Raw genomic sequence first — 72,089 nt, forward strand, 5'->3', positions numbered from 1 at the left:
GTGATGAGTGTGAAAAGTAGGGTCTATGAAAGAGAAGCGGGGCTTTTCTTTTCTTTTTTTAATATCTTTATTGGAGTATAATTGCTTTACAGTGGTGTGATTTTTGTAATGAAAACCAGTGGAGTACACATGTTCATCTCTCCTTACATAGAACACGCTGCTGGCCCCAGTCCCTACTAGCCTTGCCCTCCCTTCTCTGTTTGCTTCAAAGAGGCAGTCAGGATGGGAATGTTCATTTATTTGAGCAGAGATGTGTCAAAGTTGGATTTGTTTTTAAACAAACGTTGCTGATGAGAAAGGTATATGAACATTATCTTTAAGCCAGCTGATCGTACAAAAAGTTTGGTCATTTTCAATTACGTATTAGGTGTTTGACAGAAATTGGATGCTAGTGTCCTAGCATGTGACCTGGAGGATCTCATGCTATGCTGTGTCCCCAAGCCCAGCACAGTCCCTGCCACAATGTAGGCACTCAGGGAATGTCTGTGGCCGCAGGGGGCAAAGGAGTGGGAGAAACACAGCAGATACTAGGCAACACATCTCACAGGGCCTCACCTGCTTCTCTCTGCAGGGCAATGTCGGGCACCAAAAAGACTGAATATTAAATATAAATCGAGGATGAAATGGAACAATGAAGATTTGCCTTAACAGCCATCAGTCCTCCTGGTCTGTAGAACCCCACTGGGGTTGGGAGCCTGCCAGCTGGGTTCCCTAGAATAGAACTTGAGACAGGGATTCTTGCGCAAGTGATTTACAGAGAGTACTCCCTGGACAAGGGCAGGGAGGGGAGAAGGAGGGGGTGGGGAAGGGGGAGCTAGCAAGGATGTAGCCTCCCCGAGAGCTCAGGGAGCACAAGTTATACTGCCAAGTTGACCCCACCTGGAGGCAAGGGGCCATCAATAGTCACTGAGTCATTGACAGGGCGTGGAAGAGTTGGGGGGGGGGTAAGGAGGAGGGGGGTGCACCGGCCCTAAAGGGGGTCTGGGCGGGGCACCAAGAGCATCCACTACATTCCCTTCAAGGTGCAGCTGGGCTCACCTGTCAGACTTGTAATAAATACCTAAGTTGATTTCTGTGGCTACATATAATTTAGGAGAAATTTTAACACCCCTCCATCCTGACCCCCTCACCTTGCTCTGTTTTTTTCCCACCACACTTATCACCATCTATCATGCTATATAATTCACCTATTTTTACATTTACTAATAGTTTATTTATTGTCTCTGCTCCCACACACTAGAATGTAGGCTCTATGAGGATAGGCATTTTTCTCTCTTTTGAATGATGTGTCCCAAGAATAGTGCTTGATCCATAGGAAGTGCTGGGTGAGTACGTGGTAATGAAAGAGTATTCTGAAGAGTGTATTCTGCCTGCCTGCCTGATGTTGTTCAGGGACTTCTGCAATGATTCTTTGGGTCCAAAGCAATCAGATTCTGGCCTGCATGGATAAGCAAGGAACTATAGCATGTTGGAGGGGGACTGTAGGGTCCCATGAGTCTCAGATTTCAGTGTGTTTAAGAACCACATGGGAATCTGGTTAACAGTGGGATTCTTGGTCCCCACCTCCAGAGATTCAGATTCAGTAGTTCTGGAAGAGGCCCAAGAATATGCACTTTAAAAAAGTATAACCATTGATTTTGATGTAGGTGACCTGAGGCACATACTTTGAGAAACACTGATGGAGTCTGAAATACTGGCTCAGACAGTTATAAATAGCATCCCAGCTGATGAGCTGCAGAGCTGGGGTTAGACCTGGCCCTTCCAGCTCTCAGCACTGCATGTTTTCCACTCACAGGCCCTCTTAATATATGTTTATAAGCTTTGCATGTACATTGGTTACCATGGGAACATAAAAGCCTGATGAAATCCTACAACTATAACTGGGCTTTGAGGCAACGGTTCATAGCTGTCTTTAGAAAAATTCAGCTCCACAATTTATTGTGGCTTGTATTCCCCTATGTTCCTGTGGATTCTTCTAAAATTGTAAATGTGCTTTTGTGATGTGCTGACGCCATAATCATTTGACAGGAGGGAACACGGTGAGAACCAGGGCCGTTGCTCAAACTGGTTTGGTGGTAGGCTAAAAAGACACAGGGAGGCCGTATGGAGAAACTGGAATGAAGCAGTATGATTTAATGTATGGTGAAGGACTTCGAGGTGGCCATTAACTGATTCAATGAATGAATGAATGAATGAATGAGGGGTGGCTTAAAGGTATTTTGATGAATATTTCATTCATCATAAACCCTCTGGTGGAGAGCATTGACCATCCTTAGAAGGAGCGTGTTGGGGTAGAGGTTAGATCCCACTTACCAACAGTGGTTGATAAGCCACCTCCCAAGAGTAAATCGTTAAAGTAAGAACTATACTACCAGGTGTGGCATTTACAGTGTGCCAGGGTCTAAGTTTTATATATTATCCCTCTTGATCCTCATAACAATGCTCTATGTAGATTCTAGTATCCTCATGTTACAGACGAGGAAACAGAGAAGTTAAGTATGTTGCCTAAATTCTCACATTTACAAAGTATCTAAGCTAGGTGTCAACCCTGGCAATCTGGGTCCAGACCTGCGCTTTTAACCAATCACTGCTGTCTGATGGAGCTGAAATAGAACAGGCAGAACTTCTGTCTTCTGGAGCATCGCCCTGAGGGTTGATGAACCATTGTAAAATGGGAGCTGGGACAAGACTGAACTGCTTGTATGGTGGGGGACAGGGAGGGGGATGATTGAGGAGGGAGGGTTAGGCTGGGGAGAGGAGAGGGAAGCACTGAAAATAAACTTGTAAGAACAGAAATATCCAGGGTGGATTTCAAGTCGTTGATTCTGGAATTGGAGGACCTAAATTCTCTCCTCCTCTCCCCTTTGACATGAACCGGAAGTTTGTCGTGCTCGTTGCTGCGTTTGTCACGTGGATTCTTTTCTGGGAGAGGAGCTCAGAGAAAGAGCAGCCACTTGACTTCTGGCTTCATAGAAGAGGGCCAGCACTCGGTAGAAGAGTACAGAGTTTCCCTCGACCATGGTGGGGCAAGTGGTGCGCCCACCCAGACCAGGGTGCACCAAACAAGGGACTCACGGAAAGGAGAGCGGTCTGCGGGGCAGGGGCCCTCCGCGGGGCCGTGGCTGGAAGGCTTCAGGAGGAATCGTGTTGCCTTGGCAATAGAGGCTTCGGAGAGAAAAGAGCGTGTGAGAGATTGGACTTGGGGGGGAGGGGCAGGAGGAGGGGACAACTGTAGTCCAGAAACGGAAAACAGAGCTGGTGACAAAAGCAGGAACCAAACCTCACACCAGAGAGGAACATTATTTTCATGTAGTTTGCCATCAGGGAGAGGCCCTGGGAATAGGGATTTTTCCCAGAATTCATCCGAAATGGAGACAGGCTAGAGGTGGGAGGGAAAGAAGTGGGTCTAGGTCACGTGGGTGCAGAGCTGCTCCCCAGCCCCGTCCGCTGCCTCCTCTTCTCCGTTCTCTGTCTCCCTCCTCTGTGCTCAGCTAAGGTGTGATGAAGGCAAATGAAAGAAAAGTATGAAAAATGGTCACTAGACTTAACCTTTAACTCAGGAAGTATTTACACCTGAAACCAAGCGAGTTTTGTTAGCCCTAAAGAATTTCTAAAGTGCGATATGGCTGGATGGGTTTGGGAGGGGCGGTGGTAGTGGACAGGGGTGGGTGTGACCCGTGAGGCGGCTCCTTACTTCCTCCGGAAGTCTTATGCATCCCCGCGCCTCCTTGTCACGTGGACCCTGAAAATGTAGTCGGGACAATACTTCGGAGAAGGCTGCCTGAGCCGGGTGTGAAGGGCTAGAGATAGCAGGTGAAGGAGGTGCTCCAGGAATAGTGCCCTGTGCCTGTTAAAGCTAGAGGGGGGGGAGGCCACTGCAGAAGGTGCGGGAACATCGGCATCTTGGGTAACCCTATCAGGCCCTTGTTACGGGAGCCCTTGCTCAGTACTGGTACTTCACTGTAGTCTGACATTAATATCCACTAATGTGCCAGAAACAGTATATCCTTGGAAGACTGGCTCAGTGTAGCCGAGACCCTCTCACCTCCCGGCACCCTCTCCAAGCCTAGTAATGTTCAAATTCTAATGTTACTGTGGCCTCTTGGGTACCCGCAGGCTAGGGAGGTCCAGTGATATTCACGTTACACAACAAATATATGAAATATTTTTGCCTTGTTATTTTAAATTCAAACATGTTCCCTGATCTTTTTTGGTCTATGCATCTCTAATACCTGGGTGAAACACAGCTTAGTGGAGTCACCTCACTGCCCCTCTCAGCCCTGCACTAGTGTTTGGTGATCTGACCCCTCTGCTGCTTGAGCCTCCATGCCCTGCCGGCCACACTCACCATGTCATCGTCACAGGTCAGTGCTTTCCACCCTCTGCCCTTTAATGGTGGGCAGGCAACAACAGATCTATACAACGGTTGTGCTTTAGGCATAAATAACGCAGTTTTTTGGGGTTTTTTTTTTTTGGTTTTTTTCAAGTTCTCAGTTTATTTTTGAAGACAGAGATTGACTTTTTTTTTTCTCCATGGGGCATGACACTGAGGTTTGGAAAGGTTTTGGGTCTGGGAAATCCATAACTGACACGGAAAAGTTTATCAAACCTGATGGTTTGGCCCTTGAAGGGCAAGACTCGGGAGGGGAGAGAAGGGCTCCTGATTCCAGGAGAGGGCCAAAGTTACTCAGGAATAAAGGCTGGAGCTGGGGAGTCTCTGGAGGTCAAGAATAGTCAAGCAAAGGGGAGGGCCCGGGACTCCCAGTATACTCCTAGGGTATGACAGGGAGGGGAACACGAGGAGAGCACAGCACTGCAAAGCATGTTGATAACTGACCTTCCCACCCCTCTCGTTCCTGTGTGTTCTATGACCTCTGGTAATTGTAGGTGCCTGGGTTCTGCTTGCTAGCTTCATTTCTCACCTTCTGAAGGGTGACCGCTTATGCACAAGTTAAGGGCTAACGTCAATGTTTCAAGGGGAAATTGCTCAAACAGAGCAGAGCTGACAATCAGCAAGTACACGCCAGTCTGGAGTCCCAGCTGTTAAACATCTTGGCCATCAGTCCTGTCAGAGTGGAGACCCTTGAATGACACTCAGTGGGGAGATGCTGGCACTGTGAGAGGCCAGCTGAGGGGCTTGGTCACTCAGTCACCCCCTAAACTCTCTTCGGGACCACCCTCAGCATCCACATTATTTCGATTGTTATTTTCTTTCTCTTTCTCTTCTTCCTCCCTCTCCCCCTTCCTTGCCTGTACTGTTGAATACAAAGCGAACCACATGTGTTTTTGATGTGTCTCAACTGCATTTCCTTATTCCTGCTTATGTCTAGGTCTGGGCTTTCCTGATGGTTGATGATCTTTGGCTCAGCTCAGACCCCTGTCTTCTTGCCACTCACCCACCCGTGTCAGCCCTGTTAACACCAACATGTGACACCTGTTTTGGAAACAGGATTGGTAGCAGCATCCTCAGACTTTATCTGTAACATCTAGGCCCAGCCAGGGACGCCTATCGCCCATTCACCAAAACAACAGACGTTTCAGATCCTCTCTGTGAACGCAGTGTTTCACCATCCATCACTAATGCATTTTAGTTACAAGTAGGATTGCCAGATTTAGCAAATAAGAATACAGGCTGTCCAGTTAAATGTCAGTTTCAGATAAACAACAAATAAGTTTTTAGTATAAGTATGTCCCATGCAAAATTTGGAACATGCTCATAAATTTAAAATTGTCTTTTGTTTATTATTTCAAGTTTAAGTGGATGTTCTATATTTTATCTGGCGCCCCCAGTTACAAGTCATGCAACGCCAACAATAGAAGTCTGAAACTTACTGACTTTGCAAACTGAGGCGTCCAAGGGCTGGGTTGGCTTCGGCATAGCCTGACACAGGGGGCCTAAATGACGTCACCAAAAACATGACTTGCTCTTTTTCCGCTGTCCAGGTCAGCCTCCCCCAGGTTGACTACATTCTCGGATAAAGGTTTGACCTTGTGGAGACAAGATAGCTGTGGTTTTCCGGACTCATATTCTGTTTTTATTTTTTTTCTTAATAAATGTATTTATTTACTTACTTTTGGCTGCATTGGGTTTTCGTTGCTGCGCGTGGGCTTTCTCTCGTTGGGGCGAGCGGGGGCTACTCTTCGTTGTGGTGCGTGGGCTTCTCATTGCGGTGGCTTCTCTTGTTGTGGAGCACGGGCTCTAGGCGCGCGGGCTTCATTAGTTGTGGCGCACAGGCTAAGTAGTTGTGGTGCACGGGCTTAGTTGCCCTGCGGCATGTGGGATCTTCCCGGACCAGGGCTCGAACCCATGTCCACTGCATTGGCAGGCGTATTCTTAACCACTGAGCCACCAGGGAATTCTCCAGACTGATATTCTTAAGGTTCAGAGTTGGTAAAAAGATGTTTTTCCAAAAGCTTTTCAGAGTCATTCCAATTAGATCAGCTTAGGTCACGGGTCGGCTACTAACAATCTCTGTGGCCAAGGAAATGAGATACCCTGATTGGCAGGGACTGGGACCAGCTGCTGGCCTCAGAGCTGGAGTCACACATCCACCCAGACCCACGGGCCAAGGGAAGGCTATCAGGGGACCTAAGAGTTGCTGCTGAAGAAGGGGAAATGTATACGGGGAAGGCAAACAGTGCATACTCTCCACTCACTTGAAATTAGATTGTGCACTGGGCAGTGCTCTTTGAGTTCTGCAGGGCTTATGAAGGCCTGGAGAGAGAGAAGGCAGGGGCAAGACTGTAGCAGTGCGGGGAGGCAGGTCTCCCCCTTTCAAACATCAGTGCCATCAAACTACTATCTTCAGCTGCTTCCTAGAGTTGAGAAGCTTCACTCTCTGGCCCCTCTTCCCAATTACTTCCCAATTTGTCATATTTGAGGCAACACGTGAGACAGTTTAAGAAGGTTATGGACGGAATTTCTATGTCCCCTCCAAATTCATATGTTGAAGCCCTGACCCCCAAGTGGCTGTATTTAGAGATGGACCCCTAAGGAAGTAATGAAAGTTAAATGAGGTCATAAGGAGTTAAATGAGGTCTAAGGGTGGGCCATCATCTGATAGTATTAGTGTCCTTTTAAGAAGAGACACCAGAGAGCTGCCTCCCACCGACACCCATCCCTACCACCAGTACACAGCAAGAAAGTAACTGTCTAAAGCCAGGAAGGGAGTTCTCACCAGAAACCGAATTTTCTGGCACCTTGATCATGGAATTCTAGTCTTTTCTTACAACTATGAGAAAATAAATGTCTACTGTGTAGGCCACCCAGCCAGTGGTACTTTGTTATGTAGACTAGTACAAAGAGTGTGGCTGAATCTCAGCAATAAACTTCATTATGACATACCATTACAGGTAGAAAAGGCTTTCAGGATGTCTAATGATCTGGAGAGACATGATCTATCAGATGGCTTTTCTGTTTATCCGTTTGCAAGGGCAAATGGCTTAGAATGCTGTAATGCCCCCAAGCAGCTCATATTCTGCTGGGGAGAAACAAACACATAAATAGATAATTGTAAAATAATGTGATTAGTGTACTGACCAAGCTATACACAGCATATTATGACTATACAAAGTATATTCATGAAAAATGGTTCATTTTGCAAATCTTGCCTTCATTGAAAGAAACCTAATACAGAGTGTATTATATAGTTGAATATATGCCAACTATGACCCCACTAACATAAACTACAAAGATGCTTTTAAAATGAACCAAATTTGCAAATGTTAATATATTCCACATATTTTAAATGGTAATATGACTTTACCACAAATTCATCAGGGCAGTCAGAAGAAATGTGATATTTAATGAGGAAAAGACTTAGTTTAACTAAGTCACTGAAAGATAAGTTATTACGTAACCTAGTGCTCAAATTCATGGAAAATAATTTTTTTCAAATACATGTGACATTTAAATTGTTTAATAAGTCTTTTTGGATATAGCAATTAGTCCAATGCCTAGAACAGAAAGCATTTGTGAATGAATGAATGAACAAATGAGTAAAAGAATGAAAGCCAGTAAGAACACTTGCGTTCTAATCTTGGCTTTGTCACAAAGTAACCAATTAGGTAAGTCAATTAACTTCCCTAGGAATTTCTTTCTTTTTTAAAAAAAATTAATTTATTTATTTATTTGGCTGTGTTGGGTCTTAGTTGCAGCACGTGGGATCTTCATTGCAGTGTGCAGGCTCTTTGTTGTGGTGTGTGGGCTCTCTAGTTGTGGCACATGGGCTCAGTAGTTGTGGCGCACAGGCTTAGTTGCCCTATGGCATGTGAGATCTTAGTTCCCCAAGCAGGGATCAAACCCACATCCCCAGCATTGGAAGGTGGATTCTTAACCACTGGACCACCAGGTAAGTTCTGGAATTTATTTCTTAACCAGTAAAACTAGGGGGTAGAATTTATTGGGGGTTTCAATCTTTAGCCATATCACTCTTTTTTCAAATAGAGTATTATTTGGAAGATGGCTGTCAGTGGAGGGGTGTGTGTGTGTGTGTGTGTGTGTGTGTTATATGTGTGTTGTGTGTTGGGGTGCATTCTTGGTTCCTTTTCATCTTCCCCTCCCCTGGTGATCCAAGAGTCACATCCTCCAAAGAGTAGAGTCTGAGAGCTACTGGTCTGGAGGATCCCTGAAGTCATTTCCAGCTCTGACACTGGATAATCCTATTATTGCCAACCATTTGGCCACAGAATACTAGTTGAGAAAATGTCAGAGAAAACTTAAGCCCATCTGTGGAGAGAGAATGGGGAAAATTGGGACATTTTGAACTGACCAAACTTGGTAGCATGTCTGAGAAGCCAGAAACAAAAGACAGAGCAGCTCTTTATTCTGATTCACTTTTAGATTAGGTTGTTAAATGGAGAAAATATAAATTAGCTTAGGCCCAGAGTCAGGTCTTCCAGAAGGATTCAAGGGGCAATTTCCCCAGCACAGTGAGGTGGCTTTTCTCAGCCTTCTCTGTTTAATGCTCTCAGCCAAAACAACACAGAGGAGAACTCCAGGCTTGAGAAAGTCATGCTATTAATACTAACCCAGCCCGCCCTACTGATAACAGATGTGGTTATAATGGGAGCTGAGTGAACAAAAACACATTTCCCCAACTCCAAGCCTCAAGCACGTTTTCCATCCTCTGTAACAGATTGAAACACTGGCTCAGAGCAGATGCTTTTCCTTGCTCATTTGTGGGCATTGCTTCATGCCCTCATGGAAAAGGAGAATCTGAGGTCTCTACTGGCAAGTATCTGCAGGAATTGGCAGTGCTGCAGAGAATCCCTCTCCCTTGCTTATAGGAACTGCTTTGGGGCTGGTGCTATGAAGGCCTTTTTGTCCACACACTTCATCTCTGAGATAACACATTTCTCAGAGAAAGGTTCCAGAAAGCTGAGCATTGCTGAGCTGAACCTTCACAGTCTTATGACTTATGCCTTGGCCAAAGTCACCTCCATAATCCTCTGTTGTGAACTTCATCCTGTGTTAGTGCAAAACCACACGCCATCTGGAAATAGCCTTGAGGAACTCATGCAATAAGAGACCGAACCTCAAAACTTCACCCTCCCAAAGCCAAGCCACCACAATTGATCACTTTGTCAACCCTGAAAGTTTCTCTGGGAAAAGAGACTGAGAAATGACGATGTGAGAACTGAATACTACGTCAGCAGCAGAGGCCTGATTGGAGCTTCTGGTTTCCAATCTTGCACCTAATAAATTAGTCCAGCCACTTCTTTGTACAAATTTACTTCTGTAGACTATGGGGAGAAACCATTGTCCAACAACGTGCATTTTATAGACAAGTTCCAAACCACATAGCCTTTCATTTTTCTCAACACAGCCCTCTGTGTTGAATGATTCGCTGTGGCTCTCTGAATAGCCTTCATCTGAGCATCTGGCAGGAAGGAATCTGACCTTCCAATGGATCAGTATTAGCTAAAATGTTTGTCATTATATATACCCAGGAGTTCTGTATGCTTTGTTAGGTCAGCTCCTGTCCTTTCTGGCAGTAGCCTCAAAATCATTGTCAGGGAGCTTGGTTTATACTGCCGCTGTGAAGTCACCCAGGGAAGCTCTTGTTTAGACTGGAGTTAAAGCCCTTGACTGGATACTTAAGCTTTCCCTTCCCTTTGTCCAAACTCCCAAGGATGGAGCGCCCCAGCTAGTGCCACACCACATCTGTATTATGTCTACTAAAGATGAGTTTTAGTCACCCAGAGCAGCATCCTTTAAATATTGTGTAATCTGGCTACCCAGCAATGTCTACAGTATGATCCATATTTGGTTATAATAAATGTGTTAAGACTGGAAGGAAATTCCCCGATCAATAACTGTCTTTCTCAGGATGGTAAAAATCTATATGATTTGTTTTCTTCCTCCATCCTCGTATTTTCCAAAATGTCTACAAAAAACAGTATTAGTCTTTTTGTTTCAGTATTTTTTTATTTATTTATTTGGCTGCGCCGGGTCTCCATTGCGGCATGCGGGATCTTTCGTTGCGGCATGGGAAATCTTAGTTGCAGCATGAAGGATCTAGCTCCCAGACCAGGGATCGAACCCAGGCCCCCTGCATTGGGAGCGTGGAGTCTTAGCCCCTGGACCACCGGGGAGGTCCCAAAATAGGTATTACTCTTACAGTAGGAAAAAAAAAATGTGTGTATGTTGAGTGTGATATGGCTGTAATGCCATAACCAGCATAGAGTTTTCTCTCTAGAGAGCTCAAGCTCTCATACCTAGACTGTTTATTGAATTTCCTAGAAAACTTTCTTAGCCTCAGCAAAAGTGTTTTGAAGCAATGGAATCATTCCCAATAATATCAGAGAAGATGGGTTTGAGCACTTATAAACACCAGTCCCACCATAATGGTGAAGAGTAAAGCCTCCCATGATACAACTTAAAAAGCCAACAGTGAGTTAGGACAGGCACAGCAACACAGCCTAGAAAACCAAGACTTGACGGGTTAAAAGACTTTGAGAAGCGGAGGTTAAGAGTCAGCATTTTTAAGATGTCCTTGTATGAGTGTAAATAGGAAGAAGGGCTCATAGGGTAAGTTTTAATAATTTAGGCAGCTAACAAAGGAACTTTATTAGACTCAAAATTGGCATTAATCAGAATTTTCCATTAGACTCACTTTCCTTTCCATGCAACACTCAAAATCTCAAAATGCTTAGACATTAACCAGTTGTTATGAGGACTGCATGTTCGTTATTATTTTACACAGGCTGTGGGATTATTTTTCACAATAAAATTTTAGAAGTTTATAGTTGCCTGATAAAGATTCGGCCTTGCCAAATTTTGGCATGCCTTGTTTCAGCGCCCTTCCCAGAGTGGATGTTTATTAGGATAATATGCTATAATGATACTTTATGAGAGAGGAAGTTTGCATGAGACATAATTTTGGAAACAGGCCAGGATACTCAGATGTGCTATCTTTGAATTCCTAAATCCTTTCTTGTTTTAACACCACTTGATTCTAATAGTTATTAAGTAGCCCTGGAAGAAGTGCCAGAGTTTTCTTTAGTAATTCATAAATCATACACATAAATGCCAAATCCCTTAAACAAAAGTCAGGATAGAAGGGTAGGCACAGAAACACACACACAGACACACACACAGGGAACCAGAAGACAGTGTGGAAGGAAGAGATTTTTCTGAAATCCCTCTTTGTGAGCAGAGTTGGGGAGTTGTGAAAGGGAAGCCCATTTTTTTCTATAACAATGGTATTCTCTTCCCATAAAGATGTTTCTAGCAGTGATGAATCTGAATGCATTCATCCACGCACTCCAATCATATATCTTTCATGACTAAAGAATATGTTTTTGCAAGATGACTGCCTGAAATAGAGATGGAGGAGGGGAAGGGGAAGGTAAATGAGCAGTCTGTAGCCCCAGAACAGGAAAATGCATCTTCTTGACCTTGGCCATGTGACTTAACAAGATAACCGCTAGTTCTTGGTGTCCCTGTTCTAGCCAAGAGACTCTGTGACATATTATTGGGTTCATAGATAATGTGAGAGAAAAGCCATGCTCCCTAAGCCAGCATCTCCTTTTTGTATCCTGAAAGGGCCTAAAAATTTGCATTTTGTAGTCACTTGAACAGGGGTAAAGATTAGAAAGAAAGCATGTATTAGAAGAGCACTGGTGTAAATCGTAGAAAGCACAAAGTCCCAGGCCAGACAGCTTGGGTTCAAGTTCTGACCACCACTTAGGGCTGCCAACTTCGGGCAAGCTTCTTTAACTTCTTTGTGCCTTCGTTTTCTCATCTGTAAAGTGGGGGATCATAACACTACCTGCCTCACAGAGTTTTTGAGTAGATTAAATAAAGTGATATATATATATAGCGCTAAGTCTACAGGTATCGTATGTGTGTTATTATATATTGAATACCCAATAGGTGCCAGACTCCATGTTAGGTGCTTTTATATAATGTTTGATTTAATCTTTATAGCAAATTTAAAAGGCAGGTAATATTATTTCCATTTTATATTGATAGATAAAGACATTGAAGCTCAGAAAAGTTCAGAAAATTCTCAAGTATACATGAGTAAGAGGCCCAACTGGAAAGCATCAAATCCAGGTGTGTCTGCTCCAGCATTATATCAAACGCCATTAGTGATCCTGGCTCACTTCAGGAGCTAATTGATAAACACCTACATTATAGTCTAGACCATTACATTGCTAATCAATTTTATTGATTAGAAAATTATTCTTCTCTGCATCATCATTTGTCTAACTCATTAAAATTAATGGGCAGCATTGGGAAATATGTTTGACACCTGAAATTGAGTCACTCTGGACCTTGGGAGAAAGCCCCGTGTATCATGGTTTTCAATGCAGTTGGAAGGAAAGAGAACAGTTGTTGTTCCTTCCTTCCCTCCTGCACCAGACAGGAAGGGCCAGCAAATGTACAGCTGCCTCTCAACAAAGTGACAAAGCCCAGGGCAGCCTTCTTTCCTGAGCTAGGCAGCATCTGCTAGCTCAGTTACCTGGAAGTTATTCTCAGATGGGTTATCCTTTAGGGGCCCCAAAGCACTCAGAAATTTGGGAACAGGGCTTTCCTCACCAAGCGCACTCAAGCAGGAGGCCGGCCTTCCTCACAGGCTGCCCTGCTCAGCTTCCTGGTTACACACAAGGAAGAGGGAAGAAAATGCAATGGAAAAACACTAATCAGAAAAAAAAAACAAAAACAAAAAACCCACAGCAAGCGACAGTGTTGAAATAGCACAATGATTTAAAGTTTGAGTTTATAGGAGATGTTGTAGTCCTGGCTGACATTTATCATCTTTATCTGCCAAACGTTGACAAAGTCCTTTGGAAGCTTCTCTAGGGGTCTCCTGCTTGGGCAGAGGGGATGGGGGTGGGAGAAGAGGGTGAGTATTGTTGGAGCCCAGAGAGGTAATACCTAAAAGACCCAGCAGACAGGATGCTATGACAGCACCATCAGAGAGAGGCTTTACAAGGGGTTGGTCTCTGTAGGGCACATGGGCTGGTCATGGCCAGAGAAAAAACATAGCTCATTGATACATCCAGAGATGAGCTTGTGACCTAACCAAAGTTACTAACTAAAGCTTTACTTTAGCACATCCAAACTGGTGTTTAAGATGAAAATAATAGATAGGCAGAAGGGGCCAACTTTCTCTGTTGAAAAAGTGCTCCTAGACAACTTCTTTATACATGTGCCCTCTTTGAAGGAAATACAATGTATACATACTTGGATGCATAGAACTGATTAGCTTTTATTCATGTTACAAAGAGTTCTTTTCTTTACAAAAATTGTCTTTCTGTCTACTCTTAAATAGCAAGTTCTTTTGAAAATGCATGCATCTTTCTAGGCACACAACTCTTTCTAGGCACACAACCAATACTCCTTGCTTTGCGTCAGTGATTCCCAAATAAGAATCCTACGTGTGCGTCAGAATCATCAGGGTGTTTATTAGAGACAGATTCCTGAGCCCTTCCCCGATCCTACTGAATCTGAATCTCTGGAGATGGAAATCTGTGGAATCTATTTGTGTGTGTGTATGTGTGTGTTTTTAAATTGTCTATGAGTTATAGTCTTTTTTTCTTCCAGTTTTATTGAGATAAAATTTACATACATCACTGTATACGCTTAAGGTGTACAGTATAATTATTTGACTCACATCCATCATGAAATGATGACCACGATAAGTTTAGGGGAATCTGTATTTTTAGGGTCCAGGTGATTCTGATGTGTGTGTAGAGCTGGAAAGCAACTCTCACACAATAGATTTCTAAAGTGTTGCATAATTTGAGTTTGGGATTAAAAAGAAAAAGGCAAAAATAAAGAGGTATAGAATAATTGTGTGTGTGTGTGTGTGTGTGTTTTTAAATTGTCTATGAGTTATAGTCTTTTTTCTTCCAGTTTTATTGAGATAAAATTTACATACATCACTGTATACGCTTAAGGTGTACAGTATAATTATTTGACTCACATCCATCATGAAATGATGACCACGATAAGTTTAGGGGAATCTGTATTTTTAGGGTCCAGGTGATTCTGATGTGTGTGTAGAGCTGGAAAGCAACTCTCACACAATAGATTTCTAAAGTGTTGCATAATTTGAGTTTGGGATTAAAAAGAAAAAGGCAAAAATAAAGAGGTATAGAATACCTCTTTATTTTACTTTAATTGTTTAACGTTTACCTAACCGTGAAATATTTGAAACATATGGAAGAGCACAAAACATAATAAGAGATGCTTGTGTATCCACCAACTCCATTCCTCATTCCTTTCACTGACTTGCTTCCCCACCAATGGTGTATTGCTAAGTCTACTCTCTGTACTTGGTTATTTCCATTACGGCGCTTAAATGGCTTGATATTATCTTATAAATTTGTTTGCTTTATGAGACTTTTTAGACAGGCTCATATTTTGCACTAGATTGATGTTCTAAGAGGGCAGAAAACATATCCATCTTATTCATTCACCATTGTATTCTTAGCATGTAGCACAGTGCCTGGCGCATAGTAGGTAGTCAATAAATACCTTTTGAATGAATGAATAAGAATATACCCATCCCAAATGACATATTTTTTTGGTGGCAGGAAATAAAGAAATTTATAAAATAATGATAATAGTAGACAGTAGTGCTTTTTAATGATCTTGGTTGGCAAAATTCAACAGACTCCAGAGTTCCAAAGTACTTTTTATCATGAAAGTGTGTTGAATTTGTAAGCAGCTTTTTTCTGCCTCAGTGGAGACGATCATGTGTTTTTTTTCCTTATCTTGAATTATCCTTGCATTTCAACAAACTAGGAATAGAAAGAAACTACCTCAATATAATACAAGCTATATATGAAAAAACCACAGCAAATATCATACTTATTGGTAAAATGAAAGATTTTCCTCTAAGACCAGGGACGAGGCAAGGATGTTCCCTTTCACTACTTCTATTCAACATAGTACTGGAAGTTCTAGCCAGAGCAATTAGGCAAGAAAAAGTAGTAAAAAGCATCCAAAATGGAAAGGAAGAAGTAAAATGATCTCTGTTCACAGTTGATATCTTACATGTAGAAAACCCTAAGGATTCCACACAAAAAAATTGTTGTAACTAATAAATGAATTTAGCAAAGTAGCAGGATACAAAATCAACACATAAAAATCAGTTGCATTTCTGTACATGAACCATGAACAATCTGAAAAGGAAACATATAAACAATTTAAAACAATTCATTTAAAATAACATCAAAAAGAATAAAATATTTAGGAATTAACTTAACCAAGCAGGTGAAAGACTTGCACAATGAAAACTACAGAACATAGCTAAAAGACATTAAAGACATAAATACAGTAAGTGCCCTACATATGAACGAGTTCCATTCTGTGAGTGCGTTCGTAAGTCCAATTTGTAAGTCCAATTTGTTTGTAAGTCCAACAAAGTTAGCCTGGGTACCCAACTAACACAATTGGCTATATAGTATAGTACTGTAATAGGTTTGTAATACTTTTCACACAGATAATACATAAAAAACAAACACAAAAAACAAAACATTTTTAATCTAACAGTACGGTACCTTGAAAAGTACAGTACAACAGCTGGCCTACAGGGGCTGCATCGAGTGAACAGGCAAGAAGAGTTACTGACTGGAGGAGGGAGAGGAGGTGGGAGATTGTAGAGCTGAAGGATCCTCAGCAATGGGAGACGGAGGGCAGGCTTCAATTTCACTCAGGGCTGACGTTGATGGAACGCACGTTTGCATCTTTGAAAGTTCACAAATGGAAGGCTCAAATGTAGGGGACTCACTGTCATTCAAAATGTTTAAAAACTTGTATATGGATCTTGTGCCTGAACTCTGGCCTCAGATTTGCTACCCTGGTCAGAGGCACAGAATTGGACTGACTTGAGGGAAGGAGGTGGAAGTTGTGAGAGAAGGAAGGAGGCTGTTTGGCTTCCAAAAGCACTTGACCCCAAAGAACTGGGTTCTGGAAAGGCGGGGTCAAGCCAATCCCACTTTGAGACACACCTCGAAGGTAGTAAGGTCTCTGCCAGGGCTGTCTGCATGCTGTGTGAGGACCAGAAAATTGAGGCCCAGAGAAGTTAAGTGACTTTAGAGTTACTAGGCTCCTGATTTTCAGCCCACTGCTTTTTCTACCACAATGTTCAACATCCCAAAATATGTACTATTCCATCTTAATGTGTGCATTAGTATAGTCCTTATTTTTTAAGATAAATTTTATTTATTCATTTATTTTTTTTTTTTATGGCTGCTTTGGGTCTTCATTGCTGTGCACGGGCTTTCTCTAGTTGCAGCCAGCGGGGGTTACTCTTCGTTGAGGTGCGCGGGCTTCTCATTGCGGTGGCTTCTCTTGTTGCGGAGCACGGGCTCTAGGTGCATGGGCCTCAGTAGTTGTGGCTCGTGGGCTCAGTAGTTGCGGTGCATGGGCTTGGTTGCTCCACGGCATGTGGGATCTTCCCGGACCAGGGCTCAAACCCATGTCCGCTGCATTGGCAGGTGGATTCTTAACCACTGTGCCACCAGGGGAGTCCCTCATCATTTATTTTTTTCAATTACTTCCTCCCATAAGTGGGCTTTTAAAAAAATTGAGGTATATGTCAGGTAACATACAATTCATCATTTTAAAGTGTATGCTTCCATGGTTTTTAGTATAGTCACTACTGCTTTCTAATTCCAGAACATTTCCATAACCCCCAAAAGAAACCCTGTACCTATTAGCAATTACTCTTCATTCTCCATTTCCTCCAGGCCCTGGTAAACACTAATCTACTTTCTGTCTCTATGGATTTGCCTATTCTGGACATTTCATGTAAATAGAATCGTATGACCTTTTGTGTCTGGCTTCTATCAATTAAGTGTGACATTTTCAAGGTTTACTCATGTGGTAGCATGTATCAGTGCTTCATTCCATCTTATTAGCTATATTTATGGGATTTTTTTAAAAAACAATTAGACGTTGGACTATTTATTTATTTACTTATTGACTTCACCACGCAGCATGTGGGATCTTAGTTCCCCAACCAGGGATTGAACCTGTGCCCCCTGCAGTGGAAGCACAATGTCTTAACCACTGGACCGCCAGGGAACTCCCAGAGCTCTCTATAGGCTTTCTATAGCGGATTCTAGACTGATAAAAGAGTAAGAGTCTTTCCCTCTGAAGATATTTTCCTGGAGGTAGAACTTAGACGTATCTGATCTGGGGAGTATGCAGCCCTTTTCTAGCAGGCAATTTCATTGCATGCAACTCGCCATGTGGACTTAATTTTCTCTCTCTTTGTACACACTCTTTCTTCTCTTCAGCTGGAGAGGCCTCATAACAGGAAGCATGCTTTCAAATTCAGCCAGGATATTGTGACCACCTTGTCCAGTCTTTAGCAGTAATGTAACTCAGAGATGCAATCAGGCAAGTGCTGCCCTGTAATTAATTCCCTTGATTAAATATAATAAGATATCACAGAGGAAAATTCTACTAGACATTGTGCCTAATTGTACCTGAACGTAGCCCAGGATTACTGAGCCAGTTCACCTAGCAGCGTACCCAGACGAATACATAGCTGGAATCAGAGGTAAACCAGCCCTATTTAAGCTACAGCTAAATACAATTCACTGCCTTGTTTCAGAGCTTGGGGTGAGTTGGGGGTAGGGGTAAGGTGCAGGGGGGAGGCTGGGCTGCCATTCGCTCTTTTTCAGCAGGAATATGCTATGCTTTCCTTGTATTATAAAATATCCCCCAAATGTGAAGTTTCTATAATTGGGAAAGCTGTAGTACCATTGGATCCATTCCAGGTGGATTTATCATCTATCATAATATAAAAAGGGAATTTGGCTTTATTTTTTAATGTTCAAATCTCTTTTAATAGGTTATATTGGGCATTCAGAATTTTTGGATTTTGTGATTGTCTTTTTTAAATTTGTTACTTTCTAGAAATTCCTTTGCTAGCTGATTTTCCAAGTTCTTCTCTGGAATAGGTGAAATGTTTCAGAAACCAGGAAGTCTTTCCTCCACCATGTTCATGGATAATTTGGTGTGTTTTCTTAGGAAGTTTAGGTAGGATTTCATTATGAGTATTTGAATGTTTGAGATAGGGAGGAAGATGAGCTGGGGGAAGTCACTACTTGATGGCAGGACAAAATGGGAAAGTTCAGCATTATTTTTCTCTAAAGCATGAAGTCCTACTCATGTGTCTCACATGAACTGAGAAAAGCACGTCGTGTAGCATTATTTGGCTTCAGAAATGCATTGTGAGAAGATCAAGAAGGCGCGAGTACTACAAGCCATCCACTCTTCCAGCACCTGTTGTTTGGCTGACCCACCTGTGGGTCCTTCCCATCTCCTTTTGCCCATCTCCAGTCATTACGTGTTCACTTTCTCAGCCTCCGTAGCTAGGAAAGTCCATTTGACACAGTCACGTGGAGAAAGCTTTTGCTTTTCTGATAAAAGAGGAAAGTATTATCACTGTGACCCACTTCTCCTTTTCTTCCTTCCTTGAAAGTGGTATAATGCCTGGAGCTACAGCAGACTTTGGGGGCCGTCATCTTGTTAGGATAAAGAAAGGCCAAGAGAACTGCAGAGATATTAGCATGCACCACATCACTGAGCTGATGAATCCACATCATTAACTGCCTACTTCTACCCTTTGTGTGTTTGGAGAAATGTAAACCCTGTTTGTTGAAATCGCTTTTAGTCAGATTTTTGCTACTTGAATGCACTGATCACTGATACAATTTATGGAAAGAACTTCATTACATACCCATCCTCTGCTTTACTAATATTTATTCTAACACTTCTTCCTAAATGTCCATCATTTGCCTCTTTTCTCTCTCCTGTGGATTTCAGTACTAAAGTCTGTTTTTATTGTCCCTGCAGGTTCTTCTCACAGAGAAGTTTAAGTTTTAATTTTTTGCATGTGATGGGGGGAGATTTACAAAATCAATTTTGAAAGAAATACATTCATGAGTAGTTTTATTTTCAAATCTAATGTGTGTTGTTCCATTTAGATTAAAGTGTTTCCTGAGGCAGTTGCAACCCACACGTGGCAGAACCAGTTGGTGTAGAACCAAAGAGGGAAACTGTGACTGGTCTGTAAGCACAAAGCTGTCTGACTACAGGCCTGTTTGTGCATGAAAACAATGCTTTCAGAAACCCATAACCTTTAGCAACCTCAAATGCCAAAAGCAGAGTGTGAAGTAACCAGAGGCAAAAAAAAAAAAAAAAAAAAAAAAAAAGAATGGGAGCCTTATTATTGAACTTTGTTACAGTACTATACCTTTACATTTTTATTTCTTAGAAGAAAAAAAAATCTCTGTTTATAATCATTTTCAATTTAATGCCTTGAATATGTGCATCTGGTCTGTTTAAGAGACTCTGAGTAGCTGATACATTGTTTTGTCTGTCAAGGATATTGTCCATTGTATCTCATAGTTTCCTGTTTATCAAAGCCCTTGGAGAAATTCTTCTGTCTGATCATAGAACTGAGAATATTTATAGCTGAGCAATAGGTTTATTTTTATCCCATGAATTGTAGCTGATTTAATTGTCAATGGGCTGCTGATTTTTGTTTTATTGGATGTTTAAAGAACAGGTATCCAAAATGGCGTACAAGTCTCACAGTGTTAGTTTCTGTTTGAAAAAAAAATGAGTTAGGTCAGGTTTTGATATAAAGGGCAAGAATGACTCTGGCCAATCATATACCCAACACGTCCACTTCATGTTTTCCGTTGACTCAGGACGTGCAGTGTTAACTAACATTATATGAATTTGATTCATCACTATCACCAGCTTTAATGACTTTTCACTCTAATGACAATCAACAAAGGTTAGTGGGCATTTAAGTTAACATAACAAACAGTTTTCAAAATACCTAATTGCTTTAACATCATGATTGAAGTTTATATTTCACTCAGGTCAAGTCCAAAATGGATGCAGCTTAACTTGAAGAAGAGACCAGCCTGGGAATCGTGAGACCTTGTGTCTAGTTGGAGTTTTGCCACTGATTCACCAGGCGACCTTGAGTGAGATAACCACTTTGCCAATCCAGAGCCCTTGCAACTCATGGCTCTACCATCTTTAATACATAACTTCCATGATTGCCCTGCTGCTCAGCGTCAAGCCTGCAGAAGAGGAAAGATCCTGGATGACGGAGCCTGGAGAGGTTTTATGGGGCAGCCTACTCATATTTCATTGGCCGAAAATCAGCCCCATGGCTACACCTAACTGCAAGAGAAGATGTGAAACGAAGTCTGGCTCTGTGCCCAAGAAGAAGAGGAAACAGGTGAGGTGAGGACCCAGCCAGTCTCTGCCACAATGAAACAGATAATGAAGTAAAAGATACAAAGAGTTCTATAAACTGAAGAGGGATGGAAAATTCAATTAAATCTAATCACTTGGTGAAAAGATAGGCTACACCCCAAGGGGGACTGCAGAATTCTATCTACCCAAATCATGTGTTAAAAAGTGAAAGAGGCTGTGATAAAATTAGGATAAGGGTGAAATTTGAAAGACACTCTGGGATGCATGGCACACTCCTCCTCCGGTGACACAGTAGACAGAACCAATCCAACTATGAAAAGCAGCTCAGTGTGTTAACCCGTTGCTCAGATAGGACCATCCAGGAAAAAAATCCTAGTCTTGTATGTCTTACTGAGAATCTGTATGGCAGTTCTAAATAACTCCATCCTGCCTGAATTGCCTTCCTGCTCCCCTTGGCTGGTTAAAGTGACTTTACTTCCATGGAAAAGGTGTAGAAAAAATATGCAGATGATGAAGCCAATCAAACTTGTAGTATTATTACTTCCGTGTTAAGTTTTATGAGTTAAGTTTGTGTGTGTTATTTAAGGAGTTTGAAATGTTTAAGAGAATCTAACCAATTAGCCTTGTGATTTTATTTTGAAATGATAAATTGGTACTCCATTTGTGATTTTCATCTGAAAGTTGTAAAATAATTGAACATGTTCCTAAATAGTGTTTGAATGTTTAAGAGAACCCAATTTACGACAGGTATAAGTTAGTTTTATTAGATTTGTAAGAGTTAATTGAGATGTAGAAAGATTTTACTTGCTGGGTTTTGTAAGTGTTGCCCCATCAGGCATTTGAAATACTTCAGAAGATCAAATATATCAAATTTGTAAGGGTAGTTGAAAAATATTTTAGGAAACTTAATTACATGTGTAAACGTGGTCAGTTGAGGAAACTTAGTCTTTTTAAATATATAAGTTAATTGAACACTAATCAAATAACAAAAAAGCTGTCATTCTCATTTTTACATAAATCACTATTTACAAAAAGAATTTATAAGTTAGATTTATAGGTTAAGTTTGAAGACTTAAAAAAGGTAAAATCAAGTGTTCAACTTTAATAAACTGAATATTAATTAGAGTAGATATTAGTAGTTCCTTAGTTCCTTTTGCTCACAGATCTCTCACACTTAAATAGGTAATCGATAGGAGTGAAGAAGAGGAAAGAGAGAGAATGATAGGCATTTTCTAACAAGCAGAACCAACAACACTTACACAAACTGGTTTCTTTCAAAGAAAGATATGTAAAGTAGTCAAACTCCTAGAAGCAGAGAGGAGAATGGTGGTTGCCAGGGGCCAGTTAGCAATACTGTTTTGTACACTTAAAACTTTGTCAAGAGGGTAGATCTCATATTAAGTGTTCTTACCACAAAAGGAAAAAAGATAGAATGATTTGCTTGTACTTAAATTTTTTTTTCAATTATTTTTCTAGTTGGTACATTGGCTTACTTTTTCATGTTAAGAATTAATGTATGTTTACCATTATAAATCTATTTTTAATGCATTTAAACATAGGTATGTTACTTCTCTGGGGTTCTTAACATTCCTGTTGGAAAACCGACTTTGTTTAAACCACAGAGCCCATTATGTTACTTAAGTGAGCGGACCAATCACCTAGTGGTAACAATAAGAGGCAAAGGGCACAGAATGGTGGAGGAAAGCACAAGATACCTTTAACATCTTCCCCCAAATACCAGGTGTAATAGCAACATTTCAGAGGAAACTCTGGTTGGATTAGCAGGGTGAGTAAGATTTTGATGGATCTGGGAGGCCAGGCCACAAGTTGTTTTAAGGTAGTGGGCACCGGAGTACCATATGTTAGTTACATGGTGAGCACAGTTCCACGTTGTCAGTAATGCCCGGAAGAGTCTTCAGGCATTGGTGGGCAGGGTGGACAGCAGAGGGGAGAGATGCACTAGGATGGGCTACAACACAAAGTAAACCAAGGGAGTTGGCTGCTGGAGCTCAGAGCCAAAGGAACGCAGTGTGGCAATTACCGCAAAGCTGTGCTTCCGAGTGAGGACAGGGTTTCCATGAGGCTCACATTGTCGGTTTACAGTTCACTGAATTTAACAATGTGATGATGATAATGGATTTATTTTCCTTTTAAAAGTGACTCTGAGAAAGAGTTAGTAAGCCAGGGTCATAAAGACCTGGGCAAACCAACTGCTCTCACTGCTTTAGACAGCCTTGACCGTGGAGTAAAATCCAGTGTTATCTGCAAGTGAGGGGATTATTATGTCTCAAGGCTAATCAGCTTTAAGATAAAATTCTAGGATGGAATCTTCACTTTAAAAATCACTTTCATTAAGATCTGGAGAACAATTTTCAGCTATTATGAAGATACAACCTCTTAGCCATGCTTTTTAAAATATATACGTATTTTATGACACTGTGGCAGAGAAAACAAGAGAAGCCCATATCCATTTTTAAAAATCTCCTTCAGTAACAGAATCCCTTGTTTTTCAGCTGGGGATATGGGTTCTCAGACACCACACCTTATGTCCCAGCTTCCCTGTTGCTAAGTTCTGACTGATGAGATGGGGACAGAAGGATCGTGCGGCAGCGTCCTTACAAGACACCCAGTGTCTGCTCTTTGCCCTCTTTTCTCCAGCCCCCCTGCCAGGACCCAGCCATACTGGGCCATGAGGAAGCTGACCACTCTTAGGGATGACAGAGTGGGAGGCCGAGGGGGCCTGGGGCCTTGAGGACTTTGAAGCGCTTTCCACACCAGCCCTGGGTCACCTAACTGGACCGTCACAGGAGACAAAAATAATCTCATATTTTGTATAAGCCTCTCTTTGGGGGATTTTCTGTTACTTGAAGTCAAACTAATCCTCAGTAATATAAAAAATAAAATTCTGTTCTATTTTCTCTCACTCACCCTGTTAAAAATATTCTTTATCTTCTCTCCTCCTTCATTTCATTGTCTTCACAATTTGTCGAAGACTTTCTTTTCCAAAGACCACACTGTTGCCTAACATAGCTCTCTCCATCATTCTCCTTGGTATCCTTCTTTGATGGTGTCTTGTCTGATTAAAACATACTGTGATTGAACATCCCCAGAAGTACATAGTCTTATTACTTAACTTACTTTGATAGAGCTTTTTTTTTTGGTTTTTTTTTTGCGATACGCGGGCCTCTCACTGTTGTGGCCTCTCCCGTTGCAGAGCACAGGCTCCGGACGCGCAGACTCAGGGGCCATGGTTCACGGGCCCAGCCGCTCCGCGGCATGTGGGATCCTCCCGGACCGGGGCACGAACCCATGTCCCCTGCATCGGCAGGTGGACTCTCAACCACTGCGCCACCAGGGAAGCCCCTGATAGAGCTTCCAATTTTATAGCTGATACCAGATTTACTTTTGCATTTCCAATTTTATAGCTGATACCAAATTTACTTCTTAATTACATCCTCTGTCCAGCCCAACCAACAGTCCTTTGCCTCATCTATTCTGTCACTGAGGAATAAGGTCCTACTATCTGGGTCAAGTCACGTCCACACAATCAGGCCAGGCTACACTACATGCGGCCCTGGGTATTGGAAGTCATGATCCTCCCCTAATTTCCTGCTCACATAAATTTCCCAAAACTCGCTTTCCCCTTTTGTGAACACACACCTCCAGTCAGCTCCCCTAATCTTTTCTTCCGCCTCTTCTGTTCCTAAAGGCCATTCCCAGCAGTCATTCAACCTGCATCGAATCACAGTGCTCTCAGCTCTCCTCATTTCCAAAGTTTGCTTCTGTTCAACAGACCTTTATTGATACGCTCTCTCATGCCAAGCCCTACACTATGCTGTGGGGATATAAAGAAGATTAAGGCATGGTTTCTGCTCTTGACAGGAAGGGCATATAGCTTCCCCCTTTCTTTTTATACACTTAACATTCCTTCAATCATTGGTCCACATGGATAGAACATTTCCTAGGAATCGCCATGTTTTTCGGGGACGGGGGCTAAACCACATGACCCTACTGTTCAGGCCGACAAAAGACATACAGATGAATGTCAGGGGAAAGAATCTCTCTCTCTCATTCCTCTTTCCTTACTCCAACAAATTTTTTAAGATATTTATTTATTTATTTGGTGGTGCCGTATCTTAGTTGCAGCAAGTAGCCTCCTTACTTGCAGCACGTGGGCTCCTTAGTTGCGGCTCGTGGGCTCCTTAGCTGTGGCATGCAAACTCCTAGTTGTCGCGTGCATGCGGGATCTAGTTCCCGACCAGAGATCGAACCCAGGCCCCCTGACAATTTTGCACCAGAAATGCCTAATTTGACTTTTCCTATATGCTGCAGGTGAGATTTGGGAGGGAAGGGACTTGCTTGTTGCTTTTTTTTTTTTTTAATAAGTTTCTTTTTAAATATTTATTTATTTGGCTGTGCTGGGTCTTGGCTTGCCAGCACGCGGGATCTTCGTTGCCTCATGTGGGATCTTTGTTGCGGCATGCAGGATCCTTTAGCTGCGGCATGTGGGCTTTTAGTTGCAGCATGTGGGATCTAGTTCCCTGACAGGGGTCGAACCCGGATTCCCTGAATTGGGAGCATGGAGTCTTAACCACTGGACCTCAGGGGAGTCCCTTGCTTGTTGCTTTGAAGCAAAATGAAACTTGGGTCTAGAACACTTAAACCAATTGATTGGCTCCTATTGTTTCACCCTAACAGGATTATCTGGGTATCTTGCATGACAACCTGGTAAGTAGAAGAAGGTCCACCATCAGGGAAAAAAAAAAGAAAGAAAAGAGTGATGGAATAGGGTATACCAGTTGTCTCAAGGAAATCTAAGACAAGAGGATGGGAAGAAAACTATGAAAATATAAATCTGTGAAAGGTTACATTTCCTTTGCTTTGATTCCTCCCATTCCCCCACAACTCCTGGGCTTTCCTCCTGGTCTTTGATCTGGAGGAAGTATCTGTAGCTCTTCTCTGGGGAGAAGGAAGTCCACTGAGGAGTCAGTGTTTCTACTTCTCTAGCTAGGCCATCTCCATACATGGTCCCCTCTTCACTGGTGGCACTCCCTAAAGATATCATCTTCTGGTTAATCTCTGCAATTAGCATCCACTAGGTCTTTATTATACTTTTTAAATATCTCTCTTCTTTCCTATTTTGAGTTTCATTACAAAGCCTTTCCTCTGTGAACTTAGGGCACCATGCCTGATCCTGGCCTTCCCCCATCAGCCACATGAGCATGTGGATGGGGATGGGGGCATCCAGGACAGTCCCCTCAAATGATAACTGACAGGAAAGATGAAAGTCAGGGACAATTACTACTGGAGACTTTTGAGATTTCTTGAAGTTTTTTTGCCTCCCCCGTGTTTGTCTTTAGGTATATGTGTATATGTATTCATGTGACTTTATTTCCACCAAGCAGTAAAAACCTTTAAAAATAAAAATGAGGGGCTTCCCTGGTGGCGCAGTGGTTGAGAGTCCGCCTGCTGATGCAGGGGACACGGGTTTGTGCCCCGGTCCGGGAAGATCCCACATGCCGCGGAGCGGCTGGGCCCGTGAGCCATGGCCACTGAGCCTGCGTGTCCGGAGTCTGTGCTCTGCAACGGGAGAGGCCACAACAGTGAGAGGCCCGTGTACCGCAAAAAAAAACTTTAAAATAAAAATAAAAATGGGATTTTGTGCTTGTCTCACAATCACAGCAGAGGATGAAACTGAAGGGTGGGATGCATGCCTCTACACTATTCTGAAACTCAAATTAAAGAAAGGGGCTCACAGCGAAGAGTCGCTGCAACCCTGGGAAGAAGAGGTAAGCAAAAGACATCCTTGGGACTTGTGTTATCAGTAAGAAGGAAAGGGTTGAGAAAGGACCCTGCTTGGGACTGAAAAGAGAGGGTTTTCATCGAAAGAGAGACCCAGCTCCCCAATATTTCTGTGGCATGATAGTAGGTTTTTGACATTTCTGCACATTTATAGAGTAGATGAATGAGAGTCCAAGTACTCTAAACTCAGTTGCTGGGGCTTTTTCCTGGAAGCACCACTGTGTTTCAAGACAGAGGCCAGGATTCAAGTCCTGGGTCCTGAGACCCCTAGCTGTGTGATCATGGGTCTGCTCTTATGCTCACTGGCTTCTTGGTTTCTTCCTCTGTGAGAGGGATAATAATACCTGCTTACCTACTGCCCAGTCAACAGGTATCTATAGAATATAATTACACTCCAGGTACCAAGCTAGATGCCTGGAGCCAGCAGCCTCTCGTAGCTTACATTCTAGTTTGAAATCGGACGTGAACAAGTAACTGCAAGTGTGACATTGTCACAATGGAAAACTTCCCAGACGCATGGGCACATTCACCAGGGCACCTCACCTAGGCTGGGAGGTCAGGGAGGTTTTCCTTGAGCAAGTTGTTTGAGCTGAGATGCAGAGGATGAATAGCAGTCAGACAGATGAAAGGGGAGGTGAGAGCTGGTCACGGTAAAGGCACAGCGGTGAGAAGACTCAGTGGGGGAGGATGTCGTGTGTTGAACCAAGAAGAGGAAAGAGTGACCAGGAGCACAGAACCGCACGGGGAAGGTGGAACAGACCATGCTTAGCCTCATGGGCTGTAATAGATGGATTCTAAGGGGAAACAAAATGATAACTAAATGTTAACATTTCTTGGGCCAGGTGGCCTGGTCATCACCTTATGGGTATCATCTCATTTATCTCTCCCAACAGCCCCAAGGTCACATAACTATTTAATGGTGGAGCCAGAACCCAAACTCAGGCAGCCTGTCCCAGCCCCCTCCCGCTGTAATGTGCTTTATATAAGAACTCTGCAGACTCGAAGGCAGTAATGCCACTGTCATATATGGACAGTTTAAACCCGAAAGGAGTCATTTCTCCTTAATCTCTTTTGGATAGTTCTATTTTTGTAGAAGGTGTTTCCCAAGGCCACAGAGAATGTGAAAATAAAGAAAGAAATCAGCTTCTTTTTAAAGAAACTCCTGAGGAACAAATGATTCTTAGTCAGGCTGTTTCTCTCTCTGGTCAACATCCTGGCAGGAAACTTCCAAAGTAAAGAGACTTGCTAAGGAAAGAGTGTTTTCCTTGCCTATAATTTGACTTCCTGTTTTGCTTTCCAAAATTTGCATAGATTTTTAAAATGCTTTTAGGAAAAGTGGGTTGTTTTTTCATCTTTTCCCTGAGACAAGATTTATGTTGGTGAGAGATCAGCCACAGGAGTTGCACAGGACCAGCTAGCTTGAGTTGCCTGGATACAAACTCGGCTACCTCCTCTTTGAAGCCTATTCTGTGTCCCTTTACCTGTTCACTTAGAAATACCTACTCCTTCATATGTGCTCTCACTCTGGCCCCACGTATTCCTGTGGCACGTGGTCAAACTTATTTGTTTATGTGCCTGTCACTCTACCAACTGTCAGCTCCTTGGAGGCAGGAACTGTCTGACTCCTGTGTTTATCCCAATGCTTACCCGGTGCCCAGCACACAGCAGCCACTCAATAGATGCTTATAGAATGAATGAGCAATGACTGCTTGAAGGGTAGCAGCCTTGAGTTAGTGCCTACTTTGTGACAAGCACTATGCCAGTCGTTTGCCTGCATCGTCTCTTTAAATTCTTATGAGTCTGCTAGGCAGTGTCTCTTATTCCCCACCTTTCAGGTAAGGAAACTGGGGCTCAGGGAGCTGAGTAAATCACACAGATAGTAAACAGCTGAGCCAGGAGTCAAGCTCAGGCGTTCTTTCCCATTACATCTCTTTGCCTCTTCCCCTAAAGTGGCAGTGAAGGAAGTCAGAAGTTCAGAGCCTTTGCTGATCCTAACAGATACTGATGAGTTTTTACAAGCTGTCTCCTATTTAGCATGATAAAGCTTGCTTCTGGGAACTCCGGCAGGATGAGGTTGTGGACACAATAACTGCCTTGATTTTCTGAGATCTTTCCTAGAAGAGGCTGCATGGAGTGGGGGACGGAGGGAGGCTGTGGGTCAACCAGCCGGGGTTCAGATCCTGGTTCTGTCACCAGCTGTTTGACTTTGGCAAGGCGTTCAGCAGTTCTGTGTCTCTCGTAGAGGGACAACCACACCTACTGCACAAGAAAGAGTCCATCAGAAGTTTCAAGCAGAGTTGCCGGCGCCCGGTGAGTGAGCACTGTATAAATGGTAGTTGTCTTTAATGTGAACGTGCCCAAGAGGTGACGATGTCACTGCGTCAGTGGCCTCTGGCTAGCCCTGTCCTCTAGCTGTAGCAGGCACAGGGCATCAGGCACAGCTCAGTCCCTCTGCCTGTAACACCCTCCCCCTTATCAACTCGGATGGCTTGATCCTCTACAAGACACCTTCCCTTACCTCCTTTAACCCTGCTGTATGGTTTGTTTGTTGTTTATTTGGTGGTTGATCGGTAGTTGGTTGGTTTCTGGTTGGTTGTTAGTTGACTGGTATAAGGGGGATCTTGGAATCTTGACATAAGCCAGGGGATGACAAATTCGAATCTGCAGGCCAAATTTCTCTCTCCCCCTATTTTGGGCCACGAAATAACAAAAGTTTTTACATTTTTCAATAGCTGAAAACATTTTTTAAAAGAATACCATTTCATGACCAATGAAAATCACATAAAATTCAAACTTCAGTGTTCATAAATAAAGTTTTATTGAACTCAGTCATGCTCATTTGCTTACGTATTGTCTACAGCTACTTTCCTGTTACAAGGTCAGAACTGAGCCGTTGCAGCAAAGACTGTATGGCCCCTAAAGCCTAAAATATTTCCTGTCTGGCCCTTTGCAAAAAAAAGTTTACCCATATCTAGCATAAGCAAATAGCAGCAGAAATACCCGACCAAACCTCTTCCCTTACCCCATCCCCCAAAACAGCCTCAGTTCAGAAATCCTTTCTGATTAACAAACTGCAAATAACTGCCTGAGAACTTTACAGAGTGCACACCATTCTTCACGCTTTGATTTTTATTGGACGTAATCACACCTGAGCTCAGCACAGAGGAGAGAAAACAAGGTGGAAGTAAATGAGGAAGAGAAAGAAAGGGAAAGAGGGAGGCAGTGAGAAGACTAAGCAAAGTCATAAAGAAATCTGTTCCAAACAAGCAATAACGCCAGTTAGAGAAGATGATTAATTGAGCAAATGTTGTTGAAACAGTCTAGTATTTACTCAACTGAGGAACTGACCAGTTGACAGAGATGAACTCAAAACTCCTGGCAAAATTTGCCTGTTCCAGCACATGAGGTGAGGAGTGAGGTCTCTCTATGAGAAGTCACTGAATCCCTTACGAAGAAACAAGCAGCAATTTCAGTGGTAAAACCTTAATGTTAAAAGACTATAATAATCAACAAGGAAAGCCTCCATGGAAAAAAGACGAGGATACTATTTTTAAAAATAGAAATTAAGAAGTATACACATTCACTTGATTAGCATAAATCTTATTTTTTTGAGAGAAAGAAAACCCCCAGTGATGGTAACATCAGAAAAGATCTGGTTTTATCCTTGGAGCCTAGGGACCTCATAGCAAGATTTCTAGGCACAGGCATAGGGATGGTTAAAATACCAGAATAAGCCTAGCAAGGCATTTCTCCTTTTTAAGATGAAGACCAGAGATGAAGACCACAGGAGCACAAGAGTTTGCCAAGGTCGAATCCCAGTGGGCTTTGTTTTTTCCAAGTATGCACTTGATACAGAGGAGAAATGTAAACTAAAGAGGACTCACTGAGGGATGTGAAAAGCTGAAATACTCATTTCCTCACCTCCAAGGCACCTGCTAGTAACAAAAGAAGATAAAAAAGGAGAAAGCAGAAAAGCAAAGCAGTGCAAGCAAAAAGATGCATGCACCCCAATGTTCCTTGCAGCACTATTGACAATAGCCAGGACATGGAAGAAACCCAAATGTCCATCAGCAGAGGAATGGATAAAGAAGATGTGGCACATATATACAGTGGAATATTACTCAGCCATAAAAAAACTAAATAATGCCATTTGCAAGAACATGGATGGACCTAGAGATTGTCATACTGAATGAAGTAAGTCAGATAGAGAAAGACAAATATCATATGATATCACTTATATGTGGAATCTAAAAAAAGGCTACAAGTGAACTTATCTACAAAACAGAAATAGAACCACAGATGTTGAAAATAAGCTTATGGTTACCGGTGGGTAACTGGAAGATTGGGATTGACAAATACACACTACTATATATAAAATAGATAACTAATAAGAGCCTACTGTATAGCACAGGAAACTCTACTCAATACTCTGTAATGGCCTATATGGGAAAAGAATCTAAAAAAGAGTGGATATATGTATATGTATAACAGATTCACTTTGCTATACATCTAAAGCTAACACATTTTAAGTCAACTCTACCACAATAAAAAAAAACAAACAAAAAAAGGTGGTACAAACAAGAAGAATAGTATACCAGTTGCAATGCTGTCCACACCCTGGTTCGTTCAGCATTTGCTTGTACTCCTGGCTCTCCCAATCCAGGGGTCCTTCATCTCCCATTTGGAAGAGTTTGTTCACAGGTTTATGCAAAAACTGTAAAGGGCACCCCAATGGTTGATTTCCACCAATTAAATAGCAAAAGGGGAAGAGGAAAATTAAAAGGAACCATTCTAATCAGTACTCCTGCAGACTGTCAAGGTGACAAAAGAACAAGCTAGTCTGAGAAACTGTCACAGCCAGGAGGAGCCTAAGAAGCCATGATGACTAAATTATTAACGTCATGGATGGGGTCCTGGAACAGAAACAGGATATTGGGTAGAAACAAAAGAAATCCGATTAAAGTATGAACTTTGGTTAATAACATATCAGTATTGATTGATTGTGACAAATCTACCGCAATAACAGAAGACGCTAATACAGGAGAAAACCTTGTGCAGGGTGTATGGGGACTCTATGCGTTAGCTTCACAACTCTTCTGTAAACTAAAGCTGATCTAAAACAATAAAGTTCATTTTTCCACAGAAGGAATTATTCATTCAGTGGACATTTAGCAAATGTCTACACGGCAGGCACCCTGCCATGAGTCTCACTTGAAGTCTGGCGTTTCCGTGAATTTGCATCCTCCAAACTTCCTAATTGTCTCGCTACAGAAAGGGTTAAAGGAGTAAACTGTCCCCTTGACCTTGCAGTAACCAATGTCAGTGTTTTCCAAAGGTAAATAAATTCACTGTGAGATTTAATGGGTGTTAGAGAGAGAGGGAGAAGAGGGGTCATCTCTGGTTCAACAAATTTCAGAGAAATTAGATTAAAACAAATTAAACACGTTTCTTTATTATAGCACCTCTCAGGGCCTTTATTTTGCTTGTGCATATTGCAGCTATCCAAAAAATATCTATAGAATGCAGCATTTCCCCAACTTATTTAACTATGAAACTCTTTTATTGCAGAACACTTTTGGGGATTAGCTTCCTCCTGAAAATACTTTGAAAACACTATACAATCTATAAAGAGGACTGAAATAGCTGAAAACTACCAAAGGAAAGGCCTGATACAGTGAATTGGAAAGAAACACGATGAAAATGATCTCGTTAGACATTACTGATTTTTAACTGGTTGCCTCAGGGACCTCAAGAGCCAGAAATTCTGCCAAACTAATTGCTGAAAAATTTTTCATTTTATGCCCAAGGCCTTAAACAAGAGCCTAATGGACTGTGTGTCTTGTTAAATGTAACTGCACGAGGAAACTATTAACATTAGGCTCAGTTGATGTCCTTTGTGGCTGAACAAAAGGCATTTGTATCTCAGTCCTTTGAAAAGTTACACAGATTTGGGTGGGCAATGAATATTTGGTCGAGATTGGTTAATGCAGAGATGAATAAATCATCCCTATCTTGGGGAACAAAGACAATTCAGTTTGCAAATAGCTGCAGACACCCAAATGTACCTTGGACAGCTAGAATCTTAGGAACTCATTTATGGAAACTGTACATTTTATTCCTTTAGACACGCAACTTTCTGAACCTAAATTGCATTTTAATTTAATCAGTTTGGGCAGTTGTATCTCTTCAGCAGAGATTAAAATAATAATAGGCTCAGATGGTGGGGGGGGTGTCAGTGGTCTTACAAATTTGTTTCAAAATATAACACATGACGGGATAAGACTTGACTCTTGACAACACATGCTTTGTTATGGGATACAGAAGTAGCATTTTTACCAACCTCTGACTGCCTTTAGCGCAATCCTTGAAGAATTGGAAAAATCTTGCTTGAGATGCATTTAAAGTAGCAGAAAAATTATTCTTGAGGAAACAGAAGACCTGTGATAGCGGAATAGGGTAAGGAATCAGAATTCAGCAGAAAGAGTGCAGGCTTTCTCCAGGGTGAAAGAGGTGGGTTTGAATCCTAGACCCATCGCGTGGAAGCTGAGTAACCCTGGGCAAGTGACTTTTGTAACCTCATCTTCCTCATCAGAAAAATGGGAACAATAATATCACATTTGCAAGGTTGTTGTAACAGAGAAAGTGTTTGCAAGGTGCCTTTTACGGTACTGGACACCTACTATACCCTTAGTAAATGTTTACTCTAATAAGAAAGTACCATCTTCAATCTTAAACAGCAGAGTTTAGCAAGGATTCAAGCATCACCACAGAACAACTGGAAACCATGTTTATGAGAAACAGAGGAGGGAAAATTTTTCAGGCCAGCTAAAAGTGAATGCTGTATGGAAAGAACAACTTAATTTGCATCAGCAGGGTTTTGGAAGGCAGGCAAGACTAATAAACTTTTAGCCATTTGGCATAACTGAACTCAATTACAGTGGTTCTGCTTAAGTCAAGTTTGTCAAATGGGCTTCTCTAAAAAAAAAAAAAAAAAAAAAATGGGCTTCTCTGTACTTCTCAGATCAAAACCTTCTAAAACTAGTAACTTCCTAGACTCAAATAAGAAAACTATTGGATCCTCAAAAATGAGACAATGAAAGGGAACCAAGGAAATGTTTCCTAAAGTACATTCTGCGTGTTATTCAGTGGGGAAAATCATGGAATTATATAATTTAGGAGCTGTTGGGTTAAACAAAGTTAAACCAGTTTCTAGGCTTCTTTGAAAAGTAATGCATATATATTCAACACATGATAAAAATTCAAACAGTAGAAAAGCACATAAAATGAAAAGTAAGATTTCTTCTCACTTCACCTTCTGTCCCCCAGTTCTTCACAAAATCAAGAATTGTACATTTCTTGTTCTTCCAGAATCATTGTACACATTTATAAGCATCTTATTTAATCAATATATAGCTAGATATAGGTAAATAGCTTACATAAGTGGTAGCACACTAAACACACTTCTGCATCTTTCTTTCTTCACTTAATATATCTCGGGGGAAATATTGGTTCACTTGGATCAGTAGTTTTCAACTGGGGGTGATGTTAGATACATCTTTGATTGTCACATCTTGGGGGGTGTGGGTACCACAGGCAACTAGTGGGTAGAGTTCAGGGATGCTGCTAAATATCCTACAGTGCACAGAACAATCTCCTACAACATAGAATTATCTAGCCCAGAACAGCAATGGTGCCGCTGAAATCTTGGTTTAGATCTATATCATTCTTTTTAATGGGCACATACTATTCCACTGTATGGATGAATCATAATTTATATAACCAGTGCAATATAGTGGTCGTTTAGGTTATTTCAAGTCTTTTATTAGAAAAAAAAAATCTGAAATGAATATTCTCACGCAATTGCAGAAGCATATCTATAAGATAATATTCTGTAAGCAGAAGGGGGGAGTCAAAGTTTGTGTGTATTTTTATCATAAATTTTGTCAGTCGTCCTCCAAAGATAATATAGCAATTTACATTGCCTTCAACAATGCATGCAAATTCCTGTTTCCTCATATCCTACCCAAAACAGTGTAGTAACACGATTTTCTTTATTTGCCAATCTGGTTTAAACAGTGATAGTCTTAAAATTTGTGTTTACTTTTAAGTGAACTTGAACTTTTTTTCATACATTTAAAATCCATCAGTTATTTTTGTAAACTATCTGATCAGTTTTATTTAATACAACACTTCTCAGAGACTTTAATGTGATCATCTGTATTGTGACTCTCCAAGAGATAGTGTTCAACATTTCCCAACTTTTATCCTTATAACCTTATTTTTAATAAATCACTTTCAGTAAACATGGTTCTGTAAAACACTCTTGAAAATTACTGAAAACAAGATACCATAATAAAATTGACTTGTGAAAGGACTTTGAAAATTGTCCAAAGAATGTATAATAGTGATAATTATTTGGTGGCATTTTTAGCAGATCTGGAAACCCCTAACTCATGGTTAGAAGCAAGATCAATGAAAACTTGAGTTTTATAGACCCCTGTCAGTACTCATCAGGATTCTTTTCCTTGCAGACTAAAATCCAGTTGACTGAAACCCAACCAACTCAAACTAAGCTAGGCAAAAACCAAACCAAATCCAAACAAAAAAATTTATTTGCTCATACAAATGAACTTTGGGAAGGTCTTCGATTAAGCTGAGCCTCAAGCATAAGAGGTGCCAAGAACTCAGAATGTGAGGTTTTCCTCTCTTGCTCTCTCACTTTTCCCTGCTCCTCTGTTCAGCTTTATTCTTTCAGCTGAGACACTCGTTGTTTCTATCCCCAGTATTTCACTACTTCACCATCAGAGAGATTGAAACACTTGCTCTCAGGCCCCAGGTTCAGAAGTACCAGGGAAGAGCTGGCTTATTGCCCATCTCTGAGCCAAACAGTGGTGCCAGGGCCAGTAACCATGAGGAGGCTGAGCACCCATTAGTGCCTCGTGATGGCAGTAGGGGAGGAGCTTTGCCGAGGAAAAGAACAAAGAGCGGTCCTCTTTCACCAATAGATGACATGACATCCTCCATGTTAACAGAAGAGACAGAAACATCCCTGGAGAGTATAATCATCATGAACTAAGTGAAACTTGGCAAAGAAATTTTAAAGAATTTAATATTCAATGTCCTTGTGCAGCTTGTACAGATTTGCTAATGTTAAAAACAGCATCAGACACAGGAAAAAAGGTTCTTAATTCACTGGATTTGGACAGGTGAAGTAACAAATAACAAAAGGATTGCCAGCTGTGGGCCTTATGTAGATTTATAAGCAAGCCTTGCAAGATACAGAAAACCAATTCTCTGCTTCACATTCAAACGGCTAGAAAAGTACCCAATGGGGAACACTGGACTACTCAGTACAATAGTTTGAGCATTTATAAGTTGTATTAGCTTTCTAACCTCCCCGCCCCCCCACTTTTTTTTTTTTTTTTTTTTTTTTACCACCAGGGAAGCCCCCGCCCCCCCACTTTTTAAATTGAAGTATAGTTGATACTGTGTTAATTTCAGGTTACAGCAAAGTGATTTAGTTATATACACACTTTTTTTTTCAGATTATTTTCTATTATAGGTTATTACAAGATATTGAATATAGTTCCCTGAGCTATACAGTAAAACCCTTGTTGCTTATCTATCTCATGTATAGTAGTTTATATCTGTTAATCCCATATTCCTAATTTATCCCTCCCCCCTCCCTTTCCCCTCTGGTAACCATAAGTTTGTTTTCTATGTCTGTGAGTCTGTTTCTGTTTTGTACATAGATTCATTTGTATTCTTTTTTAGATTCTGCATATAAGTAATATCATATAATATTTGTTTTTCTCTGTCTGACTTACTTCACTTAGTATGATATCCTCTAGATCCATCCATGTTGCTGCAAATGGCAATATTGCATTCTTTTTTATGGCTGAGTAATATTCCATTGTGTGTGTATCATATATATATATATATATACATATATATATGTAATCTTCTTAAACCAAGTTGTCTGTTGATAGGCACTTGAGTTGTTTCCATGTCTTAGCTATTATAAATAGTGCTGCTATGAACACTGGAGTACATGTATCTTTTCAAATTAGCGTTTTCATCTTTTCCAGATATATGCCCAGGAGTGGGATTGCTAGATCATATGATAACTCTATTCTTAGTTTTTTAAGGAACTTTCATACTGTTTTCCATAGCAGCTGCACGAATTTACATTTCCACTGACAGTGTACGAAGGTTCCCTTTTCTCTACACCCTCTCCAGCATTTATTATTTGTAGACTTTTTGAAGATAGCCTTTCTGACCAGTGTGAGATGATACTTCACTGTGGTATTGATTTGTATTTTTCTAATAATTAGCAATGTTGAGCATATTTTCCTGTGCCTGTTGGCCATCTGTATGTCTTCTTTGGAGAAATGTCTATTTAGGTCTTCTGCCCATTTTTTGATTGGGTTGTTTGTTTTTTTTGATATTGAATTGTATGAGCTGATGGTATATATTGGATATTAACTTCTTGTCAGTTGCATTGCATCATTTGCAAATATTTTCCCCCATTCCGTAGGTTGTCTTTTCATTTTGGTGATTGTTTCCTTTGCTGTGCAAAAGCTTTTAAGTTTGATTAGGTCCCATTTGTTTATTTTTGCTTTTATTTCTTTTGCCTTGGGAGGCTGATCTAGGGAAATATTGCTACAATTTATGTCTGAGAACGTTTTGCCTATTTTCTCTTCTAGGAGTTTTATGATGTCATGTCATATTTAGGTCTTTAAACCATTTTGAGTTTATTTTTTTAAATGGTGTGAGGAAGTGCTCTAATTTCATTGAATAACATGTAGCTGTCCAGCTTTCCCAATACCACTTGCTGAAGAGACTGTCTTTTCTCCACTGTATATTCTTGTCTCCTTTGTTGTAGATTAATTGACCATAGGTGTGTGGGTTTATTTCTGGGCTCTCTATTCTGTTCCATTGACCTATATGTCTGTTTTTGTGCCAGTATCATGCTGTTTGTTTGTTTTTATCTTAAAGTGTTTTTTTTTTTATTTATTCTTTGGCTGCATCGGGTATTAGTTGTGGCACGTGGGATCTTTCATTGAGATGTGTGGGCTCTGCACTGTGGTGCACAGGCTTCTCTCTAGTTGTGGCACGTGGGCTCCAGAGAACATGGGCTCTCTAGTTGTGGTACGTGAGCTCAATAGTTGGGGCACCCTGGCTTAGTTGCCCTGCGGCATGTGGGATCTTAGTTCTGTGACCAGAGATCGAATGGGTGTCCCCCGCATTGCAAGATGGATTCTTTTTTTTTTTTTTTTTTTTTTTTTTATTTTATTTTATTTGCAGTACAAAGATGGACTCTTAACCACTGGACTGCTAGGGAAGTCCCATCATGCTGTTTTAATAACTGTAGCTTTGTGGTATTGTCTGAAGTCTGGGAGGGTTATGCCTCCAGCTTTGTTCTTTTTCCTCAGGATTGCTTTGGCAATTCTGGGTCTTTTGTGCTTCCATATACATTTTAGAATTATTTGTTCTAGTTCTGTGAAAAATGTCATGGGTATTTTGATAGGGATTGCATTAAATCTGTAGATTGCTTTGTATAGTATGGCCGTTTTAACAATATTAATTCTTCCAATCTAAGAGCATGGGATATCTTTCCATTTCTTTGAGTCATCTTCAGTTTCCTTTATCAATGTTTTATAGTTTTCAGCATATAGTTTTCAGTTTTATAGTTAACTCTTTGGTTAAGTTTATTCCTAGTTTTTTTGTTGCTGTTGTTGTTGTTGTTTGTTTGCTTTGATGCAATTTTAAATGTTTTTTACTATCTTTTATTTTGATATTTCATTTTAGTATAATTGTAAGAAATGCAACAGATTTCTGTATATTAGTCTTGTATCCTGCCACCTTGATTAAGTCATTTATTAGTTCTAATAGTTTTTGTGTGGAGTCTTAGGGTTTTCTATATAGAGTATCATGTCATCTACAAACAGTGACAGTTTTACCTCTACCCTTCCAATTTGGATACCTTTTATTTCTTTTTCTTGTCTGATTGCTGTGGCTAGGACTTCTAATACTATGTTGAATAGAAGTGGTGAGAGTGGGAATCCTTATCTTGTTCCTGAATTTAGCAGGAAGACTTTCATCTTTTCACCATTGAGTATTATGTTGGCGTGGTTAGTCATAAATGGTTTTAATTTTGTTTAGATATGTTCCCTCTGTACCCACTTTGGTGAGAGTTTTTATCATGAGTGGATGTTGAATTTTATCAAATGCTTTTTCTGCATATATTGAGATGATCATGTGGCTTTTGTCTTTTCTTTTGTTAATGTAGTGTATCACATTGATTGGTTTGCATATATTGAACATCCTTGTGACCCTGGAATGGGTTCAACTTGATCATGGTGTATGATTCTTACGTCTGTTGTTGGATTTGGTGTTTGTTTTTTTTTAATGTCTTATTATTTTCAGTAGCTTTAATTATATATTTAAATTAGAATCCCCAATTCTTAAAAACCTTAATTTCCAGTGACAACCAAGAGGCAAGTAATAGTTACCAAAATCTGGAGAAACTATTTTAGATGATTTTTAGAACATAATTATTCTTATGGTTTACCTAAAAGCTCTTATCTCATTTATATTTAAAGTTTCATCATATCAAGTTATTTTTCTTGCTAACAAATTTGCAACAGATATAACAAGATTTCATTGAAATTTTATTAAACCTAGATGCAGTGAAAGTACTATACTTAATGTTGATGGCTCTAAAGACATGTCTATATTAATTAGGTCAACAAAATTAAACATTAATACCAGGTATTAATTTAATACTATGTATTTCCCAGTTCACATGAACCTGAAACTCATTTAGCTTAATTTCTCTTGTATTTAGAATTGTTTGGTTTGTAAGCACTTACTTTTCTTTAAACCAATTAAATAGAGCTCATTTACAGATTAACCTCAGCAATGTTATCTAAAGACAAACAGAGAGCCATCATAGTTCTCACTTCAAAATTTCATCCCTGAGTCAGGTACAGCAATGTAAAACCCATCAGTTTACAAAAGAGGATTAAAGTTGGTTTTCTGGCAGATGGAACAAATCAAGCTCACTTGTCTAGATGGCTAAACCCTTTCTACTAATATTTATGGAAAACAAGTCAAGTTCTAAATTACTGTACCCGCTTTTTCAAAATTTGCATTTTAAAAAGATGGCAGAGGTAAGGGTTCTTGAGAAGACCAGATAGGACATTTGCATCTCAAAGATACAGGCAAGTTTCTCCTAGGATGACTTTGTTTCCCCTTTGTTTAGTATTTACAAGCCTCTTAAGATCTCCCGTATTTATTAGAAAAACAATCAATTTGTTCCCCACTGTCAATGTTACCCGGCCCCCTGTGGGGAAATCAGAATCCGATGCCTCAAGTGCAAGGAAGTCTGATGGCCTCTTACAAGATATTGAGGCAAGGGAAATTGCCCTGCTGCGTAAGTGGCTCCCGGTCCAAATTGGGTGCCCTGTCTGGTCTTAGATGGTGATACTAAACCAGGTCCCTGTGCCCCAGAGGTTACCATAGAAACTTCTATTTGATCCCCTTGGGTAGGAGAAACAGGAGGCAGTGAATATGTTGGCGGCATGGGAGGGGGCGGTTGGAACAACTGCTGGTGCCGCCAGCTCGGCCACTGGGGGAGCTGGATAGGCTGGAGGGGGGTTTCAGTTTTGAAATAACATGTCCCCACTCTCATTTTTTTCTGTTCACTTGTAGAACAGGTTTCCCCTTGGGTTTCCTTTCAGACCCCTGCACCATAAGGTGGCAGCCCTCTGACTCCTTTTCCTTCTGATGCAATATAGCATAAATGCTCCTACATATGGAATCTCATCTCTTTTCCCTGCTCTTTTTTTTTAAAATAAATTTATATATTTATTAATTTATTTTGGGGTGTGTTGGGTCTTCATTGCGGTGCACGGGCTTCTCATCTCAGTGGCTTGTCTCGTTGCGGAGCACAGGCTCTAGGTGCGCGGGCTTCAGTAGTTGTGGCACGCGGGCTCAGTAGTTGTGGCTTGAGGGCTCTAGTGTGCAGGCTCAGTAGTTGTGGCGCACAGGCTTAGCTGGTCTGCGGCATGTGGGATCTTCCCGGACCAGGGCTTGAACCCATGTCCCCTGCATCGGCAGGCGGATTCTTAACCACTGCACCACCAGGGAAGTCCTTCCCTGCTCTTTGCAGAACATTTCTAACTGTGAGATTGTGTAATAATTGAGTGAGCCATTCAGGGGCCATCATTCTTCTGATCCTAACATATATTGGGTCCACACCCTATTACAATAATACATCATGTCTTTCTTAGTCATAGGCTCATGGGTATGTTTTGCCCATTTATCTAATATATTCCCCAAAGGGCTCTCCTTCAGGATAGATATTTTCCACTTTTAAAAGTTTGATAACACCAAGACAGAAAAGACGCAGACAAATTCCAACACAAAAGGCACAAATTCTAGCACTGATGCACAGAAAACCAAGAGAAAACCAAGACAAGACCAACGAACCAGTTCCCGAATCGGGTAGACTTACCCTACAAAACCAATGAACTAGTTCCCAGTGAACCACTTCCCAAAATCAGGTAGAGTCCAACAACAATTCCCCCCTACAGCAGGGTACCCCCACCAGATTGGCTTTCCCATAAAGGAAAAACCCAGACTGAGGGGGAAATATGTTCCTAGCATGCATACCGGAGTGACTTACCCTCCAGAATCGAATCGAGTCCGTCGACTTGTAGCCCCAGATGGAACCGAAGTTCCCCAAATGGAAGTTTGTCGGTTCCCTGCCTCGACTGCCAAGTGCTGGGGTAGCTGGTGCCACTTCAAGGGAACTTTGAAGGGAAGATCCTCAGGACAATGGTCCTGGCAGCTGCTAGGGCCCTGCCCCAATATTCCCTGAGCGGGGCTGGCTAGCCATGAGCAGCAAGGCTCCTGGCTGGCTAAGCCAAATTTGTTACTGAGTCCAAGCTCGCCCTACTCGCTGGACGACAGGATAACGAATCGGAGATGAGGTGTTGAGGCAAAGGAATACAACTTTATTTGGAAATCTGGCAGACTGAGAAGATGGCAGACTAGTGTGTCTGAAAAACCATCTTATCTGGGTCTGGATGCCAGTTTCTTTTATAGAATCAGAGAGGGAGAGGCGGTGAGGAAGTGAAGTAAAAGGGCCATCAGTCTTGCAAAACATCTCCTGGAATCTAGATGCGGTTTTGTAATAGCTTTCTGTTTGCTGCTGTAACATTACCACAAGCTTAGTGGCTTACAGGATACAAATTTATCTTACAGTTCTGGAGGTCAGCAGTACAAAATGGGTCCCAGTGCTAAAATCAAGGTGTTGGCAGGGCTGCATTCCCTTCTAGAGACTTCAGGGGAGAATCGGCTTCCTTGCCTTTTCCAGTTTCTAGAGGCTGCCCACATTCCTTGGCTCTGGTCCCTTCCCCCCATCTTCAAAGCCAGCAGGTTCAGCCTTTCTCACATCACATCATTCTGACTCACTTCCATTGTCACATTTCTTTCTCTGACTCTGTCTCCTCTTCTGCCTCCCTCTTCCACTTTTAAGGACTCTTGTGATTGCATTGTGCCCATGCGGATAATTCAAGATAATTTCTCTATGTTGAGGTTGGCTGATTAGCAACCTAGATTCCACCTTCAATCTTTTTTAAAAAATTAATTAATTAATTTGGTTGCTCCAGGGCTCCTTAGTTGCGGCAGGCAGGCTCCTTAGTTGCGGCTTGCAGGCTCCTTAGTTGTGGCATACGAACTCTTAGCTGCAGCATGAGTGTGGGATCTAGTTCCCTGACCAGGGATCAAACCCGGGCCCCCTGCATTGGGAATGTGGAGTCTTCACCACTGCACCACCAGGGAAGTCCCCATCTTCAATCTTAATTCGCCTTTGCCATGTAATGTGCCACGTTCAATGGGGATTAGGATGCAGACATATTTGAGGAGGCATTATTCTACCTACCACACAAATTAAGAACTTAAAGACAGCATCAGGAATTTACTGGGACATGCGCGTTCCTGCCGAAGCGGGGTGAATTTCCCAGCTCCAGGAATTTGTGGCAGAGTGGGCAAATAACCGCGGCTCTCCAGGAGCCCCGATGCTCGCACCACGTTGAGGCGCCAAGCAGGCGAAACCGCAACACATCACCTGGGAGGAGGAGCAGGGCGACCAGGAGGACCGCAGCCGCAGTAGGGGGCCCCGGAGCATGCATACGCGGCGCCGGCGGCGGGGGAGCCGGGTGCTCCAATGAACTCCCCAGGGGGTGGCGATGACGTGACTGTGGACCGAGCAGGGATAAAGAGGCCTCGGCGGGAGGAGACTCACATCTGTGAGAAACGCTGTGCCAAGTTGTTCAGTTTCTCAGAGTTCTTAGACCATAAGAAAAATCGCACTAAACATCCACCTGTCCTCATCATGAACGACAGCGAGGGGCCGGTGCCTTCAGAAGATTTCTCCGGGGCTGTGCTGAGCCACCAGTCACACAGCCCAAGCAGGAAGGATGGTCACAGAGAGGATGATGGCAGCTCAGGGGACACGAAGGAGAAGCCGGGGGCAGAGTCCGTCATGTACTTCAAGACGGAGGCGGCCCTGCCACCCACACCTCAGGACATAAGCTATTTACCCAAAGGCAAAGTGGCCAACACCAATGTCACGCGTCAAGCACTACGGGACACCGAGGCCGCCGTGAACCGGCGGAGCGCGGACGCGCCCCCAGCCCTGCTGCCCGGCGCCAGCAGCATCCCCTGGGTCCTCGAGCAGACCCTGTGTCTGCAGCAGCAGCAGATCCAGCTCGCGGAGCAGATCTGCATGCAGGTGAACCTGTGGGCCTCCCACACCCTCCACTCCAGCGGCGTGGCCGGAGCCGACTCCCTGAAGATGCTGGGCGGCCACGTGTCCCAGCAGGCTTCGGCGGCTGTGGCTCTACTCATCCGGAAAGCGGGGAGCCCAGCTTTGCCCCCTGGACACCTTGAAACCAGCCAAGCTACCTCACACCAGCATCCCTTCCGTTGCCAGCTCCGCGTCCCCGGTGCTGACGCCCTTCACCCTGAAGCCAGATGGGACCCAGGTGCTCCCCAGTGTCCGCTCGCGCCCCTCGGGGATGTTGCTACCTCAGGCCCCAGGCTCTGTGCTCTTCCAGAGCCCCTTCTCCGCCATGGCATTAGACCTGTCCAAGAAAGAGAAAGGAAGCCACCGAGTGTCTCCCCGGTACATGTCAAACCCAAGGACAAAGTCCTCTACAAGCACAAGTGTAAGTAGTGTAGCAAGGTTTTGGGGACTGGTAGCTCCTTGCAGATCCACCTCTGCTCTCATACCGGAGAGATACCCTTCGTGAGCTCTGCCTGCGGCCACTGGTTCACCACCGAGGGCAGCCAGTATCCCCAGGTGAAGGCAAACCCCCAGCTGTTTGCCGAGTTCCACGACAAGATGATGGCAGGCGGTGGCCTTCCCTACGTGCTCTCTGGCCCTGTCTCCATAGATGAATCTCTCTAAGGAGAGCCCATCTTTGCGATGGGGACCCCCAATGTAGGGCTACCTCAGAATCTCTTTGGGGACTAACCCCAAGGACCTCATGGTGGGCCGTTGCCCAACAACCTGCAGCCCGGGCCTTCTCCGGAAAGTGAGGATGGATCCATCCTACCCGGGGTGAGGTTAAACCATAATTCCCTGAGGGTTGGTGGCTTCCAGGGGAGTGGGACACCTGAGCCGGTGTCAGAGACCCTGAAATTGCAGCAGCTGGTGGAGAACATCGACAAGACCACCGCCGATCCCAACAAATGTCTCATATGCCACCGTGTCTTAAGCTGCCAAAGTTCCCTCATAATGCATTACTGTACCCACGGGGAGAGGCCGTTCCAGTGTAAGATCTGTGGTCGAGCCTTCTCCACCAAAGGCAACCTGAAGACGCACCTCGGGGTGCACCGGACCAACACGTCCATAAAGATGCAGCATTGGTGCCCCATCCGCCAGAAGAAGTTTACCAATGCGGTCATGCTGCGGCAGCACGTCCGGATGCACATGGGCGGCCAGATTCCCAACGCGCCTCTGCCGGAGAATCCCTGTGACTTTACGGGTCCCGAGCCAATGACGGTCGATGAAAATGTCAGTACAAGCGTTGTCTGTCATGATGATGTCGAGAGCATCGATGTAGATGAAGTCTGCTCCCAGGAGGCCCCTGGCAGCTCCTCGAAGGTCCCCATGCCCCTTCCCAGCATCCACTCGCCATCACCTACTCTAGGGCTGGCCTCGGTGGCTTCCCTAGATGCCCCGGGGAAGACGGGTCTCGCTGGTCTTGTCCTGCAGCGACAGAGCAGCGGAGAAAATGGTTCAGTGGAGAGTGATGGCTTGACCAACGACTCTTCCTCCTCAGTGATTGGGGACCAGGAGTATCCGAGCCGAAGTCAAGATGTCCTGGAGACCACATCCTTCTGGGCAGTCTCCCCAGCCAATAGCCAAGTGGAGAGTGCCAAGTCCAAGTCTCCTGATGCTGGTGGCAAAGTGGACAGCTCCGAGAACAGCCGCACTGAGATGGAAGGTCGGAGCAGTGGCCCACCGATATTTACCTGAGCCCAGCCAACCTATGTCAAAGTTGAAGTTCCTGGTGCATTTGTTGGTCCTGCGACCATGTCCCCAGGTATGACACCCTTGTTAGTGGTCCAGCCCCGAAGACAGGCCAAGCAGCACAGCTGCACAAGGTGCAGAAAGAACTTCTCACCTGCAAGCGTGCCTCAGATTCATGAGCAGACACACACTGGGGAGAAGCCTTTCGTGTGTAATGTTTGTGGGCGAGCTTCTACCACCAAAGGCAACTTGAAAGTCCATTATATGATGCATGGGCCAACAATAGCTCGGCACACCGTGGCAGGAAGCTGGCCATGGAGAACACCATGGCTCTATTAGGAACGGATGGAAAGAGGGTCCCTGAGATATTTCCCAAGGAAATCCTCGCCCCTTCAGTGACTGTGGACCCTGTTGTGTGGAACCAGTACACCACCATGCTCAACGGTGACCTGGCCATGAAGACCAACAAAATCTCCGTGATCCAGCGTGGTGGCATTCCCACCCTCCCAGTGTCGCTGGGGGCCAGGTCTGTGGTGAATAACACTGCTACCTCCAAGATGGACGGCTCCCAGTTGGCCATGGGTGCCGAGATGGAGAAGCCGGGAGCTGCCGACAGCATCCCCAAACACCAGTTCCCTCCCTTCCTGGAGGAAAACAAGATGGCCACCAGCTAAGCTCCAGGAGAGCGCACATCGAAGGAGCAGTGCAGTGACCTCTCTAGAACTGTACCTTTTTTGTTTGTTTTCCTTAAAGATCCCCATCTCCTCCAGTTTTCTTCCTGATGTGCAAATAATGTTTTGAGTTGTGACCGCAACCTCAGGCACATCCTATAGTCACAATGTTGCTATGCTGCTTTGCAAAAACAAACAAACAAAAAGAAAAAAAATCATACTAAAACAAATACGGACTAGTAATTTTTTTTAATTTTGGAAAGAAGCCAGCCTTGCAGAGTACTTTTGTTACTTGCAACAAACTGTATACATAAAACCTGTGTACAACCTAGAGTAACTGTTTCCAAAGACTGTAGCCTATTTCAAGTTGGAAGGTGTTGAACCACCATGGAGAAGACAACTGTTTTGCCTGTTTGGGGGTTGGGAGTGGGTAGGTGGGTACTGTGTACTTACTTCTGGGGTGACTGTATGCTGGTAAATGGACGTCTGTTTAGGGACCTGTTTTGTATTCTCCCAACCCTACACCCATTTTTCTCTTCTTTTGTGAATGTACTTTTTTTTTTTTTTTAAACCAAGGTTGTAGAATTCCAAATTTTTTTTCAACCTTGGAGCCTTAAGTAGAATGCCCTGAAGTGGACGGATTTTAGTCCTTAGAGAGTCAACATGTGTGTTGCTGCTTATTTAAATGCAGTTCAGTTGGAGCCCCAGGAGTGCCAAGGTCCTCCCTATGCTTTCCAGATGCCCTTCTTCCTAAAACCAGGAGAGGTGAGCACCTGAGCAAGGAATCTCAGGTGACTTAATTTCGTTCACCAGTGCCTACTCTGAAGAGCTGGGTATCCGTTCTTGAAGAAACAAGCTCCCCAGAAGGGCATGTTTTCTTATTATATACTAATAACTTCTTATACTAATTTGTACCAGAAGTTCCTTGATTGTGACTTATGCCAAGTAATTATGAAGATTTTTATTTTTTTTTCTGAGTATTGCATGAAGGCTACCAAGTTGGAACAGGCAAGCCTTGGGTGTGAAAGCTTTAATCTATCGACGTCATTCATGTGTTATTTTTGTAGCTATAGTCTCTATCTTCTTATTTGATGACTGCTGAAGTGTTCCTAGGCCCTGTCGTAAACCTAAGAGTTGACGTATTCGTGGAGCAGCTGGAAGTTCAAGATGTTGTTGTGGTTCTTTTTTTCTTAATCCCCCTTTTGTATATGTGATATTAAGCAGACAATGAAACTTTACTCTTGAGGAGTTAACAAGGAAGGAGAAAGAAAGACCCACATTTCTGGGTGAAGTCTTTGCCCCTCAATGTGGAAAAGTGAATTGTGACTGTTCTCAAGTCTGTCTCTCGGTAATTGCACCTGATTTTAGGATCCAAAAAATTTTTTTTTTTTGTTTTGCCAGGTTGTCCCTTTCCTTCTGGAATTGTAAGTGAACACAGTAATAGGACCTGTTTACGCTGCAAAGTGGATATTGTTACAGACAATACACCAGAGGCTTTCTCACTTGTTAAGCTAATAATGCCTTGCGAATGTATTATCTACAGAGAAACCCCTGTAGTTTTTAACCTGCTGATGCTGTCTGTCTGTTGGAGAATAAGTTTTGGTTGTCTCACAAAAAAAAAAAAAAAAAAAAAAGCATCAGCATTTTCATTGAAATACTCCAAATGTATAAATTCTAAAGTTTAAATGTTTGAAATGCTCAGGAGACAGTTTACATGGACATGGAAAGGTAAGTCTCTCTGTAGGCTAACCCCTAATTTAGAGGCAAGAAATTTATTGGAAAAAAATCAGGTTATTTTTACAAACTGGCTATTTATCTTTGAATAATTCAGGAAAAATTCCCCATTGCTTAATTTCAATTATATCCTCCCAGCAACAGTCCTAATCATATACAGTATAACCGTAGCATTCCATGGTACCCACATGTTACATTTTGAAATGTAACATACCCATAACATAAAACCAGAGGGGAAAAATTCTCAGAAAGCATTTTAAAATCAGCAAAGCATTATCCTTTTCTTAGCCAACAGGGAAGCTTCTTCATAATACCACTGAGATTACTCCCTCCTTCCCTGAAGCCAAAGTTATGCTTAAAGCTGCCCAAATATGTAAAGACAATGATGAATAGAGTTTCCTGCAGATACATCACCAAATAAGAAAAAGGGTGAATTTTATGGTACATGAGTTTTGGTATTGAATTATATCTCAATAAAGATGTTACTAAAAAAAAGTTCAGAGACTCATAAGTGGTAGATCTTCCACGTTTAAGTAAAACTAGGCTTTTCAATAACAGTTTATATGTACTGAGTACTTATTAAGGACCAGAATTTTTCTAAGCATTCTCTTAGAAATACTCATCTAATCCTTACAATAACCCTATAAGATAAGCACCTCACACATAAAGAAACTGTGGCTTGCCTAAGATCACACAATAGTAAATGGCAGAATTGGGATCCGAACTCAGGCCATCTAAATTCAGAGTCCTATTTCTTAACCAATTCACTGCTTATGTTCTGAAGCACTATACTGTGCCATACTGCTTTCTTGAATGCGTGGAGTCCCTTACTAGAGCACAATTATTTGGAACCCAATTCAAATACTACTAGATATTCTAGCAAAGAACTATGGTATAAGAGGAACTTATTATTGCGCTCTAAATAGCTGTATATTTTGGCAGAACTAAATAATATAATCAAGAAGAATCAGCCTACAGTCAAACCTGGTTTGATAAAATATGAAAGGTTATAAAGTAGAACAAGTCATCATAGACAAAAACCCCTTCCTCCCAAGTCCAATAGACGTTTGTTATTCTGCTGTATGCCCATTTAAATTTTTATCAAGAAGAAAAATGATGCAATTAGAGAAGACCATATATTACACGTCCCATAAACATTTTCTTTAGTAGTCTAAACAAAGTGGTTTGACGTCAAGATAAAATATAAATATCTTCAATAACCACTTTGATGTATAACCGCCATTAGAATTTCTATGTCACGTAAAAAAAATACCTTTTTCCTTTGTTTCGATTTCTGTTAAGTTATTTTGGTGGGGAAAATTGAAGTCTATATGAGAAATGAGGGAAGATTTCAATAGAATTTGTTTTTTGTCTTCACAAAATAAAAGGCATACATCTGTTAAACAGAACACAAAAGGATAAGGTAGTAACAGTTCATGCTTTATAATAAAGGTGACATTTCTTTGATCTTTTGTTTTAAAATTAAGCTCAAGTGTCCTGCTTGACGAACTAACATTCACAAACCTAATGTTTTGTGCCTGACAGGCTGCACAAAGTATAGTCTTCTCAGAAACTGATGGTGCTAAAAGTTTCCTGCATACAAAGGCATATTATCACTCTCACCCTGTGCCAGGGTTTCACAGGATACTAGGACAGGGGGGTGGAGTAAAAACTGCATCAGAAGAGCAGGCTAGTTGGCTTGGATGTGTGCCTGTATTAGAACTCCCAGTACAAACGTGAGCAGTATGCCTGTGAGCTTCTCTCAGGGATGTGGAAAAGAAGAAAATGTGGCAACTAGCTACTTACTGACTGAGCTTTTTCCATTGCTTTCTTCCATGTCTCTCTTATCCAAAACCCCAGGCTTCATCTCCAAGATGCCTTTCTGATGCCTTCCGACATCTGTTCTATACTCCGCCACCGCTGAGTCTTTGTGCAAGCTGCCCAGATCCCTGGAGAAATCGTCCTCTTTCTACTAAACCCAACCTCCCTGTCACCACCTGCAACACATACATACATACACCTTCTATGCTTTTTCTTCTTCAACTCACCACTGAACTCACTTAATTCCAGGATTTTTTTTTTTTTTTTTCGATACGCGGGCCTCTCACTGTTGTGGCCTCTCCCGTTGCGGAGCACAGGCTCCGGACGCGCAGGCTCAGTGGCCATGGCTCACGGGCCCAGCTGCTCCGTGGCACGTGGGATCTTCCCGGACCGGGGCACGAACCTGTGTCCCTTGAATCGGCAGGCGGACTCCCAACCACTGCGCCACCAGGGAAGCCCCAGGAATTTTTCATTATCTTTCTCATTCATTCATTTGATAATTTTGTTCAACCAACATCCAGTCATTTAGAACAAAAACTATGTGCCAAACATTGCGAAAACAACCTTTAAGTGACATTTCTTCTAAGCAATTTTGCAACTAACTAGCGCACGTGTATATTTATAGGCTAAATCTGTCTCACTCTCCGTCCTGTTGCTAGATGGGGGCTTGCTGGATCTTTGTAGCACTCTGGACTCTGGCATACTACTGATACTCAATAAATTCTAGTTAACCTACTAAGAGACTGATGCTGCCAACAGCAGCTATTCTAGCTACACTTCACAGTAAGAGAAAGTAAATGCCCTTTGTCTCACATTTCTGAGCCACGCCACTCCAGCCGACTTTTGACCCATCCTCCTCCCTCCCCCATCCTAGTCACCAAAACAAACATGGAATATTTATGCCCAATAAGTAACCACATATCCCATTCAACTTTGGCCAAAAACAGGAACCCTGAGGTTCAGAATCCTAGTTTGTTGTTTAAAATACTGCTTGTTATCTGTGAATTAAAGTGATGTCTTAGAATACAGGGACAAGGAGACAGGATTTGAGTCCCAGGGCTGTCACAAATCAGCTGTGATATCCTGGGCAAGCCACAAGTTTTTGGAGGTTTAGCGTCCTTATCTGTAAGACGGAAATGCTGGTACCTGCTTTCAGAGGCTCCTTGGGAGCATGAAATAGGGACTGTATAAGAGGGTGTTTTGGGGACTTCCCTGGTGGTGCAGTGGTTAAGAATCTGTCTGCCAAGGCAGGGGACACAGGTTCGAGCCCTGGTCAGGGAAGATGTCACATGCTGCGGAACAACTGAGCCCATGTGCCACAACTACTGAAGAACCATGGTCAGAGTTCTGCATCTCTCTCTCCTCCCCAGTGGGCTTTCCTTATTGACAAGAGGGGGGAGTGCAAGTTTTGATTTGTGGTTTAATTACATACTGGCTTTTGAATTTCTGAAAGAATTTTTCTAAGTAACAAATACCTGCTAAGCATTTTTTATACTTTATCTTAGGAGGAAGATTTGAATTTATTATTCTGATTGGGAGTAAAAAGATAGAGTAAAAGATTATATAATAGGTGGTTTTCAGATCAATGGATTGGGGATGATACAGTTTCCCACAAAATATTCATGGCATGGGTTTTCCAACTTTGTAAACTTCTGCCTGACCCAAATGGACCCCCTGCTTCAAAATGGGGCTCCAGACGTCAAGGTCTTACAGATGGGGTCTATTTTACTCCTAAGTGTCTAGGGAACCAGTATCCCCCCTACAAGTCATGCCCACCCCCAATGACTCTGCCTAGTGAACATGCCAACCCCAGTGAAGCATTTCTTTTATTTTCTTCCCTATCCAACCTGTCCATTTGCTCTGCTGCATTCCCGGAACACCTTCTAGGTGTCCCCGTTGCCATCAAACCCCTGCCTTCTGCCCCAGGGAGAAGGAACATGCCTGTAGTTCCGTTCAGGAACTAGAACCTCAGATGCCCCCAAAGAATATGTGAGGGTTTGATAGGGTCGTTTTGAGTCTGTCTTTTAATGCTATCCACATTTTCACATTTGCCTCCCTTTTATAAAAGGTAAAACATCTAACCTTTGGCCTCATTTGATTACTAAACAATGTGTCCAATAGATGAGGCAATCCCATCTCTGTGCCACTCATCCCTGACACCCATCCCCAACACCTGTCCCTTAGGAAGACACACCATTCTTCATGAGAGGTCCAGGCTGCCCCTTACCACTCGGCCTGAACTGGGGTGCGGCTTCTTCTCACAGCCATGCTATTTGGTCCTGTACACCCTGCTTTACTCCTCTTGAAGGAGGAAGTTTGGCCCTCAAATCAACTCTGATACTCCACTGCCTACTGCTTCCTTCTCTCCCTCCAGCTGCTTCCTCTCTTCCCCCAGAGGAGCTCTCCCAGCTCAGTGAATAAATTCAGCCCCATGACATTTGCCCCCTCTTTTTTAGAGTCTCTCGTTACAGTTGTACTTTGCCTAAACTTACACAACAAAACCGTGGCAAAAAATGTCACGATAATCCAATTCATTTGCTCCCAGGAACTTTCTCCAGCAAGCTGACTCTGTTTAATTAACTGAAGAGCCCTGTCTCTCTAGTGTATATTCTTAGACTATTGGTCCATCATTGTCAACTCCTTTGTGCTAGTTTTTTATTTAAATTGCAGGCATAGCTGTCAAAAGATCAACAGCAACATTGAGACATAATTTATCTGCCAGCAACAAAGGAGGCTCATAGGTAAGGAAGACAGACAATCAGGAAAAAGAAAGGTCTGTGGATAGACTTGCTTCCACTTTGAGAACAGTCTGAGTCAGAACAGACAATTACAAGCGTGTTAACTGGGGCACCAGCAGGACGAATCTCCTTCCATTCTAATTCACAAAGGTGTTTATGCCCCAGTTACCATTGGAAACTTTTACTTATTTCTTTGGGCTTTGAGGTCTATGACCTGGTTTTCAGTTTACCTTTTCTACTTGGCCTACAGCTTCCATATTCGAAAGCACAGGGCAATTCCATTTTATTCGAGGCAGGAATGATCTTTCAGGACTACTCCTGAATGAGAGTCAGGAGCAGGGGAAAGATTTCTCCTCTCTTCCTCTCTTATCTCCTCTGCATTCTTCCCCACACAGCCCCAGGGCCCTCCTGACTGAACTCGAATTCTCCTATCAGCTCTTCAGCCTTGAGTGTAATCAGATGGGTTTTGCACTAAGTTAAACTTGAAATATCATGAGAAGAGATACACATTAAGTCTTATCAGTCATTTGCATTTTGATAAAAAGTAGTTGATAGTATCTCTTTTCCACTTTCCCACAGGGCAGGTTTTAAGAAAAGGGAAAAGAGCAAATGGGTCATGGACACTGAGGGGGAATAAGGGTCATGGAAGACTCTAGAGTCCAAGTGCCTACATCACAGTCTAACCAAAAGCAGGGTCAATAGGGATTCCTATTTCCAGTTCTGCCACATCCCCTTGGCCCCATGTGGTATCCAAAGACAAACAGCTCACTCCTCTCATCACTATTTAAGACATGGGGGGAAGAAAAAGTAAATGGATTGCAAGTGGGGAGCCAAAAAGAGATCAAGTCAATGGTTGGGGGTGAGGTGCGATTCCTTAAGTTTAACCTTATTTTCTTGTTAGTCAGTACCCCAGTGCAAGTTCAAGTCTTCAAGCGATCTTTGTTTTCAGAGTTACAGGAGCCAAGTGATGTACAACAAAGGCACAATGATTCTTGGAGTGAGATGGGGAAGGAACCCAATGGCCATCATCTTGGGACATTGAGTCTGATTTTTGATTAAAAACTTGACCCAGAGATTTCTGAAATGTGAATGGAAAAATAGCCATTTCAAGACTGCAAGCAGTTTTCAGTCTTATGAGCAAGGACATCTATAAGGGCCAGTCAGGACCAGCTGTATAATGTGTAGGGCCCAGTGCAAGGTGAAAATACAAGACCCTTGTTCATAAATTTGTAAAAATTCCAAAATGGTGACAGCAGAGCACTAAAACAAACACCCCTCCTAAGCACGGGCCCCTGTGGAATTGCACAGGGTGCGGCCACATGAAACTGCCCATGGGGCCATTTAATTACTCAAATGTGGAGTGTGGAACCTCTTCTCACATGGAAATGGTTGAAACATGACTCCAAGGAGCAAAACTGCTGTTTAAAAAACATGACTTTCGTAAAGACAAGAATCTGGACTGTTTGACTTATCACCATATCAGTGAATACAGAGCAGCTGCTCACTAAATATTTGCTGGGGGGAAAATATGAATAAACAAGCATAAAATAACGTGTGCAGTAGGAAGCTGTGTTGTTACAGACTTGTGTCTGTTTCCAAGTTTTCTCTATAGTGACCAAGAGACACATGAAAAGATGCCCAACATCACCAATTATTAGAGAAATGCAAATCAAAACTCCAATGAGGAATCACCTCACACTGGTCAGAATGGCAATCACCAAGAAATCTACAAAAAATAAATGCCGGAGAGGGTGTGGAGAAAAGGAAACCCTCTTGCACTGTTGATGGGGGTGTAAATTGATACAGCCACTATGGAGAACAGTATGGAGGTTCCTTAAAAAACTAAAAATAGAGCTACCATATGACCCAGCAATCCCACTACTGGGCATATACCCAGAGAAAACCATAATTCAAAAGGACACATGCACCCAATATCCATTGCAGCTCTATTTACAATAGCCAGGTCATGCATGGAAGCAACCTACGTGTCCATTGGCAGACGAATGTATAAAGAAGATGTTGTACATATACAAAGGAATATTACTCAGCCACAGAAAGGAACAAAATTGGGTCATTTATAGAGATGTGGATGGACCTAGAGACAGTCATACAAAGTGAAGTAAGTCAGAAAGAGAAAAACAAATGTAGTATATTAACGCATATGTGTGGAATCTAGAAAAATGGTACAGATGAACCTGTTTGCAAGGTAGGACTAGAGACACAGACATAGAGAACAAACGTATGGACACCAAGGGGGGAAAGGGGGAGTGGGATGAATTGGGAGATGGGGATTGACATATATACACTAATATGTATAAAATAGATAACTAATGAGAACCTGCTGTATAGCTTAGTGCTCTGTAGTGACCTAAATGGGAAGGAAATCCGAAAAAGAGGGGATATGTGTATACATATGGCTGATTCACTTCACTGTACGGTAGAAACTAACTCAACATTGTAAAACAACTATACAATTAAAAAAAATTTTTTCTCTGTAGGAAACTGACCCTTAAGTGCAGGTAAACCATTGCCTGTGCTTATGAAAACATGAATATTCTTTAGGAAGCATTTACTCGAGCAAACCAAGGGGCTGTTCGCATTAAAGGGCTTGAGAGAATCTGAGCACATATGATACCCTAGAGTTGAGAGGACTGAGTGTAGCCCCAGTTGGGAGCAGGCCCTTCTTATCACTCCTGAAAGGAGCCCAGAGCCTTTCTTTTACCTCAACTGTTAGAAGCATCAGGAGTGTGTCTTGAGGCATTAGTACAAGCAGTGGGCTTAAGACGATGGGCACTGCCGTCAGACTAGCTTCATTATTACCTTATTGGGCAAGTTACTTAATCTTTCTGTGCCTTAGTTTTCTCATCTATAAAATGGAGGGATAATATAGTATCTGCCTCAAAGGGCTGTTTAAAGGATCAAAGGAGTTTTATGTGTCACACCCTTAGAACAGTACCTGGAACATGGTGAGTGCTATATAAGTATTTGCTGCTTATTATAACCCTCTTTGGAAAGACACCATTGCCTGTGGCAATAATGAGGGCCCTTCAAGCACCTTCCCAGACAGTAAGCTTTGATGAAGGGAACAGGAACAGAAGAGAAGGAAAAGGCTGGACGCTGCCAATCAACAAGTGTGTGAGCACTTCCATGCCTCTTCCCCTACCTTAGCAAATTGCCCAAAATAGCCAAGGAAAGGAGGGTTCTTTACTTGGTGGGGCCTTGGGGTGAGGGGTATTGGGGGTTGACAGCCTGCAGGCACAGGAACTTCAGGCACCGATGCTATGATGTGACTTGACACTACTTTTATTAGAGGCAGAGTGGCATCAACACATCTTGATGGACATAAGCAAGGGCTCTAGAGTCAGACTGAATTCAAGTCCTGGTCTATCATGTGGTCAAAGCTAATCTAATGGTGTAATTAGAACTCAACCATGAGTGATCATCTTTCTAAAAGGGCAAAGTTGAACTGGGGATTCTAAGTCCTCCTAATTTCTCACAGAAGACCAAATCTATGTTTGAATAACCAAAAAGTCTGCTAGCCTAATAGGCACCTATGTGCTAGTCAGGAAAAGTCTTCATTTCTTGAGCCTGACAGGGCTCAACCTGGACTTTACTCCCAATTCCCGCTCTTTCCAGGAGCCCTTGTTCAGCACCTAACCTTAACACGTATAATCTGAGCACAGTTAACCAATGTAGTTACTATTTTAATTTGAAGGAAAAAAAAACTTGGAAGAAAAATGTCATTTAATTAAAAAATAATAAAGTCTATGGGTTTTACATAAATTTTTGCAACTATTCGAGATCAGGAAGACTGAATCCTGAAAGCCAGGGCCAGTCTTACTCTTGTAAGAGAATTAGGATCCTAAGCAGAAAACAAGATATATGATCATTCTTAGATGGAAGTGTTAGTAAATGGTTTGCCAAACAGAGATTGGAATTGAAAACTAATGGTTACTCTCACCACCATATATGAAGCATAGCAGTAGTAATAAAACAATTTTCCTCATGAATTCTTTAAGCAAAAAATCCTAAGAGTAATTTGAGAAAGTTGTATAGTAAATTATCTCTGCCTTTTTGAAATAGGGAGAAAGCAGATACATTAAAATATCCTCTACATGTAACTTACATATAGCTGCAAGGTATAATGAAGTCAGTAGTAAAAGATGTGAAACCCTTGGATTAGGAGAGAAGAAATGATTTAAAATTTCACAGTTACCACCGATTTTGTGTATTTTCCTGGCTTGTATTCTCCCGTGATCTCTAGAACAGTCCTGTCAAGAACGCTTCCCAAGACTGGGGATTTCTTTCCCTGGTGGTATGGAAGGATGAGGGCTGGACTGAGTGAGGATATGGGAGTGTCAGTTTGCACTTTACCACCAATCAGCTGGACTGCATGAAATGACCTTCTTTTCATTCTCCATCTGGGAAACTCCTACTCATCTTTCAAAACTCAGCTCAAGTGCTACTTCCTCTCGGAAGTCTCTGGGTGCTTATACACTTTGCTCAGTCTCTTTTAGAGTGTTTTTTGCTGTTTCATAATTTTGGTGTACCATACATGGTTTACTGACTAAAATATAACTTTCTCAAAGGCAGGCAACGTGACCTGCTATCTTTATTTCTTGGGCACCTAGCACCATATTTGACTAAATAAATGATTAATTGAATTAATGTCGCTAGGTACCTCATGCAAACTCTCTGGTACTGCATTTTCTTCATCTGTAAAAGGAAGGCATCCATCTGTTTTCTCAAGTTCCCATCCAGTTCAAATGCTCCTTGAATGTATAATATTTAGTTACAGATATTCCATCCAGATCTTTTCTAGGGGTAGGGCAGACAGAGTTACCTCTGGGATTCTGCCATCTCCTCTTTGTACCCTCTCCATGCATCCGATTCCCCTGCACGTCCTGGATATGACTCTTTTCCACAGGCCCTTGCACTCAGCTACTTGTCAGTAGTGTCAAGGTTAAGAGCACAGATCCTGGAGACAGACTGTCTGAATATAAATACTGGCTCTAGCACTTATTAGCTATATGACCTTGGGAATGTTATTTAACCTCTCAATTCCCTAATTTTCAAATAGGGATGATGATAATGATGGTAATAATAAATTGCATCTACCTCATAGGGTGTCTAAGACAGGTTCTGATCAATCAGAATGAATGCCAGCCTTCCTGGACATAGGACTCTACCCCACCCCACGCTGAGTGTGTTGTTGTTGACTGTTTTAGAGAAGGAGAAAACAAGGTTTTAGTAAAAGATGCTACAATAGATATTTTCAATAGGCAAAGGGGGAGGCATGATCCAGATCAACAAGTCCAGGTCCTAGAAGGCTTACCCCAAGACAGGTTTCAAAGCTCTGTTGATTTCACAGGCAATAAATAATGAGACCAGGCTGTGGAACTTACTCTTCCTCTGTCTACTTTTTATCAGAAAATAATATTAGGTGGTTTCTCAAGAGTTATGTTTCTCTGATCGTATCTGCAACTTAAGAAACGTTAGTTATTTTTAATAATAGTAATTAATAGTAGAATAACACTTTATATTTTTTCATAAGATTCTCACAAGCCTGTGAGATGGGTAAAGAAGTTATTATCTGCTCTTTTAAAGGAGTGATCACTATCTATTGTATTTAGGATTGTTAAACATGTAAGATTTTTGGCAATGCTTTGGAAACTTACATGGACATTGATGAATCAGCAGAGTAACTCAGATTTTCTCCATCAGTTTCCTGGAATCTAATTGTAAATCTTGGACGATTTTAGAGTCTAAGATAATAACTTATATTAAATGGATCCATAGCTTAGAAATTGTTGCTGTCACAAATAATATATTACTTCACTTACTCCAAGAATACAAGGTAAGTAACTTTTTAAATTCACAGAGCAAACTAGAAATAGACATGCCAGATTCATAGATTAGGTATAAAATTATGTAGCAGCATACCTTTGAAATACAAATCTATCAGGAGCTCTATAGACCACCTCTCCTTTATGGAAATGAACATGGTGTTTGGTCACAAATTAAAATTCCACTTGACAGAATACATGGTGCGGAATGAATAGTCTTCACTCAAGCAATTCACAATTATAATCCTAATCCTCTCGCATTGTTCATTATATTAATACAGACTCGACTTTTAAGGGAATGCTTGACAACGGTTAAAACTAATGCCTTGAGGGGCTTCCCTGGTGGCGCAGTGGTTGAGAGTCCGCCTGCCGATGCAGGGGACACGGGTTCGTGCCCCGGTCGGGGAGGATCTCACGTGCCGCGGAGCGGCTGGGCCCGTGAGCCATGGCCGCTGAGCCTGTGCGTCCGGAGCCTGTGCTCCGCAACGGGAGAGGCCACGGCGGTGGAAGGGCCGCGTACCGCAAAAAAAAAAAAAAAAAAAACAACAAAAAAAAACTAATGCCTTGAAATGTAAGCTCGGGTATAGATACAGATCTATGGAATAGATATCAATATATAATAGCTGGATCTTCTGTATTGAATTCTAGATGGGTATTTGTTTGCTGGTAATCTTATTTGACAAGTCCAGAGAAAAAGAATTATATCAACTCATCACTAAATGCAATTCCGGCGATGCTTTCTTATTCCTGAGAGCAAGTGAGGTAAGCAATCTTTTTTTATTGAACAGATTGATGGAATAATATTTCGGAAAAATTATAGGGAGTAAACAGATGGGAAATGGGAGAAAAGCCACATGGATAAGAAAAATCATGAGTTTTCACTATATAACTATAAAATATAAAGGACAATTCTTTTGGGAACTCCATAGGTCACTTGATTCAACAACAGTGATATATTTTCGTTTCAGCAAAGCTTCTAAACTTTGGGAGTATGGGAGTTTTATGACATACGGCTCTCAGCACCAGCTGTGACAGAGAAAAAAGCCTGTTGATAGAATAATTCTGATTAAGATAATGAGATCCTTGGCTGGCCACATTTAATAGCCTCACAGGAAATTTTAGGGTGGAAGTCAGCCAACAAGCCCATCTTCATTTGCCCTTTCCTTTGAGTTGGCATAAACAGTAGACACTTACTTATTTCTCTGAAAAATTAATTCCTTAAAAAATTTTTAATGGAGTCACTTCACATGGTAGTCCAGCCTATATTTTAAATTAGGTAGAAGCTTTAAAATAACTCCCTATCCTACTGGCTTGCTACATCCCCTTCTTGTCCTCATTATGTCATCCTGGGCATTGTGTCATGACTACGAAAGGTGGAGGGAACATTCAAGAACTGGAACCATTTGAGATGGGAGTGCAAGAAGGAAACGCCCCATAAGGAACTCTGAATCCATGTAGAGAAGGATCTTAAATGGCTAGGATTAGACCACAGATGATTTTTTTTTTAATTAATTAATTTACTTTTGGCTGTGTTGGGTCTTCATTGCTGCTCGCAGGCTTTCTCCAGTTGTGGCGAGCGGGGGCTGCTCTTAATTGAGGTGCACAGGCTGCTCATTGCAGTGGCTTCTCTTGTTGCAGAGCACGGGCTCTAGGCACACGGGCTTCAGTAATTGTGGCATGTGGGCTCAGTAGCTGTGGTTCGCGGGCTCTAGAGCACAGGCTCTGTAGTTGCGGGCTTAGTTGCTCTGCGGCATGTGGGATCTTCCCGGACCAGAGCTCGAACCCGTGTCCCCTGCATTGGCAGGCAGATTCTTTTTTTTTTGCGGTACGCGGGCCTCTCACTGCTGTGGCCCCTCCCGCCGCGGAGCACAGGCTCCGGACGCGCAGGCCCAGCGGCCATGGCCCACGGGCCCAGCCGCTCCGAGGCATGCGGGATCCTCCCGGACCGGGGCACAAACCCGCGTCCCCTGCACCGGCAGGAGGACTCCCAACCACTGCGCCACCAGGGAAGTCCCGCACAGATGATTTCTAATTAAGAGTGCTATGGATTGAATCATTGTGCCCTCTCCAAATCCATATGTTGAAATCCCAACCCCCAACAGGATGGTATTAGGAGGTGGAGACTTTGGGAGATGATTAGGCCATGTGGTTTGAGTCCTCATAAACGGGATTATCACCTTTATAAAAGAAGCCAAGAAAGCACCCTTGCCCCTTCCTCCATGTAAGGTTACAGGGAAAAGGCAGCCCTTAATGAGACAACAAGCTCTTACCAGACACCAAATCTGCCAGCACTATGATCTTAGACTTCCCAGCCTCTAGAATGATGAGATATAAATGTTTGTTGCTTAAAAGCCATCAAGTTTATGGCATTTTTGTTATAGCAGTCCAAATGGACTAAGACAGGGAATTTAGCATAATCAGATTTGTGCTTTAAAAAAAGTCACTCTGGTGACAATATGGAGGACAGATTGGAAGGGAAAGACATTGGACTTTGTGATATTACTTGGAAGATTCTAGAAATAGGCTGAGGGGAGAAATGCTGAGGAAACTGAACTAAGACAGTGACTCTGGGAATAGAAAGGAGAAAACAGATTCAAGACTAGTCATCAGGTCTTGTCCATTCTCTCTCTGAAGTACCTCTACCAGTTTAGTCAAATGTCTCAATAATGCCCTTTAGAGCATCCTGCTTTCCTCCAGTCCAGGATCCAGTCCAGGATCACATATTGTATTTGGTTGCTGTCTCTTTAGTCTCCTTTAATGGGGAAACATTCATCAGTTTTCCATTATCTTTCATGACACTGACATTATTAAAAAGTACAGGTCAGTTCTTTTATGGACCGTTCCTTAGTTTTGGTTTGCCTGGTGCTTGCTCATGATTCGATTCAGGCTATGCATTTCCAGCTGCAACACCACATATGCAATGTCATGTCCTTCACAGGGTCACATCTGGAGGCCACATGATGTCTGCCTGCTCCTCATTGGTTATATTCATCTTGATCACCCGGTCAGGGTGTTGTCTGGTTACTCCATTGTACAGTTACTGTTTCCCTTTTTGACCAATAAGCAATCCGTGGGGAAATACTTTATTACCATATAAATGTTCAGCTCTGTGGCAAACGTCCCTCCCTGGATTGAGCATTCTCTCTTTTTTTTTTTAATTAATTAAATTTTGGCTGCATTGGGTCTTCATTGCTGCGCGCGGGCTTTCTCTAGTTGCAGCGAGCGGGGGCTACTCTTCATTGTGGTGCACAGGCTTCTCATTGCAGTGGCTTCTCTTGCTGCGGAGCACGGGCTCGAGGCGCGCGGGCTTCAGTAGTTGTGGCACGCAGGCTCAGTAGTTGTGGCGCATGGGCTTAGTTGCTCCGCGGCATGTGGGATCTTCCCCGACGAGGTCTCAAACCCATGTCTCCTGTGTTGGCAGGTGGATTCTTAACCACTGTGCCACCAGGGAATTCCGATTGAGCGTTATCTGATGATTCCTGTCCAGACGAATTTTTACCATGTTGGTTGCAAAATGGTCATTTTTCCAGAAGCTCCTTTTTTAACTAGACATAGTGTTGCCTGAAATCTATATATATGTATATGAAATATATATATGATATATAGTTGTGGTTTTGTGGCTAAATTCTCATAGAACTGTTCTGTGGGACTTCCGGGAAGTCTCCTTAAAAGCACAGGGATCGGGCGTGAGAGGGTGGCAGGTGTTTATCTCCCTCCCTCCTCCTTCCTGCTGCCTGTAACACAAACATGATAGCTGGAGATCTGTCAGTCAACTTAGACCACCTTGTATCTTGCAAATAAAATCCTCAAACAGGATTTTGAGGATGCCATAACATCCTCAAAGAAAAGAAACTTGGGTCCCTCTTGACACCGTGAAACTTCCAACCAGCCGTGGACTGCCTACGTCCAGACTTCTATCTTGTTTAAGCCACTATTTTGGGGCTCTCTCTTACAGATGAACAAAAACTTCTAGCTAGATACATACTTAGTAGTTGAATCTTTGAGAAAGTATGGGCAGCTTCCTAGGTAGAGCATGAAGTAAGAAGAGAGAAGGGTTAAGGATTAGTGCCCTGAAAATTACTGAATAGTAAAGGAGCCAGTGTAGAAATCTGTGAAAAAATCAAACATCAGGACAGAGTGGTGCTTCCAAAATCAAGGGAATAAAGAGGTTGAAGGGAGAATGGCATGAACAGTTCAAATATCGTAAGAGTTCAAATGAGATAAAACTGAAGAGCCTCCACTGAGTTTGGCCATTACAGGTCTTTGGTCACTTACCAAGAATTTTATTAAAATGCTCATTTTCAGTGGTTTCCAGGAAAAACATTTTACAAAAATGAATAAGAAAATTCTCTGCCCTTTGGAGCTTACTGTCTAGAAGGAAAACAGAAATTCATAATCACAATATATAGCATATTATAGGACTTAAAAATGGTACATGGTAGGAGCCGTGAAAAAAGGAACTGATTTCAGCTTGATGTACTAATTGGAGGATATAAGGTTTGAGCTGAACCTTGAAAGATGATTGGAATTTCCCCCATGAAAAGGACATTCAAGACTAAGAAAACAGAAAAAGCAAAGATTCAGGAGTTACAAAGTATAGGATTTACTCTTGAAACATCTCACTTTTCTGGTGGTGGTAGGATAGGGTTTTAGAGCCTTGGGTGTAAGGTGATAGGGCCTCAGAGGTGGGCTGGGGCCTCACTGTGGAAGGCTGCATAAAACAGCAGAGAGGACGGACTTTCTTCTATAAGCAATGGGGAGCTACCACAGGTTCTTAAGGGGCAAGTGATTACTATAAATGTTTTATAAGGATGTGACTAGAGGCCAGGTGTCGGGAGAAGAAATTAGTGATGGGGATTACTTAGAAGATTTTGCCATGGTTGTAGCTAAATAACATGAGCATAAATATGGGCAATGGCAGTAGGAAGGAAAGGAAGAGGATGAATTCAAGAACCATTGCAGAGGGTGGTGAAGGGAAAGTGTCCTGAAAATATTATTACCATAGGATTCCCGTCTTTGTAAAACACTACCCCTAAACCAGGCTTGGGAGACCTAAACAAACCATGGAGTGATTCCTGCTGCCGTTGGTGTAGCTTTCCTCCCTAATGCCAGCTGGAGTAGCCTTCTGCTAACTATGATAACAGTGAAGAGCAGTCTGTGATCATCAGAAGTCATTATTCTTTAGAATACCCATCTAACAAAAGCTTGCTACCATTTATTAAGTACCTAAGTGACAGTCACTGCATGAGCGCTTCGTGTATTTTACCTAGAGATCTTTACATCAATACAGTAAGGAATAATTTTCCCATTTATCAGGTGTGGAAAATGAAGCCCATTGAAGGGAAAGAACTTGCCCAGGGTCACTCAGGACTTTCCAAGTCCAAGGCACTTAGCCTGATGGAGATGATGACCAAAATGCACAAAATCCTTTGAACCTTTACTAAAACATTTGCCTTTTCAGGATAGCTAAATTTCTGTCTTTTCCCTTTACATAAAAAAAAAAATCCTCCTATCTAATCTCTTGTCTTTCTTACTAATATACATCCAAATACATTGCAAGTATTTCTGAAAAAATTATTTCAACATTAGGCCTTCCATGTACTTGCCTTTCTTTTTTTTTTTTTTTGCGGTACACGGGCCTCTCATTGTTGTGGCCTCTCCCGTTGCAGAGCACAGGCTCCGGACGCTCAGGCTCAGCGGCCATGGCTCACGGGCCCAGCCGCTCCGCGGCATGTGGGATCTTCCCGGACCGGGGCACGAACCCGTGTCCCCTGCATCGGCAGGCGGACTCCCAACCACTGCGCCACCAGGGAAGCCCTACCTGACTTTCTTGACTTCAATCCACAGTCATATATTAGATGATGCTCCTAAGTTTCCTCCATGTGCTGAACTTGGATTCTTTGTGTTCCAGCTAACAAATGATTATTTAAGGTCGGAGAGGGAAGTTGGCTGGTAGGCAACAGTCTGCCTCACACTGTTTGGACAAATATTTGAGTAGTTTACTGCATTTTGCCTTTATTAAAAGAGTATAAAATATAGATAAAAGTGCTGATAATAGGAATAAGAAGCATTGGTCTTAAAAATTTAATACAACCATGACAGTCAGAAAGGAGCAAATCTTCAGCCTCCTCAGATGCTTTTTAGACTTCAACTGATTAATTTTTATCCAGTTGTGATGGAAAAATGCAAAATTGAGAATATGAGTAAAGTGCTAGAACCACATTATCAAAGATTACATCTACACACACACACACAGGAATAAAATCCTCCCTTAAAATATATAATTCTATTATTTAGCTTTCACACATTTTACTCTAATTCACATTTTCACAAACTCATATATGAAAAGGGGACTCTCTGCTTCTCTTTATATTCGTAGTTCTTAAATCTTGTGGGCTTTTTAAAATAACTTTTCTCATTTCTTCCTAACACCCACCTTCTTTTACCCTTAACAGAAGTCTAATGCAGCCGTTTCCCTATGTTTAGCTCAGACTTTTCCTCTCTGTTCTGAACTGCAACCCTCACACCTTCATTCCTTTCTATCAGTTGTACTTGCTTTCCTTTCCCCTAAAATGTTTCCTAAATGTCTGGATGATTTTTCTTCCCAAAGTGATCCTAAGTGCCTTTAAGCAAAGAGATTAGGAACACAGTCAACATAAAGAAGTAAGAACTAGAAATAGAAATAACTGATGTATTGGCAGCTTCTCAGTATTTTATTCCATGTGGATTATTTCTTGATGGTGCACTTTAGACCACAAGAACTATTAGAATTCATGAAAAATGTGAATCAGGGACTATTTTTAAAAGCCAAATCGTTGTGTTATTTTCCTATACCTAGAGTAACTTGAACTGCTGAGGAGGGTTTTCTAAACTTTGCCTACTCTAATGATCGAATAACACTTTGGGTAGTTAGCAGGATCAATTTAAATATAAATAGCAAATGCATGTATCGCCTTAAAAACCTTTCTTCTTTTAAGTAGGCTAGCATCCTAACCACACAATCACTGTCTCACTTAGGGGACTAATTTGCTCTTGGGATAGCACTGAGAGTTAGTCCCTCCAAGAATGGTTTTGTTAGAGATTTACATTTTATTTTAATCTCAAGAATGAGGGTTACATCTCTGACAAAATTAGAAAGGGTTAGAAAGGGATTCACTGAATGAAATAGCATATGTGATTTCAACTGTGAGGGACGGGGTCAAACATTGTCTTAAGTGGTAACCCCCAGACTATCGCTTTCCATTTATCATAAATAATTAGGTGGTAGTTTTGTTATGTCATCAAGTGCATGGGCCTTGGAGTTAGAAAAACAAATCTGGATTATACTGAGAACTTGTGGATTTTGAAACACTTAGATACAGCACTTAACTGATGCCACCCCATGGCCCCCCACCCCCCAAATTCTTAGGGACAAAATAAAGGGACAGCAAAGTGCCATTCAAAACCCACAAGATTTAGAGTAAAATGACCAGTTTGTATCTGGAGCACATAGCACTGTGACTTTAGACAAGTCCTGTAACCTCCCTGAGCCCGTTTCCCAGCTGCAAAATGATACTACCACCCTCAGAATGCTGTTTTGAGTATTAAGTTCAATCATGCATAAGAAAGTGCTTGAAAACTGTTTAGTATCATTCAAATGCTAGAGTAAAAATGGAGGAACATTTAATTTGCATTTGATTGTTTTTAAAATGAAACTGTTCTTGTCTTGGCCAGGGAGAAAAATTTCCTCCAACACTTGGCATCTTTTGAAAAACCAATAAAAACTCTTTCACCCATGATTGACTTGTAATCATTTCATACTTTTGTGAAAAGAAGGAAACATGATTTCAAAAGTAGTGATTTTAGACAAATTGTCAAATCACCCCTACACTTGTGACAACTTTTGGGTCAGGAAAGCATCTCCATGTAGATGCAATGTGGAGTTTAAAGTGTTTTTTCACAGAAACATCAACAACAACTTTTAGCTACGTTGTTAAAAATTAAATTTTCCTTATGTTTCGTTTAACATGAACTAAAGTTTTACAAAGATAATCCAGTAATAGGATCCTGAGAGATGACAGGCAAGCATTGAAGGGAAGAATTGCCTTTAATATATTTTGTATTTATACATGAAGGAAAACCAAGATAGTGACTTTTGACTAGGCTAGATCATCTAACTCCAGATGGTGAAGGTAATATCATCAACAATTTGTTTATTGTTAGCAGGACTCTAAGCACTGAATGGAGAATAACAAAGAGGAAACATAAATATGTAATAACACATCACCTATCAGAGTTCAGAAATGTAGAAATTTCACTCTGGCTGAAATGCCAATCATCTTCCCCCTGCCGAAGTCTCCTCAGAGAGCCTGTTGCTCTCTGACCAGCTAATTTGACCAGGGACAGATACTTGGCCCAAACTGAGTCAATCAGATTTTCAGAGACAGGAAGGCTGAATTGGATGGTGCTGGCATTGAAGACGCAAGGTCATGATGCAAGGTCATGCATTGCCAAAATCGACAGCATGGCAGCCCAAAGCCAGCGTTATGAAGGAAAAGAAAGTAAAAACTCTACAGAGAAGCAGAATAACTAATTTGCAGAGAAGAAGGTGGAGCAGATGTGAAACAGGACAAAGAGATTAGGGAACCAAGTAGCTAGAAGGAGAAAGGGAAAGAGAAAGAGGATGAGAGAGAAGCTCTCTGACCATGCATACTTCCTTCGGTTGGGTTCTGAATAATGTCTTAAAATAAGTCTCCTTTCCTTTCCTTGTATGTTTTGGTTCCTGAGAATCAAGGGATACTTTAATAAGCCATTCACTGATTGGACTAGAGCCAAAAGTAAACAAGAAAGGCGTCTGAACGGTCAAATTACATTTTGAAAATACTATCTACTAAAGTTCACGTGACACTAAAAGTCTTTCATTGCTTATTTAATTTCTTATAACAGCTTTATTAAGATATAATTCACATAATATAAAATGCACCCCTCTTCAATTACCTGTTTACTTTAAATTTGTTTTAATTCCACCAAGCTTCCAGATTTCATGTCTAACTCTATGAGTAGCCCTAATAACGAAGAGAGAATGGCTAGTAGAAGCTAGCACACTGCAGCAATAAAGTGAGTTGACAGCCTAGCAGCCAAGGAGGAAATAGAAAAACTGTAAATAGGAGAACAATAATTCCAAAAGGGAAAAAAGGAGCAATCTGGGGCCACGTAGAGTGTTTTCGTCAGGCTTTTCTAGTTCCGAGGAACAGCTCAAGTTACATCTAATATTAGGGGAAGGAGTTGTAAGGAAGGAAGAAAACAAGGATCTCAACTCCTCAGGGCCTCGTGGGAACCACCAACGGCCAAATCACCAAACCTCTGGAAGACCAGGCGCTGTAGCAGCGCCAAACCTCAGGAAGACTGGGACTAGGACGCCATCGAGAATCCAGGGTTACCCCGGGACTTCAACATCGCACATCATCACCTCAGTGATCAGTTATTTACGGCCTCAGCTCTCCCCTCTGGCTGCGCTTAGCAGTGTCTTGCGTCTTCTCTGTCTCCCCTGACCCACTTCCTCAACCCCTCTTTGGAATTTATAAGCTGCCAGCTCTTGACCTATTGCAACCTGCAGACTCATTCTGTTTGGCCGGTGTGGTGCTTTCACGTTTAGTGTTCCAAAGTCTTAGGGTGGGGCATGAACTTGGCAGTCACCCGAATCTTTGCCAGGCCCGGCTACCTTCGCCACGCCCCCTTCTCTCATTTGCATAGCCCACCCCCGCTGCTGAAGGTCGGAGTTGGTGATTCCTGCTCTCTACCTCTTTTCTACCTCACAGCTTGTGCTTAGCATCAGACTTGCTTCCTCATAACTTTGGCTTATTCTACCCCATTGGCTCTCTGTGTACATGTTTCTAGCCCCCACTGTTCACCAGTAATTCCCAGCTCAAATTCCCCGAAGGGAGAATCCGAACCACACCACCCAGTTGTGGCTAAACTTTTTCCACTGGTCCATGCTGTAGACTGCTGGCCAGCCTAGAGCATGGCTGCTTTAGGACAGGAGTCCACTCTGGGTCATCAGGTGTGGCTGAGGAACTGCAGGGCCTGTGGAGAACAGAACACAGTTGTCTGGGGCTGACACCTCAGCAGGGCCCATGAGCAGTGCGGGTACCTTTAGCTGGGGCTGAGGGAAAGGTGTCTGCAGTAATTGTCCAGCCCAGTGAAGTCTGAGGGACGTAACTCTGCGAAACCTTAAAAAGACTGAGAGAATCAGGTTCCATCTAGCATCCTCAAAGTCTGTGATCCTAACATGGAGTCTTTAAGAAAAGGTTAAATTGTGTTCAGTGCTCTCTGTCTAAGGAAACAGTGATGTGTATAGTATGCTTTGGAAGAATTTTGAAAATCATGAAAGTAAAAACGATGGAAGCTATTTAATGTGTATTCAGATATTTGAGAAACCTGGATGGTAAAAACAAAACAACAACAACAACCAAAAAAAACTTCATTTTCCGTTGAAATAGGAATTAGTCCTACAAAGTTAAGAACAGAAGCTCGGAACGTTTTCTAATCCTGGCTCTGCCACTTACCAGCTAGCAAAATCTTTAGTAATTCATTTCCTCAACTGCCTCATCTATAAAATGAGGGTAATAACAGTACCTATCTTGTAGAGTTGTCAGATTAAACTAAATATTCCAAATAAAACCTTTAGAATGGGTACCTGGTGCATAGTTAGTGCTAAAAATTAATTATTATTATTGCTGCCATTGTTTTGTTATTATATAAATAAGGGAGTTATGTACTAATACATTAGTAGGATTTTTATAATGGTTGATAACTGTCGAGATTTTCCTCTTTGTACATATATATTCTCTTTAACATTTTGTTCTAGCTCTGTCACACAAATTATGTATTGTATTTCCACATGAAACAAACTGCTTCAGTTGACTTGCTATACTCTATAACAACAGTGTTTTGTTTGAGGGGATCTGAGTTTATTTTAACCCTAGTGCTGGTCTGTCTATCCATTAGCTTATCTTGGTGCCTAGACTGAAAGGCAACCCTGGCAAGGCAACCTTCAGAGCAGGCCCCTACGTGGATAGCTGTCAATTCAAAAGTAAACACCTTTGAAAAACAACAAAGTCTATAGCTGATGCCAAAGGATTTATCTAAAGTCAGTCTCTTTGGCGTCTCTGGCCAGTTCTAGGTTGACTTCCTGCCTGGAAATAAGACAGGAAAGTGCTGGAATGGGTGAACGCCAAAAGGGCTGAGGCCTGAAAGAAGTGGCACTCAATGAAACCATTAGAATCAGTGATGGAACTTTAGAAAACATATCACTGCTGGTCCCACTTTACACCAATTAAATTCTAAACGTCAGGGGTAGGGCAGGGGATGGGAGAGGGCAAGCAGCCATATTTTTTTAAATTAATTTTTATTGGAGTATAATTGATTTACAATGTTGTGTTAGTTTCTGCTGTACAGCAAAATGAATCAGTTATACATATACATATATCCACTCTCTTTTAGATTCCTTTTCCATATAGGTCATTACAGAGTTTTGAGCAGAGTTCGCTGCAAGCAGCCATATTTTTAAAGCTCCCCAAATGCTTATAATGTGTAGCCAGGGTTGGAACCCCACTAGGGCTTCTGCTAATTTTCTTCTGCCACTGGGCAGGCCCCCCTCAGAAGAGAGGCTTCCGGGCAAGAACAGAGGAAAGGCGAAAAGAAGACCTTGCCCAAGAACCTGCTCATCATTGCAGCCACCTCAGGCGTTGGCCAGGCCTTACCCTCTGCTCAGCACTGGGTAGAAACCAAGTGGAAGGAGACAAGAGGATTGTGATTAGCGTCGCCTGCCTTCACAGAGCTTTCAGAACAGTTGGGGAGTCAATATTAGCACACAAGAAATGGTCGCAGAACTGTGAAGCATTACTTTGTGGCTGTGATTGAAGAGGCATGCTCTGAGAGTTCAGCCAAGGGTGAGGTGAAGGTCAACATGGAGGAGACAAAAACCTCCTGAGGATGAATCAGATCTGGGCACAAAGGGAGCCTGGGGAAGGCAGTTACAAGAACAGTGAACAGAACGAACAAAGAAAGGGCGTGGGGTGGCACAAACAGTGATGAGACCACTCTATCGAGGATGCAGGATATTCCTGGGGAGTAGTAGGAAATGCACTTGGATGATTTAAGTAGACTGGGGCCAAATTTTAGAGGACTGGTGTATTAGCCTGAGTAATCTAAATGTCATGAAATAGGAATGCTGTCCTGGGGTCTTCAGTAATAATAGGCAATGTTTCTGAGTAATCTAACAGAATATTGGAGGAGACTAGAGATAGCAAGACTGAGTAATATTGATTGTTTCAATAATCCCAGTGTAGAAAACAAAACCCTGAAGGCCTATCGGTTACCATAGAAACAGATGAAGAGTAAATCCTAGAAATAGCTGTACGTTCCTTTTGTATGTGCTTATTTTGATTTTTATCAGATTATATAATATATGCACATTATAAAATTTGAGAAATCACAGAAAAGTAAAAAGGAGAAAAATGCATAATCTCTCTAAATACAAACAACCACTGCTTTGACATATTTTTTCCAGTTTTTCATATATTTTTATGTGGTTGTGATCTCACTGTCTAAGCAATTTTGTATCCCATCGTTTTTTTTGTTTTTTCTTTTTGCGATACACAGGCCTCTCACTGTTGTGGCCTCTCCCGCTGCGGAGCACAGGCTCCGCGGCCATGGCTCACGGGCCTAGCCGCTCTGCGGCATGTGGGATCTTCCCGGACCGGGGCACGAACCCATATCCCCTGCATCGGCAGGCGGACTCTCTACCACTGCGCCATCAGGGAAGCCCTGTATCCCATCTTTAATATAATACGTGTGAGAATTTTTCTACATCCTTAATAGCTTTAAACTTTATTATTACATTAGCTGTGTTGTCTCTATTGGTATGGATGCACTGTGATTTATTTATAGGACAGTAGATTTCAGATTTCTTTCAATTCTTCCCCTGTTAAAACAGTGCTGAGGACTTCCCTGGTGGCGTAGTGGTTAAGAATCCGCCTGTCAATGCAGGAGACGCGGGTTCGAGCCCTGGTCCGCGAAGATCCCACATGCCGCAGAACATCTAAGCCCGTGTGCCACAACTACTGAGACTGCTCTCAAGAGCCCACGAGCCACAACTACAGAAGCCTGCGCACCTAGAGCCCGTGCTCCGCAACAAGAGAAGCCACCACAATGAGAAGCCCACGCACCACAATGAAGAGTAGCCCCGCGCTGGTCGCAACTAGAGAAAGCCCACGCACAGCAACAAAGACCCAACACAGCCAAAAATAAATAAATAAATTTATAAAATAAATTAAAAAAAAAACCAGTGCTGAGTAGAAGTATATCTCTATATATTAAATGTGCCCATCTTGGTTGTTATATCCATAAGATAAATTCCTAGATACGCCATTACTGAATAAAAAATTTTTTTTAATTTAAAGCTCTTGCTACTTACTGAGAATTTGCATTTCAAAGTATTGAATTAATTTGCACTCCTGCCAACAGAATATAGCAATGCTGTTTTCACTCTAATTATCTTTCCTAATTTGCTAGAGTAAAAAAATGAAATCTAATTTGTATTGTTTTAATTTGTGAGGTTGAACTTTTTATGTGTCTATTAACCACTTGTATGAATGATTTGTCCATTCTCTTTTCCCATCTAGAAATAGTAAGAACAAACAAATTTTAGAATTAGTAATATACAGAGGATGAAAAAGAGAGAAGATTCAAAGTTCTTGGCCAAAATAAACAAGAGAAAGCAAAAAAATAAATAAACAAAATGAAAGGTCAGATAGCAATCTGGAAGAAAATTGCAACACATATGGCAGAAAAAAGTCTGCTTTCCAAAAAATAGAAAGAGCTTATACCAATCAACAGGTCAACAATCTAATAGAAAAATGGGCAAAGGACATGACAAGTAGTTCTAGAAAAGGAAATACAAGTGGATTTTAAACGCAAACTGATACTCAGCCTCACTCCCAATAAAATATGCAAGTTAAGATGAAAATGAGATAGCATTTTCACTTAGATTTGCAAAGACCAAAATGTTTAATAACAGACTTTCTCAAGGAGTTGTTGGAAAACAGGCACTCATCCATGGTTGATACACTTAATTTATGTGATCACTTTGGGGGATAATTAGACAATAGATATCAATGTGGAAAGTAGACATATCCTTTGACCAACAATTCTACTTTTGGAATTTATCCTAAC

At 42.1% G+C, this 72,089-nt stretch overlaps 1 pseudogene; it reads left to right on the plus strand.

Annotated features, from left to right (window-relative positions):
* Positions 1-20,546: 20,546 nt before the first annotated feature.
* LOC112407313 (sal-like protein 4) lies at positions 20,547-45,739 on the plus strand (annotated as a pseudogene).
* The last annotated feature ends 26,350 nt before the right edge of the window (positions 45,740-72,089 follow it).

The sequence above is a fragment of the Neophocaena asiaeorientalis genome, unplaced genomic scaffold (genome assembly GCF_003031525.2).
Source record: "Neophocaena asiaeorientalis asiaeorientalis breed wild unplaced genomic scaffold, Neophocaena_asiaeorientalis_V1.1 scaffold29, whole genome shotgun sequence".
Lineage (NCBI taxonomy): Eukaryota > Metazoa > Chordata > Mammalia > Artiodactyla > Phocoenidae > Neophocaena > Neophocaena asiaeorientalis.